The sequence below is a fragment of the Peromyscus maniculatus genome, chromosome 1, assembly GCF_049852395.1.
Source record: "Peromyscus maniculatus bairdii isolate BWxNUB_F1_BW_parent chromosome 1, HU_Pman_BW_mat_3.1, whole genome shotgun sequence".
Classification (NCBI taxonomy): domain Eukaryota; kingdom Metazoa; phylum Chordata; class Mammalia; order Rodentia; family Cricetidae; genus Peromyscus; species Peromyscus maniculatus.
The window spans coordinates 5,755,903-5,814,687 of record NC_134852.1 but is presented as its reverse complement, the minus strand read 5'-3'; the positions used below and the strand labels follow the sequence as shown (position 1 = coordinate 5,814,687).

The window sequence follows — 58,785 nt, the reverse complement described above, 5'->3', positions numbered from 1 at the left end:
ATGTAAATAGGCAAATAAACCCTAAAGGATGCATAAAACATGATGAAATGAAGAAGTTGCTGATAGAAGCATGAGCACAACTATTGCCCCTGCCTTGGGAGACAAATGGTTGTCCTAACTTCAACCATTATCAATACTTAGTTACACTTCAGACACTTCTGCATGAAGCTGTGGGAGGAGGAATTGGCAACACCAAAGTGAATGAAAAGAGAAAGAGTTGGATGGATCCTGCAAAGATGCCCAGTATCTATGAAATTACAGACCCTCCTCCTATACGTAAGTCAGAAAACTACATGCTGGCATCAGGGAATGAAAGTGCCATGTCAGGAGTCCCAAACTTTGCCCCATGTATCCTATGAGAGGTGTAGCATTAGATTCTGATGTATCTTAGAATCATTAATCAAGAAAATGCTCTACAGCCATGACAAAAGTCTTATCACGTCAAAGAACTTCCTCATTGAGGTTCCCTATTTCCCAAGTGACTTTAGTCTACTTCAAGATGACAAAAATTAACCAATGAACTCTCTCACCCCAATTCATATTCTCAGAAATAAGAATTCATAAATGATCCCCTCCATGTTACAGAATTAGTTGATTCTCACACTAACCTGAAAGAGAAGTCATTGCCCTCATTGTGGCCCAAAGAAGGGCAGAGGCATATTATTACCAGCTTCAGTTTTAAAGTCTGCAAATGATATTCCTGCACATTACACAGCAGCCAGAAAATATGCTCCCCTGAGCATTATTGCTCATGGAATTGAGAACTGCCATTTCAGGAACTATGGTCCAGAGACAAATGAACAGAAGGAAAAATCCCAGTGAGGAGGTTTGGAAGAAAAGAAGGAAGTAGGAAGGACTTCCTGTGACAGAAATGAAGAAGTCAGAAGAATAAAAAAATTATCAGTTACAAACCACAAGCCCAGGCAAAGAGGGAAGTCAGCTTCCCTAGTGAGTCACCCAGCACTCTCAACTCTTTCTAAAATTTCTATGTCAATATCTGTGATGGTCATGTTATATACTCCAGTCAACCTCAGGAGTGAAGAGCCTCCCTAAGTTTCTCTATCTTTTCCTTCCCTTTCTGATACCAACCTCAAACCAACATGAACTGTTTCTACCACTGTGCCCTGGATATCAGCACAGCTCAAGTGCAGTGAAGACTCAAGTCATCTGTATGTCCTCTTGATCCTTCCACATGCAGCAGCACTCCAGGCCCCTTTTCCCCTTCATCTACTCCTTTAACCCTGCAATCCATCTTCAGTCATTCTACTCCAGGCCTTACCTCATCTATGCAGACTCCTTACTAAGGGATCTCCTTCCTGCAGGATCACAGAAGCCCTTGTGATGTTCAGAATGAACACAGGTAATCTCTCCCACAGACACGCATTTTTCCCTCAAGGCAAATTAAATAGAGGACACAAGATGCATCTGATACACACACACACACACACACACACACACACACACACACACACACACACAGAGAGAGAGAGAGAGAGAGAGAGAGAGAGAGAGAGAGAGAGAGAGAGAGATGACCTATCACCAAAATGCCTATAACACTCACACTAGCTTTCCTCCAACCATCAAAAACTAGGACGTATATACTACTGCAACACTGATGTTGGCAAAGAAATGTGCTAATGTTGACCCACTGAATGGCAATATATTAATGAGCTCAGGTCCTTCTTAGGGGTACACTGGACTCTGACGTACAACTTACTAAAATGATTGACACATTTTCTGGGTTCAGATTATTACTGTAGGTAGGAGGAGGGAAGAGGGGGATCTACGATTGATGACTAAAGTGAATGGAAATACTTTTCTTAATAGAAATTTTTTTAAAAAGAAAACAAAAATAAAAAACACGGTAATTGAATGAGGGGGCCATGTTCTAGAACCTGTAAGTGGCAGAACTTGGAAGCTTTGGCCATGTGGTTCTGACTTCAGAGTTGAAGACAAAAGAAAGGGGTTGTGGAATTTGTCTCTGAGCCTAAAAAGCCACTAAGACCAGTCATGTGTCGGGGCTTCACTGGATGGAGGTCTAGTAGACAGGCCATTGTGTGATGCTGTGAAGTTGAAGCCTGGATTGCCCTGAAGAACCCAGGATGGTAGAGATGTCAGAGTCATGGCATACCCGCTGAGGGGAGCAGATAATAGGGAGAGAAATCAGCCCAAGAGAAAGATGTGTATTGCAGTCAACAAAACTGAAAGAAGTGGAGATCTGAAGAATGTTTTGACTTCAGACATGGAGATGCAGAGTTTGTAATTTGCCCACATGGTTTTTTCCCCTGCATTTCCTTGCTATCCTCTCTTCTCTGCACTTTAGAGTACTAATATATATCCTGTGCCATTATATATTGAAGGTATGTTATGTGCTTCTTGATCTTCATTTTTATAGGTGATTATAGTTAAGAGATTGCATGCATCTCAGAAGAGACTTGGAACTTGGACTTCTAAACCTAAATATCTATCATAGACTGTGATAGACTATGGGAACTTTAGAAGTTGGACTCAATACACTTTGTATTATGATATTGTTTTTGGGAGTCAAGGAGTGGAATGTGGTACTGAACATAATTGGTAACCATTATTTCATTAGGAGAGACACTATTAGGATGTGTGGCTTTGCTGGAGTGTGTAGGTCCTTGTTGGAGAAAGTGTGTCACTGTGGGGGCAGTTTTAGAAGTTTCTTATGTTGGGTTTCCTGCTCAGTGTCTCAGTCACTTCCTGTTAGCTACAAGATGTATGACTCTCACCTAGTCATTGAGTACCTCACCTGCCTTCATACCGCCATGCTCCCCACAGTGATAAAACTTGACTGAACCTCTAAACTTGTAAGTGAGCCCCCTCAATTAAATATTCTCTTAGGAGAGTTGTGGTCATGGTGTCTCCTCACAGCAATAGAAACCTTAAGACAGCAGCCCTCACATTGGCTGTCACGTCCTGAATATCCACACTGCATCCTATTTGGCTGTGGTTTCTGACTGGAATGGCTGGACTCATCAATTGTGATAAGGGTATATAGGAGGTCACTTGGGTGATCACCCAGAAAGAAGGCTGTGTGTATCATGTCATCTCTACTTGCTCTCATGGGAGGCACTCATGGGGCTTAGGAGGAAAGTCCTCCAGAATGACCAGCTAGCAGCAAGAGGACAGTATGCCAGTAGAGGAAAGTATTGCCTTTCCTTTCTTGCACAGAGCAAATCCATTGAAGCTAGTGTCAGATACACTGATGGTTATGGAATACCCTTGAACAAGGATGGGATCGTGCTGAATCAGTAAAGAGGACTTCCTGGATGACCTTTCAAGGAAGATAGCATGTTCCTGACATGTACCTCTCATTCCCATCATGACCTATAGGTATTTAACATTCTAAAACATTAGCTTAAGTGCCAGGGGTTTCCTTCAGCTACCTCCTGCTTCGGACACCCCAGGGAGCTTAGCCCATGGGTCTCAAAATATGATCAAATCGCCGGGCAGTGGTGGCGCACGCCTTTAATCCCAGCACTCGGGAGGCAGAGGCAGGCGGATCTTTGTGAGTTCGAGGCCAGCCTGGGCTACCAAGTGAGTTCCAGGAAAGGCGCAAATCTACACAGAGAAACCCTGTCTCGAAAAACCAAATATATATATATATATATATATGATCAAATCAATGCTCAGGCTTGCATACCTGAGATGATATGGGAAACACACTCTGCTCCTGACCAATTCAGCACATAAACTAGCCAGACCCTGAGCAGGAAAACCAACCAAATCCTAAGCAGAAAATCCAACCACTCTCTGAGCTTGTTCACACTCAGGGATTGAAATCCAGCAAATTCCCACCCTGAAAATCTTCACCCTGGAAAAATGCCACCCTGATAAAAACTATATAAGTCCTGTACCTGTTCAGGTTGAAGCTGCCTTTTTCTACCTTTGCAGAGGCAGTTGTTCTTGGATTCCTCCCTCACAATAAACTTCTTCAATGAGGTTTGAGTGACAGCCTTCTTTCCTGGGAGATGAGGGTCCAGGGAAGTAACAACTTTCACCAGAGCAGGAGCAGAACTGCAACATTTCTGTGCAGAAATTCCCTTAGCAGAGTGGAGCAGAGAAGTGTTGGTTCTCTTAAAGAGGAGCAGAACTACTACATTCCTGTGGGAAAACATCACTCACCAGAACAGAGCTGTAGGATTTGCCTGGCTTCTGACAACCAGGATCCCTTTCCCTTCAGAGCTATAGGTATTGTCTGGCTTCTGAGAGCCAGGATAACTTTCTCTTCAGAGCTGTAGCACTTCCAATGGCCAGGATACCTTTCCCTTCAGAGCTATAACACTTACAGGTTTTAGCCTGGCTTCCAATGGCCAGGATACCTTTCCCTTCAGAGCTATAACACTTATAGGTATAGCCTGGCTTGCAATGGACAGGATACCTTTCCCTTCAGAGCTGTAACACAAACATACCTGAGATGTGTATTTCCAGGGCCTCACTGGGCTTAGACCACATATAGGGACTATTGTGGTAGCCATAACATCTAAACTTTCCACTGCAACTGGTTGTAATAGAATCCATATTGAAAAGAGCCTATACCTGCCCAGTAGATTTAAGTGCTGTGAGTCCAGTGGCCTGCAGAATGCCTCGTCTTCCTAGGTCAGAATGATTCTGTCATATCTCTCCTGTAAGCACACTGGAGTGTCATGTTCCTCCCTGAGTTCACCAGAGAACTGTACAGGGCTGACAGGGCTGAAGAAGAATCCTACAAAGAAGAAAGCAATGTGTTACATGTACTCCTACAGCCCACCTTGTCCCCATGTCTCTTGCTCAAAGAGAGAGAAACACCCATAATAATAGACACCTTTAAAGAAATTAGGAACTTGATCTAGGAACCTAATATGCTGTGAACCTTGCAGCTGGAGCACGAAATCTAGCGAGAGACGCCAAGGTTAAACACCACTCTAGACACCCAGTTTCAGTTCGTCATGGAAGCAGCTCTCTTTATTTGTACCAACATGGGCTTATGTACCCCTCCAACAGCAGGGGTCAAGAAAAGGCTACTCTGTATCCAGAGGCAAGCCAGACACTTCTTTCCAAACAGGAAAAACCACAGGAGAACTGATCCCCTTCTCAAAGCAATCCATGCATCCCTCTTTATGGTGCTCCTTGTATCCTAGCTTCTCTGGTTGTATTCTGATTATCTTTTGCTTTACATCTAGTATCTATTTATGAGTGAGTGCATACCATGTTTGCCTTTCTAGGTCTGGATTATCTAACTCAGGATGATATTTTCTAGTTCAAACTTTTGCCTGCAAATTTCAAGATGTCCTTGTTTTTCTCTGCTGAGTAGTACTGCATTGTGTATATTTACCACATTTTCTACATCCAATCTTTGGTCAAGGTGCATCTCGGTTGTTTCCAGATTCTGGCTATTATGAAAAATGCCACTATGAACATAGCTGAGCATGTGTCCTTGTGGTATGATTGAGAATTCCTTCGGTATATGCCCAGGAGTGATATTGCAGGGTCTTGAGGTAGATTGATTCCCAATATTCTGAGAAGTCTCTATACTGATTTCCAAAGTGGCTGTACAAGTTTGCACTTTCAACAACAGTGAAGGAGTGTTCCCCTTACTTCACATTCTCTCCAACATAAGGTGTCATCAGTGTTTTTTATCTTTACCATTCTGACATGTGTAAGATAGTATCTCAGAGTCATTTTGGCATTTCTCTGATGACTAACGACGTTGACCAATTCCTTAAATGTCTTTCAGCCATTTGAGAGTCTTCTGTTGAGAATTCTCTGTTTAGCTCTGTAGTCCATTTTTAAATTGGTTTTGTACTTTGATATCTAGTTTCTTGAGTTCTTTATATATTTTGGAGACCAGCCTTCTGTCAGATGTGGGGTTGATGAAGGTCTTTTCCCATTCTGTAGGATGTCCTTTTGTCTTATTGACCATGTCCTTTGCCTTACAAAAGCTTCTCAGTTTCAGGAGGTTTTATTTATTGATTGTTGCTCTCAGTGTCTATGCTACTGGTGTTATATTTAGGAAGTGGCCTCCTGTGCCAATGCACTCTAAGCTACTTTCTACATTCTCTTCTATCATGTTCAATGTAACTGAATTTATGTTGAAATCTTTGGTCTACTTGGACTTTAGTTTTGTGCATGGTGATAGAAATGGATCTATTTGCAATTGACTAGATGTTGACATCCAGTTATCCCAGCAATATTTGTTGAAGAGGCTTTCTTTTTTCTGTAATACAGTTTTGGTTTCTTTGTCAAAAATCAGGTGTTCATTGTTGTATGGATGAATGTCAGGAAAGAGAACACAAGGGAACGGGATGGTTGAGCTGAAACAGGGATGAAGTTGGAGAAAAATGAAAGAGATATTTTTATAGAGAGAGACATCATGGGGATAGTGAGAAACCTGATGCTAGGGAAGTTCCAAGGAATGTACAAGGATGGCCTCAGCTTAGACTACTAGCAATAGTGGAGAGGGTGCCTGAACTGGCCTGCCATGGTAATGAGATTGGTGACTACCCTGTCATCATAGAGCCTTCTTCCAATAACTGATGGAAGCCAGGTGTAGAGATCCACAGTGCACCAGCCTGAAATGGAGGAGTCTAGCGAAAGAGAGGGAAGGGGGGATCTATGAGCAAGGGGCTCATCAAGATCATGATGGCAAAATCTACAGAGATACCTGAACCAAGCTAGTGAGAACTAATGAACATTAGACCAACAGCAGTGGAGCCTGCATAGGACTGGTCTAGGCTGTCTGCATAAACAAGTCAGTTGTATAGCTTGGTCTGTATAAGGGTTCCTTGTCAATGGGATCAGGATCTATCCCTGGTGCATGAGTTGGGTTTTGGGAACCCATTACCTATGGTGGGACACCTTGCACAGCCTTGATGCAGTAGGGAAAGGCTTGGTCTGGCCTCAGCTAAATGTACCCGGCTTTGCTGACTCCCCATGGGAGGCTTTGCCTTGGAGGAGGTGGGAATTGGAGGTGGGTTGGTGCTTGAAGGATGGGGTGCAGGAGAAAGGAGGAGAGGGGGATCTGTGTTTGGGATGTAAAATGAAAAACAATTCTTAATACTAATAAAAAATAAATAAATAAAAATTCTATCTTACAAGAATTGGTACATTTATTACCAGTTATTAAAAAGCATATAGTGGCTGCCAGGCAGTGGTGGTGTTTGTCTTTAATCCCACTACTCGGGAGGGTGAGGCAGGCGGATCTTTGTGAGTTCAAGGACAGCCTGGTCTACAGAGCAAGTTCCAGGAGAGACACAAAGCTACACAGAGAAACAGTGTCTCAAAAAATATAAAAAAGCATATAGTGGAAAGTAATTAGAAAGGAGTATAAAATGTATATATGAAATAAAACTAATGTTTCCAAAGAAAAATCTTTCTTTCATATATTTATGTAGAAAAGTAAAAGGACTCAAAAATAATAAAAAACAAATTATTAAAATATTTCCGTGTTTCATACATAGTTGCTTGTATGTGAATAATTATTGTGAAAAAATTCAAACTACTTTTGGATATTTGTAATTGTCATTGAAAATATCTGGGATGGGGTTAAAGAGATCACTCAGCAGTTAAGAAAGTTCTTTATAGAGGAACTAGGTTGGTTCCCAGTACCCACAGTATGGCTTCTATGCATTATACAAACATCCAAGCAGATAAAACCTTCATTATCATAAAAAGAATGCTTCTTTAAAAACTTAAAAATAAAATTTTAGCATTAAAGGACTTAATAGTAAGTCAAAATTATTCTTCAAGGTTGTTATACAAATGTCATCACACAAATATTCTGATGATAATAATAGATTTATACCCTTTTAGGATTAAATAATTCCATGTGACTTAAAGAAGTTCTACAAGAAAGCATTGTTTACAAAATTTCAAAAAAGAGCAACAATAAACAGCATAAACAGAAAATTCAGAGTGGCAACTGTAGGGTGAAAGGGCCAGCCAATGAAATCCCCTTGACCCTGAAACCAAAACCAGTCAAGGAAACCCACGCTGACCATGAAACCAGAGCCAGTGAAAGAAACACACCCTGAACCTGAAACCAGAGCCAGTGAAAGAAACAAATTTTGGTCCTGAATCTAGAACCACAGAATCTCACCCTGACCCTGACCGGGGTCAGAGAAACACACTTTGACCCTGGAAACAGAGCCAATAAAAGACACACATCCTGCCCCTGAAAATAGAGCCAAATGGCTGAAAAGAGCTAATGATGGAAACACACTTTGGCTCTGAAACCAGAGCAAAACCTGCCCCTGACCAGCTTTCACTCACTGAGCCCAAAACTACTAATCCCTAGGAGAGAATTTAGCCAGTCTGAGCTTGTTCAAACTCAAGGATGTCATAATCTGACCAATTCCGTCCCTGAAAATCTTCTCCTTGGAAAACTCTGCCCCTAAAAACCCCATATAAGCCTGTTCAGTTGGCAGCTGTCCTCTCCACCCGGGCAGAGGCAGCCACACTCCTAGATTCCTCCTTCCTAAATAAATCTCTGGAAAGAGTTTTGGGTGAAGAACACCTTTCACCAGTGTGGAGCCGAGGCTCTGCTGAGAAGCTCCCTTAGGGGAGAGGAGCAGAAGTGAAAACTTTTCACCAGAGCAGATTGCGACATTTATGCAGGGGTTTTCCCCTAAGCAGATTGAAACAGAAGAATTAACAACTTGGGTTGGAGCTGAGAAGAAATGAATACCTCTGTTGGGAAACTTCATTAGGGAAGCAGAGCAGAACTCAGCTATATCAGCACTCTCTCAGAGAGAAGCAGGATTGCCACATCCTGCAGGGAGACCATCCCCCACCACAACCCAGCTTCAAGGATGGCCTGATTTCCCAACAAGTCAGGATACCTCACAACTGTAGGTATCCAGGATACCTTCCTTCACAGCTGTAGGTATAGCTGTACTTCCTGATAAGTCAGAACACCTTTCTCTCCAGAGCTGTAACACTTGTGGCTGGAGCCCAACTTCCCATCAAGTCAGGATACCTTTCCCACTGGAGCTGTAACAATTGCATGTACAACCTGACTTCCAACACTCAGAATATCTTTCTCTCTGGAAGTGTAACACTTGCAGCAGCCGATTATTTGCTGGCAACTTTCTACCTAGTCATGCTCAGAATCTCTACAGTGAACAGGTACCCACTGCTACCCCTCTCGAAATTGAATGAGTATGGAAGCCCAAGTGAGCTAAGGAGAGCCATGTGGATGGGTGCCCAGAGATAGGGACACTTCTTTCCAAATGACTGTGACTGCAGAGGACACCTGCTTCCTAAACAATCGGACTCCACAGGGATCTCAGCAGTCTGACCACCTGCTTGGAGAGAATTCAAGGACAACCCAAATGTGAGTGCTCTGCTTCATCCTCATAGTCTCTCAAAAAGGAAAACATTTGCTGTTCAGGGAGAGTCCCTGTTTCTTATCCCTAATAGACCAGGTCACATCTCTTCATAATCAGCCACAGAATTGTCTTAGGTCCAAAACATGATAGGAACTCCACTTAGCTGACAAAGACCAACAAACTGCCCAAGCCACTCAACTGTGACCCACACTGAAGGTCTTTTAAATAGCTGTGGACTGAGGAGAGCCACAGATGGAGTTTTGCTGATTGGAACTGAGTTCTTTGTCAGAGTGTGAGATAAGGGAAGACATGTGTCAGAGGATGGAAGGGGGCAGCTTTACAGTAAAAATGAACCTATTGCCCATCCTTCAAAGAAGGGGACCCAGGCATTCATCAATAGTGCACAGAAGTGATCTGTTCTAGCCCATTTGAGAGACTTACTGTCCAGTGTCTCTTTGATGTCAAAAGATGGAGAAACTGACATCCCAGCATTCTCTGGACAATAGCTTAGACTGGGTTATCTCAGTGTGACTTCCCCTTGGGTTCGGGGACCAGCTAGGGAGGGGGACACAGTTCTCTCTCTGTCCCCAGTGGAGCTGCTGAACATTCTATCCTAGAAGATGAGTCCAGCGGGCATTGTCATAAGTCTGCACTTGACATACAAGGAGCCACTGCGGGATTCCAGATGGTGATAAACCTAATAAATGTTCAGAGTTCCTGGAGGGAGAAAGTTGGAGAGCAGAGTGATGGGAGTAGACAAATATTAAGAGACACGGAAACACAAGTCCTCAGAGGCTGGCATGGTGAGATTTCAGCTGAGGAAAATGAAAGAAGCTATTTGAACACCCTTCTTCTCTCCCACACAGCTCTCTATACAGCCTTCTCTGTCGGTGCAGCCAGGCCTGATGGTGTCCTTAGGAGAAGACAGGAGCCTGCTCTTTCCATCATGAAGCTGGGTGAAAATTTTCTTCCTGTCTAGGGAGGGACTAAAAATGCTGAAAAAATTATTAGCAGAAAACACACTTAGGAATGTGAATGGAATGATAGACCTGATCCAAATGAGCTAACTCCAGAATTCAAGGTTGGGTTTAAAATGTAAAATATCCGGTTTATCGAGATTCAGGCCCAGCGGCGGCCCACAGAGGTAGACAGGCCTGGCGGCAGAGACAAGCAGACGCAGGTAGGCCTGTGGCGGGGGCCCGTGGAGGTAGACGGGCCCAGCGGCGGCAGCCGACAGGGATATTCAGACCCGGCGGCAGCCGGCAGAGACATCCAGGCCCAGCGGCAGTCCACAGAGGTAGACAGGCCCGGCGGCGGAGACAAACAGACGCAGGTAGGCCTGTGGCGGGGGCCCGTGGAGGTAGACGGGCCCAGCGGTGGCAGCCGACAGGGATATTCAGACCCGGCGGCAGCTGGCAGAGACACTCAGGCCCAGCGGCGGCCCACAGAGGTAGACGGGCCCAGCAGTGGCCCGCTGAGGTAAATGGGCCCGGCGGCAGCGGCCAACAGGGACATTCAGACCCGGCGGCAGCCGGCAGAGACATTCAGGCCCAGCGGCGGTCCACAGAGGTAGACAGGCCCGGCGGCGGAGACAAGCAGACGCAGGTAGGCCTGTGGCGGCGGCCTGTGGAGGTAGACGGACCCAGCGGCAGCCCGCTGAGGTAGACGTGCCCGGCGGCAGCGGCCGACAGAGACATTCAGGCCCGGTGGCGGCCCCCAGAGGCAGACAGAACCAGCGGCAGCTGACAGGGACCACAGGCCCGGCGGAGGACCGCAGAGGTAAACAGGCCCAGGGACTGAGACAAGCAGACGCAGCTTGGAACAGGGACGCCCCTAACCCCAACAACTGGGGAAGAAGCTATCTCCGTGGGTCAGAACCAGAACGAATCTGAACACTCCATCTGAGGACAACCCAGGGCCCAGCTGCTGATCCTGTGAAACCCAACAACTTGGAGGTGTTGGTGAGACTACCCTGCTCAGCTGAAACCCATCTGGGAGAGGATTCAGATGCCTACAGTTTAAAGTCTGAAGAAACAAGATCAGCTGAGGAGTTGACAAATAAACAAAAAGTGACCTGAGAACACAGAAGAAGGCGCTACCCAGACACCAAACCAGATCACCAGAATCATAAATATATAATTCACCGATCGAAATCAGCTGCCCCTGAAGAAATAGCCCAATAGCACCAATTTAACCAAGAACCACTACTAAACCAAGACTAAAAATTAGAACAAGAGAGGCACTCTCAGACACAGACACCACCTGCACCTCACAGAGGAAGAGATGAGCAGACGCCAGTGCAAAAATACAGGCAACAACATAAAGACCTATATGGCAACATCAGAACCTAGTGATTCTACACCTGCAAGACCTAAAAATACCATGACAGAAGAAGCAGAAGAAATCAACCCTAAAAATGACATTAAGAAGATGATAGAGGCCCTTAAAGAAGAAATAAAACATTCCCTCAATGAGGAAATAAAAACTTTCCTTAAAGAGAAATTGAAAAACTACCTTAAAGAGGAAATAAAAACTTTCCTTAAAGAGGAAATAAAAAACTCCCTTAAAGAGGAAATAAAAACGTCCCTTAAAGAGGAAATGAAAAACTCCATTAAAGAGGAAATAAAAAACTCCCTTAAAGAAATGGAAGAAAAAACGAACAAAAAATGGGAAGAAATCAAAGAAAGCCAAGAAAAAGCAATTGAACAGATGAAAGAAACATTCCAAGATCTGAAACATGAATTTGAGACAATAAAGAAAACACATGCTGAGGGAATGCTGGAAATAGAAATCCTGACAAAACGAACAGGAACTACAGAAACAAGCATAACCAACCGATTGCAAGAGATGGAACAGAGAATCTCTGACACTGAAGACACGATAGAGAAAATAGATTCGTCAGTCAAAGAAAACAATAAAGACAAAAAAGTCCTAACACAAAACGTCCAGGAAATTTGGGACACCATGAAAAGACCAAACCTAAGAATAATAGGGATAGAAGAAGGAGAAGAATACCAACTCAAAGGCACAGAAAATATATTCAACAAAATCATAGAAGAAAACTTTCCTAACCTAAAGAAAGAAATACCTATGAAGATACAAGAAGCTTACAGAACACCGAATAGGCTGGATCCAAAAAAACAGTCCCCTCGCCACATAATAATCAAAACACTAAACACACAGAATAAAGAAAAAATATTAAGAGCTGCAAAGGAAAAGGACCAAGTAACATATAAAGGCAAACCCATCAGAATAACACCAGACTACTCAATAGAGACTATGAAAGATAGAAGATCATGGACAAACCTCATGCAGACACTAAGAGACCATGGATGCCAACCCAGACTATTATACCCAGCAAAACTCTTAATCACCATAGGCGGAGTAAACAAAATATTCCAGGATAAAACCAGATTTAATCAATACCTGTCCACAAACCAAGCCCTACAGAAAGCACTAGAAGGGAAAATTCAACCCAAAGAAGCTAAACACATCCATGAAAAATCAAGCAATAGATAATCCTACACCAACATACACCACAGAAGGACAACACAACACAACCAAAAAAATAACAGGAATTAACAATCACTGGTCATTAATATCCATCAATATCAATGGTCTCAACTCACCTATAAAAAGACACAGGCTAACAGAATGGATTAGAAAACAGGACCCATCCATATGCTGCATACAAGAAACACACCTTAACTCCAAAGACAGACACTACCTCCGAGTAAAGGGCTGGGAAAAGGTTTTCCAAGCAAATGGACCTAAGAAACAAGCTGGTGTAGCTATCCTAATATCTAATAAAATAGACTTCAAACTAAAATCAATCAAAAGAGACCAGGATGGACATTACATATTCATCACAGGAAAAATCCACCAAGATGAAGTCTCGATTCTAAACATTTATGCTCCAAATACAAAAGCACCCACATTCATAAAAGAAACACTACTAAAGTTTAAAATGCACATCAAACCCCACACATTAGTAGTGGGAGACTTTAACACACCACTCTCACCAAAAGATAGATCTACCAGACTGAAACTTAACAAAGAAATAAAGGACCTAACAGATGTTATGACTCAAATGGACCTAACAGATATCTACAGAATATTCCATCCTAACACAAAAGAATATACCTTCTTCTCAGCACCCCATGGAACCTTCTCAAAAATTGACCACATGCTTGGACACAAAACAAATCTCAACAGATACAAAAAAATTGGAATAACCTCCTGTATCTTATCAGACCACCATGCCTTAAAGTTAGAACTCAATAACAACAAAAATTATAGAAAACCCACAAACTCATGGAAACTGAATAATACCCACCTGAAACATCAATGGGTCAAGGAAGAAATAAAGACAGAAATTAAAGAGTTCCTAGAATTCAATGAAAATGAAAGTACAACATACCCAAACTTATGGGACACTATGAAAGCAGTGCTAAGAGGAAAATTCATAGCTCTAAATGCACACATAAAGAAGATGGAGCAATCCCATACCAATGAATTAACAGCACAACTGAAAGCTCTAGAACAAAAAGAAACAAACTCACCCAGGAGAAATAGACGCCAGGAAATAATCAAATTGAGGGCTGAAATCAACGAAATAGAAAACAAGAGAACAATACAAAAAATCAATGAAACAAAGAGTTGGTTCTTTGAAAAAATCAACAAGATAGACAAACCACTAGCCAAATTAATCAAAAAGCAAAGAGAGAACACCCAAATTCACAAAATCAGAAATGAAAAGGGAGACACAACAACAGACAATGAGGAAATCCAGAGAATCATCAGATCATACTTCAAAAACCTGTACTCCACAAAAATGGAAAACCAGGAAGAAATGGACAATTTTCTGGATAAATACCAAATACCAAAATTAAATCAAGACCAGATAAACCATTTAAATAGACCAATAACCCCTAAAGAAATAGAAACAGTCATCAAAAGTCTCCCAACTAAAAAAAGCCCAGGACCAGATGGTTTTAGTGCAGAATTCTACCAGACTTTCAAAGAAGAACTAATACCAATCCTCTTCAAAGTGTTCCACACAATAGAAACAGAAGGAACACTACCAAACTCTTTTTATGAGGCTACAATTACCCTGATACCCAAACCACACAAAGATGCAACAAAGAAAGAGAACTACAGACCAATCTCCCTCATGAACATTGATGCAAAAATACTCAACAAAATATTGGCAAACCGAATCCAAGAATAGATCAAAACAATCATCCATCACGACCAAGTAGGATTCATCCCAGGGATGCAAGGATGGTTCAACATACGGAAATCAGTCAATGTAATACACCATATAAACAAACTGAAAGAAAAAAACCACATGATCATCTCCCTAGATGCTGAAAAAGCCTTTGACAAAATCCAACACCCCTTCATGATAAAGGTCTTAGAAAGAATAGGAATACAAGGAACATTTCTAAACATAATAAAAGCAATTTATAGCAAGCCAACAGCAAACATCAAATTAAATGGAGAGAAACTCAAAGCGATACCACTAAATTCAGGAACAAGACAAGGCTGTCCACTCTCCCCATATTTATTCAATATAGTACTAGAAGTTCTAGCTAGAGCAATAAGACAGCAAAAGGAGATCAAAGGGATACAAATTGGCAAGGAAGAAGTCAAACTTTCACTATTTGCAGATGATATGATAGTATACATAAGTGACCCCAAAAACTCTACCAGGGAACTTCTACAGCTGATAAACTCCTTCAGTAAAGTGGCAGGATACAAGATCAACTCAAAAAAATCAGTAGCCCTCCTATACACAAATGATAAAAGGGCTGAGAAAGAAGTCAGAGAAACATCACCCTTTACAATAGCCACAAATAATATAAAATACCTTGGGATAACACTAACTAAACAAGTGAAAGACCTTTTTGATAAGAACTTTAAATCTCTAAAGAAAGAAATTGAAGAAGATATCAGAAAATGGAAGGATCTCCCATGCTCATGGATAGGTAGGATTAACATAGTAAAAATGGCAATCTTACCAAAAGCAATCTACAGTTTCAATGCAATCCCCATCAAAATCCCAACACAATTCTTCACAGACTTGGAAAGAAAAATACTCAACTTTATATGGAAAAACAAAAGACCCAGGATAGCTAAAAGAATCCTATACGATAAAGCAACCCTTGGAGGCATCACCATCCCGGACCTCAAACTCTACTATAGAGCTATAGTAATAAAAACAGCTTGGTACTGGTATAAAAACCGACAAACGGACCAATGGAATCGAATTGAAGACCCTGACATTAATCCATGCACATATGAACACCTGGTTTTTGACAAAGGAGCCAAAACTATACAATGGAACAAAGAAAGTATCTTCAACAAATGGTGCTGGCATAACTGGATGTCAATATGTAAAAGATTACAAATAGATCCATATCTGTCACCATGCACAAAACTCAAGTCCAAGTGGATCAAAGACCTAAACATAAATCCAGTTACACTAAACTTAATAGAAAAGAAGATAGGAAGCACTCTTGAACGCATTGGCACTGGAGACCATTTCCTAAATAAAACACCGACAGCACAGACCCTGAGCACAACCATTAATAAATGGGACCTCTCAAAACTGAGAAGCTTTTGCAGGGCAAAAGACACAGTCAATAAGACAAAAAGACACCCAACAGATTGGGAAAAGATCTTCACCAACCCCACATCTGACAGAGGATTGATCTCCACAATATATAAAGAACTCAAGAAACTAGACATCAAAGCACTGAACAGTCCAATTAAAAAATGGGCTAAAGAGCTAAACAGAGAATTCACAAAACAAGAACTACAAATGGCTGAAAGACATTTAAAGAAATGCTCAACATCCTTAATCATCAGAGAAATGCAAATCAAAACGACTCTGAGATACCACCTTACACCTGTTAGAATGGCTAAGATCAAAAACACCAATGACAACCAATGTTGGAGAGGATGTGGAGCAAAGGGAACACTCCTCCACTGTTGGTGGGAATGTAAACTTGTACAACCACTGTGGAAATCAGTATGGCGGTTTCTCAGAAAATTAGGAATCGAACTACCTCAAGACCCAGCCATCCCACTCTTGGGCATATACCCAAAGAATGCTGATACATACCATAAAGATACATGCTCAGCTATGTTCATAGCAGCACTATTTGTAATAGCCAGAACCTGGAAACAACCTAGATGCCCATCAACGGAAGAATGGATGAAAAAAATGTGGTACATATACACAATGGAGTACTACTCAGCAGAGAAAAACAATGAAAGCATGAAATTTGCAGGCAAATGGATGGAACTAGAAAAAATCATCCTGAGTGAGGTAACCCAAACCCAGAAAGACAGTTATGGTATGTACTCACTCATTGGTGGATTCTAGATATAAAATGAACAATCAGACCACAACCCATAGAACCATAGAGGCTATATATATAGCATGGAGGTCCCTAGGATGACTGTGGCATATAATCAATTTCAGTTTTACTCAATTATTGAAAAAAAATAGCCAAATGAATGGAAACACATGAACTATGAACCAAAGGCTGAGGGGCTCCCAGCTGGATCAGGCCCTCTGAATAGGTGAGACAGTTGATTGGCTTGATCAGTTTGGGAGGCATCTAGGCAGTGGGACCATGTCCTGTGCTCATTGCATGAGTTGGCTGTTTGAAACCTGGAACTTATGCAGGACACTTGGCTTAGTCTGGGAGGAAGGGACTGGACCTCCCTGGACTGAGTCTACCAAGTTGATCACAGTCCTCGGGGGAGGACTTGTCCTGGAGGAGGTGGGAATGGAGGGTGGGCTGGGGGTAAGGGGAGGGCGTGGGAGGGGGGAGAATAGGGGAACCCATGGCTGATATGTAGAACTGAATGGTATTGTAAAATAAAAAATATATATCACAAAAAAAAAAGAAAGTACACATATCAAAAAAGAACAAACAACCAGAAATAGTGGTACACATTTATACCAAGCACTTGAGACTATAAGGATGAGGATTATATTTTACTCCATAAAGAAGTATACAATGAGAGCCTTCACACAAACCTTCAAACATTCTGAATATGTGTAGATATTTCAAATAAAAAGTGAAAATGAATAAAGCAAACTCATATGCAAATTTATATGTATATTTTTAATCAGGATAGGATTTCTTGTGTAGTTTTGGTGCCTGTCCTAGATCTTGCTCTGTAGACCAGGCTGGGCTCGAACTCAGAGAGATCCACTTGGCTCTGCCTCCCGAGTTCTGGGATTAAAGCGTGTGCCACCACCACCTGGCTAAATTTATATTTCTTATGTGTAATAGTCATACATGTCTGATACCATCTGGCCCTGACAAAGATTAGGACAGAAGGAGACAGAAAATTATGGGGTTATGGAAATGTCATCCATCAAAGAATTGATGGCAGTGTCTACTGCCTGACCTAACCACATCCTTGGAGAAGTCAGAGCCTGGGGCCTGAGGAGGGCACTTCCCCTTCCTGTGGGGCTGATCCAGTACAACCATGTCATAGGGAGTGTCCAGCCTCCAGAGACCACACCCTGTTTCTCCTGTCCATCCAGACAATCTCATGTGCCCATGAGCACAGTTGCAGCCTCCTGGAGGAGATGCCATGACCTTCACCTTCACAGCCCTGCTCTGTCTGGGTGAGATGTGCAGAGGGGGAGGGGATACTGTGGTCTAGGGTTGATGCTGCCACACAGCCCAGCACTGGCCCATCAGGAAACCCCAGGGTCTCAGGAGGTTCTGCAGAGGAGAGGACCTGCTCAAGCTTCAGGGTCAAACCTCTCACAGGGAACTCTCTTCCAGGACTGACTCTGGGCCTCAGGACACCAGTGCTGGCCGGTGAGTGAGTGTCTGCTGATGTTCTGACCTTCACTTCTGATCAGTCCTGCAGCCATGCCTGGGCAGTGAGGATGGAGAACAACACCTGTGTGCTGCCCCTGGGGATGGCTGGAAGGCTGGGGTTGGGGACTACAATTGGATGATGGCTGTCCTGAGTTCTGCCTGCTCTTTTTCTTGTAGGGGCCCTAGCTAAGCCTATCCTCACAGTTCAGCCAGACTCTGTGGTATACAAACAAACTACAGTGACCTTCTTTTGTGAGGGGACCACAGGAGCTAAACAGTACATACTCTATAAAGAGAGATCCCAGTATCTACGGAGCACAGAGATTCCACAGAGGCCTAAGAACAAGGCAGAATTCTCAATCCCAAAAATAGACCACAATCAAGCAGGTCGATATCAATGTTGCTATCAGACTCAAGATGGATGGTCAGAGTTCAGTGACTCCCTGGAGCTGGTGGTGACAGGTGAGAGGACACACAGGCTCCCCAGCCTCAGCCTTGACTGTCAAGAATTGGTTCTGTTCACAGGGCTAATCCCACCTAGAGCCAAGCAGGATAAGGAGGTCTGATAGATTTAACTGATTTCTTCTTCTCTCCTAGGAGTACACAGCAAACCCAGCCTGTCAGCCAAGCCCAGCCCTGTGGTGACTGAGGGAGGACATGTAACCCTCCAGTGTGTCTCAAAACAACGATACCACAGGTTCATTCTGACTGGGAAAGGAACACGGAATATCTCACAAATGCTGCATTCAAAGTATAACTTCTCTAATCAGCACTACAAGGCCCTGTACTCTGTGGGCCCTGTGACCTCCAGACAAAGGTGGACATTCCAATGCTACAGCAATTACGAGAGAAGCCCATTGGTGTGGTCAGAGCCTAGTGACCCTCTGGAGCTCCTGTTCTCAGGTGAGGAACCTCAGTCTTTCTCTGGAATGATGCTGAAATGATACAGATGCTCAGAGAGGCCTTGGTGAGTGCTGTGTAGTGTGTGATATGTGTGAGCAGTCAGGGCTCCTTAGGCCATTGACACAGAGCATGGTAGAGAGTGTGGGACACAAGATACAGAATCCAAGGCAGACAATAAGAGCAAAGCACAGGTGGAACAAGACAGATGAATCTTTATGGGGTCTTCTCTTACTCCAAATCAGCTCATGTACCATCCACTAGAGCTTGGGGAAATCCACAGAAGAGAGGGGGAAGGGTTATAGGTGCCAGAATGGTTGAGGACAACAGGAGAATCTACTAAGCAGGGATCATGAAGGCTCATAGAGTTGAAGCAGCAGCCATGGAGTCTACATGGGTCTGCTCTAGACCCTCTGCACTCATGCTGTGGTGGTTTACCCTGTGTTATATTTTGTTTTGTTTTTTAGAGTTTTACTGTGTAGGTCTGTCTGTCCTGAAATTCACTCTGTAGACCAGGCTGGCCTTGAACGCCCAGAGATCTCCCTGCATCTGTCTTCTGAGTGCTGGGATTCAAGGTGTGCATCACCACCACCTGGCTTGCTTGGGGTTATTATTAGATTCAAAGCAATATGACAGGGAAATCTCTGTCTCTTTCCCTGCATGTGGGATACTTTTCTTCCTATTGGATTGACATGTGCAGCCTTAATATGAGGGTGTGTACCTAGTTTTATTGCATGCTGTTATGCCATGTTTGGTTAATATCACTGGGAAGCCTCTTCTCTTCTAAAGAAACAGAAAAGGAGTGGATCTGGTTAGAGATGAGGTGAGAAGGCTGCGGTCGGGATGTATTGTATGACAGAAGAATAAATTAAAAGAAAATAAAAGTGCCAACCAAAAGTGAGATTCTCTCCATGCCACTGTCAGACACACTCACCTCCTCTGTCCTACTTCCTTGCAGGGACCCTCCACAAACCCACCATCAAGGCTGAGCCAGCCTCTGTGGTCACATCAGGAAGTCACATGACAATCTGGTGTCAAGGGACTCTGGATGCAGAAATATGTGTTCTGCATAAAGAGGGAAGCCAAAAACCCTGGGGCACACAGACCCGAGAGAAGCCTGAAAATAAGGCCAAGTTCTCCATCCCTTCTGTGACCCAGCAACATGGGGGACAATATCGCTGTTACTGTTACAGCTCAGCAGGCTGGTCAGAGCGCAGTGACAACATGGAACTGGTGGTGACAGGTGAGGGGACAATCAGGGTCTCAGTCCTGGGCTCTGCTCTCAGGAGTATTCCCCTCCCGCAGCCTAGCCCTGGAGAACACTATGGCTGTGTGAGTCCATGAAACAGGCTGCCTCCTTCTCTCCTAGGAATCTACCACAACAAACCCAGCCTGTCAGTCCTGCCCAGCCCTGTGGTGGCTTTAGGAGAGAACATGACCCTCCAGTGTGTCTCCAAGGAGGGATATGATAAACTTGTTCTCACCAAGGATGACCAGAAGTTCCTCAGCTCTATGAACTCACAGTTCATACACAGTATTATACAGTACCAAGCCTTGTTCTCTATAGATCATGTAACATCAGACCACAGAGGGACATTCAGATGTTATGGTTACTACAACCAAACTCCACATTTGTGGTCAGTACCCAGTGAAACCCTGGAAACACACATCTCAGGTGAGCCAGCTCCACCAATGACCAATCCTGTCCTACTGGGTAGTTGCAGGTAGAGAGTGGGTGAGGAACAGCCTGGTGGCTGATACAGAACCCCACTCCTGGGGAGAACAAGTGACGTGTGAAGCACAGGATGAGAGTGGATAAGTATTTGGTAAAAATCAGCTCCTCAATCACTAGCCTGTCACCTTCCCTCTAGGCCTGTCCAAGAAGCCCTCCTTGCTGAGTCACCAAGGCCAGATCCTGGACCCTGGGAAGAGCCTCACCCTGCAGTGTTGCTCTGATATCAACTATGACAGATTTGCTCTATACAAGTTAGAAGGAGGTAACTTTACCCAGCATCGTGTCCAGTGGACCCAGAGTGGCCTCTCCTTGGCCAACTTCACACTGGGCCCTGTGAGAAGCTCTACTGGAGGCCAATACAGATGCTATGGTGCACACAACCTCTCCTCTGAGTGGTCAGCCTCCAGTGACCCCATGGACATCCTTATCATAGGTGAGGGGATAATATATTCCCTCAGATACCTATCCTCTTCATGGGTTCTCATGGGGGGGGTTAAGGAGGTGATGGCTGGGATGAGGGACAGGAATCTTATTTGGGAAGAGATGTAGAGGCAGGAGAACAGGAGAGCGGCTAAGTCTGAGAAAAGAGACAGAGTCCCAGGTGCTCAGGGCAGACAAAGTTGAGGTGTCAGCTCAGAACATTGAAGGCAGCCTCTCATCCCCCCTCTTCTCTTTAGGACAGCTTCCCTTCAGTCCTTCCCTCTCAGTGAAACCTAACTCCACAGTACACTCTGGAGACAACGTGACCTTGCTTTGTCAGTCAACATACAAGGTGGACACTTTCATTCTGTCCAAGGAGGGAGCAGCCCACCAACCCCAGAGGCTAAAATCAAAGTCTGAAGCTTGGGACTTTAAGGCAGAATTCTCCATGAGTGCTGTGACCTCTGCCCTCTCGGGCACCTACAGGTGCTATGGATCTCAAGATCCATCTCCCTACCTCTTGTCACATGGCAGTGCCCCTGTGGAGCTCATTGTCTCAGGTGGGGTGACCCTGAACTTTCAGCGTGACTTAAAATTCAAACCCTAGGAGAGCCCTTGACTTGGGTGGGGTTAGGGGGACAATAGGAAGGTTAGTCAGAAGGCACTTTCCCTGACGGAGAAGTGGATGCAACAGCAGGGTTTCTAGTAATGTCCACTCCATCCTCTATTGCAATCTAGGTTTGGAGTAGACATCATGAGCATCTTGGAAAGGTTACAGGACAGATGTATGACAGTGAGCAGAGAGAGGTTCCTGGGTTAGTATCAAACCCTCACCTGCCTCTTGTTCTGTTTCCAAGGACCCAATAGAGCCTGCAGCCCACCACCCTCAAGACCTATGCCAACAGCTGGTATCAGGCACATCAAAGCATAGAATATGCTCCATCCCCAGGCTGCCTCTCAGCTCTTAGGCCACCAAAGTCCTCATTTTTCTGTCACTTTAGCTTGTGAGTGTGGGAGGAAAACAGAGATTCCCAACAGAGACCACAGAGACCCAGAACTTGAGGTTGGGATACAGAAGGTGGCATCCAGAGAGAGACAGATATTCTGGCTCTGTCTGGAGGATTGGGCAGGTAGGTGATATGGAGAGCAGGAATCCCAGACATTTGCCCCCCGCTCCTGCCTCTAAAGCCCTGAGAACAAACCTCTCTCAACTGCATGGAGTCAGGCCCCATAAGGATAATAAGGACTCTGTTGAAAAGTGGGGCCCAGGTGGGCAATAACTAGTTATAGGCTTGATGCAGCTGCTTCTGGAGATGCTGACTTGGACCAGCCTTTCCTTTTCTGGATTGACTGCTGTTTTTCTGAGGAAAAAGAGAAGAATCCTGGCCCACATGTCCAAATTTCTTTCAGGACTGGCCTTGGCTGTGACCTCTCCTGACAGAGGAGTCCCCCAGAACCTGATTCCTCAGTGGGCTTGTCCCACAGTGGTGGTGATGTGTGGAAAGTGGAGCAAAGGGCCATGGCAGGCCATTCAGGCTCCTCCCCTCCAGTCAGGAGGCTTGGCTCTGGTGGAGAGAAAAGAGATGGAAGTAAGAGGCCCTGGGTTCAGCTCCCAGCTCTGCCACTTCCAGTCAGGTGATCTGAGGCAGGTGAACTGTGGGGTAGAAAAAAAGACAATTCCTTGTTGTATAATTGTGAAGAGCAAAGATGAGTGCAAAGACCCAGCATGCGTCTGTCACACAGTAGGTACTCAGTTAAGCAGCAACATTCCCCTCTCATGAAGTCACTCGTGTCTCAGGACTGGAAGGGTACCTGAAGGCTCTGGTCGGAGTCTCTATGGCCTTCCTCCTGCTCCTCTTCATCCTCATCTTCCTCCTTCTCCGACGAAGGCATCAGGAAAAATTCAGGAAGGATGGTGAGTAAGGTGTGGGTGACCTGGGTCTCAGCTGGTGGTAGGTTCCCCTGTGAATAGCCAAGCAGGGGATCAGGACACCAATACCAGGGAAGCCTCAAATGGAATGGGGAGTTTAGAAACACTGCTGATCTAAGATCAGAAAGATCATGATCTCAGAACCTGTGTGATGTCAGGGGTTCTGTGAGCTTCACCATGTCCTGGGACATTTGCTCACTCACCCATGTTGTAAAGGATCCTTCGTTCCTTCCCTGTACATGCCTGGAGGGAGGAGGAACCTGAGCCTCTTATCTCTCTTGCAGCCCAGAAAGATATGGAATTGCAACTTCCTACAGGAGCTTCAGAGCCAATAACCAGAGACAGAGGCTCCCAGAATAGGTAACTCATGGCCAGAGACATAGACACCACCTTCCTGACACACCTCACTGACAACTGACATCTTCTTGTCTCTCCAGATCCAATCCAGCTGCTGCCACCCATGAAGAAAGCCTTTGTGAGTTAAAGAGGGTCTTGGGGAGGGAGATGTCTGAGGACTCAGCGTTGCAGGGGTGGTGGAGAGGCTCTGGGGTCTTTGCTATTTGGGTCTGAACTTCTCACTATAGACACTGGAAATCACAACACTCCCCAATTCTCTGTCTGCACCGGGGGCAATGCAGAAAACTAACGGTCAGAGTCATCCCTAGACCCTGGTCAGGAGACATTCTGTTTGTTCTTCTGACAGACACTTCAGCAGAGGACACACAGCCTGAGGATGGTGCCAAGCTGGATAGTTGGGTGAGGTTTCTGTCCCTATCTGCAGTGCTAAGACTTAGGGCCCAGTTTAGTCCAGAGGATGCCTTTTTTGTTCTCCCTCAGAAGCAAGAACAGCTAATGCCTTACCTCTCTTCTGCAAGTACAACCTGCATCACTCTCTCCTGTTTTTCCAGGGATTATGTGTCCCATTGCTCCTATCCCCTTTCTGGCTCCTTGGCATCTGTCTGGTTGTCTTCTGAGGGGCAGCCTGGAAGGGAAAGCCCACAGAAACATCTAAGGGACTTGCAGTCGCAGGCAGGAACCAAAGGGACTTGGGCAGAAACGTGGGGTTTTGTATTGTGTGTGTGGATGTTTTACAAGCATGTATGTCTCTGCACCACATGCATGCATGGTGTTCCAGGGGACAGAATAGAATGCCATATACCCTGGAATAAGATTTACATATGAATGTGGGTTGCCTTGTGGGTTCTGGGAACCAAACTTGGATCTTCTGCAGTAGAATCCATTGCTCTTAACCACAGAGCCAGTTCTCCAGCCCCCAGAAATATGTTTCCAGGAAGATGAACTCTGTGAGTACAGCAAGGACAGTGAGGTCAGAACTGTAGGAAGGAAGCCCCAGAAGATCCTGTCAGGGATGCTGTCATCTAAATGGGTCACTCTAGCCTCGCTGTGGAAAACTGGCCAGAGATACCCAAGGGAACAGGGAGACACTGTCTGTCCCTCACTACTTCCCTGCTACAGAGACCAGCTGAGGAAGACCCCCAGGGAGAGACATATGCCCAGGTGAAAGGCTCCAGGGTCAGCAGGACAGGAGCTGTCCTACCTTCTGTCATGTCAGGAGAAGTCCTGGACACAAAAGATGGACAAGCAGAAGATGACAGAGAGATGGACAGTCAGGTGAGTCCTGTCCTCCCCAGGATTTCAGCATCCCCCAAGCCAAGCATAACCTTCCTCTCACTCTCTCCCACTCCAGGCTGCTGAATCCGAGGAAGCCCCGGATGTGACCTATGCCCAGCTGTGCACCAGGTCACTCAGACAGGGGACAGCTGCACCTCCTCCCTCCCAGGCAGAGGAAGCCCCAGAGGAGTCCACTGTATATGCTGCTCTGGCAGTCACTCAACATGGCTCTGTTCCCAGTAACAAGGAGCAATGACCCTCTGCCTGCTGGGAGACTGAACAGAGATCTCCAAGGGATTCTGTGAACTTTTGAGAACCTTATTGCATTTTAACTAACATCATACATTTTGGAAATAAAGCAGATTTCTCAATAAACACATGAAATGAGAAACTAAATAGAAGGAAATGGTTTTACACTGAGTACTAATTTTAATGACATCACTCTTCAAAGCCATGAAATAAGAAAATTTACAGGCTTGTTTGCACAGATCCATAATCCCAAGCACTGGGAGGCTGAGGCAGGAAAATTGCCTTTGTTATCTGATTATCTTGGCATACCTAGTGAATTTCATGCCAGCCTGGGCGACAGAGTGAGACATGATTCACAAATTAACCACCAAAGGCCAGGGTGGAGGTACACACTTGAAATCCCAGCACTATGAAGGTGTGGACAGGAGAATCAAGAAGTCAATGTCATCTTCACCTATATAGCACAGGAGTAAGAGGCCAGCCTGGAACCCATGTGACACTGTTTTAGAATAAACAGGCCAGTCATGGTGGTGATGCCTTCAGTCTCAGCACTTAGGAGGTGGAGGCAGGCAGGTCTCTCTCCGTCTGAGGCCAGCTGGTCTAATAGTGAGTTCTAAGTATCCAGAGCTACATAGAGGAACCTTGTCTCAAAGAATAAGTAAATAAAATAGGGCCAGTGAGATGGCTTGGCCAGTAAAGGTACTTGCCACCAAGCCTGATATCCTATTTTCAATCAGCAGGAATAGGGCAAGGAGAAAACTGACTCCTACAACTTGTTCACTGACCTCCACCTAAGTCCTTGGTGTCCTCCCCACACCCAAGAAATAAATAAAACAATTTAAAATATAAACTAACAATTATAAATGAAAGCTGGATATAGTGATGTAGGTTTGTAAACCCAACAAGACTGGCCTCAAACCTGCTGTCCTTCTGCCTCGGTTCCCGGTATGTAAAACCATATATTCACTTTATCTTCTTAAAGGTTTATTGTGTTGTATTTATGTATATATATATATGTATTTGTGTGTTTTTATTTCATGTGTGTATGTTGCCTATGGAGGCCAGAGTGGACATTGGAGCTGGAGTTTTAGGTGTTTGTGAGCTACATGCTGTAGGTGCTGGGAACTGAACTCAGGTCCTCAGCAAGAGCAGTGCATGCTCCTAACCACAGAGGAATGTTTCCAGCCTCCCGACAGTCACTAAAAATATATTAACAGCAGAGCACTATGAACAATTTTATACCTCACATTAGGAGCTGTACATAAAATGGACAGATCCCTTGATTGTCCAATAAATACAAAATCTGAGTGACTTCCTCCATATTGAACACACTGTCACTAGAAACGTTCCCCTTTGGAAATTCTGTTTCTGGAAGCTGGTGACTTTTTCCAAATGTTTGTGTATTTGAAATAAAGACATTACGAACCTAGAGAAAGAGGAAATATAGTCCAACATAGTTTATCAGACCAGAAAATTATTATTAGCAAAACCTGACAAAGAAAACCTAGGAAGAAAGTTCTTTCACAACAGCCTAGATGTGACCTCTAAAAAAATTAATGAACCAACAACCAGGGAGCCTGCATGAGACTAACCTAGACCCTCTGCATATCTATTACAGCTGTGTATCTTGATCTTATGGGACTCCTTACAGTGAGAGCAGGGGCTATCCCTGACTCTTTTGCCTACTTTTGAGACCCGTTCTTCCTACTGGATTGCCTCATCTAGCATTAATAGAAGAAGAGGTGCCTAGTCTCACTGCAACATTATATACAATGGCTGGCTGATATCCAAGGGAGGCCTTCCATTTTCTGAAGAGAAACAGGAGAGGAGGTTATCAATTTCAGAGTCTCAAGTTGATAGTCTCAAGTTTTCTGCAAGAAAATCTAGTTTTTACATTGAACAACCAGTGTGAGAGAATGTCCAGGGAGCAAATGTGTTTTGGGTGCAGAGGAAGGTGTGAGTGTTGTGATGAGATGCTTCCTCGGCAAATGAATTGACATCCTTCCACCTACTGTGGGCATCTGCTGGCTGAACCAACACTTTTCTTGATCTATAAAGCGAGGAAATATCCTGTCCCTTCTGTCTGGCATTGATCCTTGTTCCTATACATCTTTTCTTTCCCTCCCTTTCATGTGTCATTTTCCATTTTAATAAATTGCTGCATTCACTATGGCAGAAACTTCTCTCTGTTGGACTAGAAACAGAGGTGTTGCCCACATAACAAAAAAATGAGTAAAGTCAGGGAAATGCAAATCAAAACAACTCTGAGATACCACCTTACGCCTGTCAGAATGGCTAAGATCAAATACACTGAAGACACCTTATGCTGGAGAGCATGTGGAGCTATGGGGACTCTCCTCCACTACTGGTGGGAATGTAAGCTTGTACAACCACTTTGGAAATCAATATGGCGCTTTCTTAGAAAATTGGGAATCAATCTCCCCCAACATCCAGCTATACCATGCTTGGGCATATACCCAAGGAATTCTCAATCGTACCACAAGAGCACTTGCTCAGCTATGTTCATTTCAGCATTGTTTGTAATAGCCAGAACTTGGAAACAACCTAGATGCCCTTCAACTGAAGAATGGATAAATAAAATGTGGTACAGATACACAATGGAGATACTCAGCAGAGAAAAACAATGACATCATGAGGTTTGTAGGCAAATGGATGGATCTAGAAAAAATCATCCTGAGTGAGGTAACCCAGATTCAGAGAGACAAACATGGTATGCACTCACTCATAGGAGGATACTAGATGTGGAACAAGGATGACTGGACTGCTACTCACAACACCAGGGAGGCTACCTGGAAAAGAGCACCCCAAGAAAGACAAAGGGATTGCCAAATTAAGGAGAAATGGATGAGATCTACATGAACAACATAGATGTGAGTGGGGGTAACGAAGGGCGAGGGTCAAGGGAAAGAAAGATTAGGGGAGCGGGAGATCCCAGCTGGATCAAGAACAAAGAGGGAGAACAAGGAATAAAAGACCATGGTAAATGAAGACCACTTGAGAAGAGGAAGAAGCAAAGTGCTACAGAGGTCCACAGAAATCCACAAAGATAACCCCACAATAGACTGCTGGCAATGGTCGAGAGACAGCCGGAACTGACCTACTCTGGTGATGGGATGGCCAAACACCCTAATTGTCATGCTAGAAACCCCATCCAATGACTGAGGGAACTGGATGCAGAGATCCACGGCCAGGACCCAGGTGGAGCACCAGGAGTCCAATTGGCGAGAAAGAGGGGGGTTTGTATGAGCGAGAATTGTTGAGACCAAGCTTGGATAAAGCACAGGGACAAATAGCCAAATGAATGGAAACACATGAACTATGAACCAATAGCTGAGGAGCCCCCAACTAGATCAGGCCCTCTGAATGGGTGAGACAGTTGATTAGCATGATCTGTTTGGGAGGCGTCCAGGCAGTGGGACCAGGTCCTGTGCTCATTGCATGAATTGGCTGTTTGAAACCTGGGGCTTATGCAGGGTCACTTGGCTCGGCCTGGGAGGAGGGGATTGGACCTGCCTGGACTGAGTCTGTCAGGTTGAACTCAATTCTCAGGGGAGTCTTTGCCCTGGAAGACTGGGGTTGGGCTGGGGGGAAGGTGGAGGAGGAGAGGGGAGAACAAGGGAATCCATGGCTGATATGTAACATTAAATTAAATTATAAAATAAAATTTTATAAAATGAGTAAAGTCAGAGCCCAGAATTCAGTCACTCTGCCTATGATGTCCCAAAACACTCTTCATGACCACCAACCTTTCAATGTTCAACACATGTTCTTCATGGAGTTTCTCTTGAAATATAAAGCCAATGTCACCACACTGATGGAATAAGGACTATATCACAAGACAGTTTGGGCAGCACTTTGACTGTGCCTTCTTAACACAAATTTCTGATTTGTAGCATTTGCTGACCACTATAAATATCCCCATCAAAGACACATTCACAAAAGCAATATAGTATCACAGGTGTGAAGGTGAGGAATGTTGTATTAAATTGATGTGATTTTCATTTTATTTTCCAATGTCTATTTCTCATATATACAAAAGCATTTGGCATGCAGATCAATCATCCCAGATTCACCTTGCTAGGAAGACTTATCTTATAATGATTCATAATTTCTGCATAGAAAATCATGTTATATTCAAACAATAATAGTGGTATTTGATTTTCTCTTTCTTTTATAATCTCTTCTTCTGTTTCTGCATTAGCTAAGTCTTCAAGTACAAAGCTTAAAATATGTGAAGAGAGATGACTCTTAACTTCTTCAGGACGTATTGCAAAATTTCTGCTTTTTCAACATTCAGTATGATGCTAACTTGGGTGTTTTGGTACATGAACTATGCATTGGCATAATGACTGTGGAGGAAATCTGTATCTAATTACCTGTGATTGTCCATGATGAATTATAGATGTAACCAACCATTTTATTAAATAAGAAACACAGAAATAATGCAAAAGAGAAAGCCGAGAGGTCAGAGCTCAGAGCCAAAATCTCACCCTTCCGCCTGCGGTGTCCCAGCTTCCCGAATGAGGGCTCTATTTCCTGTCTGTTAGTCTATTTAAAGAGACAGAACAAGCCACAGCTATCTCACCTCACCAGTTCCTCAGCTGGTCCTGTTTCCTCAGACTGGAAGCTTCTGTGTCCTCATCCCAATAGCTCTCAGCTGAACTGTGTTGCTCCAAAGCCTGAAAGCTTAACCAGCCAAATGCTTCTAGTTTCTGGTCCTCACGCCTTATATATCTTTTTGCTTTCTACCACCACTCCCTGGGATTAAAGGCTGGCTTTCTGGGATTAAAGGCGTGTGCCACCACCGCCACACTTTTGCTATGGCTCTAATAGCTCTGACCCCCGGGCAACTTTATTTATTAACATACAATCAAAATCACATTTCAGTATAATTAGATTACCACCACAATGAATGGCTGTGGGACACTGACAAATGCTGACTATTCATCAGAAACTGTCTCCATTTCATACATTTTTAATTTTAACCTTGATACTATCATTAATAACATATGATTTTGAATGTTGAATGGGATTTACATGACTGAGTAAATTCTATTATTCATGAGGTGTTCTTTTCATTTTATAACACATTCTCTTGGCTAGCATCAGGATATCATCTAAAGAATTCACATTTAATAAATGCTTTTCATGCCAGTAACATAGAATGCTTAGCAAAGTCTTATGAATATGATGCCACAGGTTACTTGCTCTTCAAGACGGTCTCTACAGGGTGCAGGAATGATATTTTTGTAGATATTGCAGCTGTGTTCATGGGAGATTTTATCCTATAATTTGTTTCTTCTAATTTCTTTTTCTTGGTTCACAGTTAGGTGATGCTGGGCTTACAGCATGATTAAGGTTACACATTCCATTCTCTAGACCTGAGAGTCCAGTGATTTAGGTAGCCTCTAGTCAATTCCTCCCTCTATCTGAGCAGATTGTTTTGTTGTGTTGTGGTTTTTGTTTTTTTCAAGAAGGTCTTTCTGCAGAGCCCTGGCTGTCCTGGAACTCACTATGTAGGAATGGTTGGTCTTAATCTCACAGATATCCACCTTCCCCTGCCTCAGAAGTGCTGAATTTGGAAGAATGTACCACCACAACTAGCAGCTGAGCAGATCTTAGGAGACTACACCTGTCCATGTTATCAACATACCACCTCCCTCTGTCCTCATGGAAAATGTTACGTGGTCCGGTCCTGTCATACTTTCATATGAATCTGGTGGGCCCATGGAGGGAAGAGATACATTCTGGTTCTGAAAATGCCTAGGATGAATCTAGAAATTGATACTTACTTCATTGGAGGTCAATGGAAGACATACAAGGATCTAGGGTGCCACATGACACCACCCAGCCCAGATGAACTAAGGTCCTTTCCACTCTGTGAGCACCACTAGTTTAGAGGAAGTCATGTAACATGCTGAGGAGAGCAGGTTCCTAATGGAAGCATGAGCAGAATCTATTGTCACTTCCTCAGGGGACAGATGGTTGCTCTAACTTCAAACATTACCAACATTTAGCAACACTTCAGACACTTCTGCATGAAGCTGTGGGGGGAAGAATGAGCAACACCAAAGTGAACCAGAAGAGAAAGGGCTGGATGGATCCAGCAAAGATGTCCATTATCTGTGAAAATACAGACCCTCCTCCTATGCGAAAGTCAACAAACTATATGCTGGGATTAGGGAAAGGAATTGACCATGTAAGGAGTGCCAGACTTTGCTTCCATGTGTTTTCCTCTAAGAGCATAGCATCAGGTTGTGATTTCTCTTAGCATCATTAATCTAGAAAGGGACCCACAGACATGACTAAAGTATAATCAAAGCACATCATCAGTGAGGTTCTCGATTTCCCAAGTGACTTTAGTCTACTTCAAGATAACAAAAACTAATCATTGCACTCTCCCATCTCAATTCATATCCTCAGAAATAAGAATCCTTCCATGTCACAGGACTACTTGATTCTCACACTAAACCTGAAAGAGAGGTCATTGCCCTCATTGTGCACCAAAGGATGTCAGAGGAATATTATTACCAGCTCCAGTTTGAAAGTCTGCAAATGATGTTCCTGCACATTATAGAGCAGCCAGAGAATATGTTCCCCCCTATGCTGTGGGAATTGAGAAAGGATCTGCAGTGTTATAACAGGAACTGTGGCCCAGAATGAAAAGGAATAGAGGAAAAAAACACAGTGAGGAGGTTTGGAAAAAAAAGGAGTAGGAGGGGCTTCCTGTGACAGAAATGAAGAAGTTAGAGGAGTAAGAAACTTATCAGTTACAAACCACAAGTCCAGGAAGAGAAGGAAGTCAGCTTCCCCATTCAGTCTTGTAGGGCATGCACAATACTTTCTGTATCTTCTCTGTCACTATCTGTGATGGCCACGTTTGATACTCCAATCAACCTCTGCAGTAAAGGTCCTTCCTCAGTTTCTCCATCCTTCCATTCTCATTCTGATACTAACCTCAAACAGTCCCAACCTTAATTGTTTCTGCCACTGATCCGTGGATATCAGGACAGCTCCAGTTCTGTGAAGACTCTTGATCCATCCACCTTCAGCAGCGCTGCATGCTTCTCTCCCCACTTTATCTAATCCTTTAAACAGTTCTGCCCATCTTCAATCATTCTGCTCTGGTCCTTACCCTCATCCATGCTGAATCCTTTCTACGAGATCGTCTTCTTGTAATATCTCAGGAGACCTTGCTGATGTTCACAACCAGCAGAGCTAATCTCTTCCCAGCAAACACATTCTTCGCACAAGGCAAATTCAGTTGAGGACACAAGAAGCATTTTATATGCACACACACACACACACACACAGAGAGAGAGAGAGAGAGAGAGAGAGAGAGAGAGAGAGAGAGAGAGAGAGAGAGAGACACGGAGGGGGCAGAGAGAAAAGAGAGCAATATGACCCTTCTATCACTAAAATACCTATAACTCTCACACTTGCTTTCATTGGACAATAAGAAACTAGGAAATACCACTGCAGCCTGTGAACACTGATATTGACAAAGAAATGTGTTCTATTGAATGGATATATATTAATGAGCTCAGGTCCTTTTTAGGAGCAAACTGGAAACTCACATACAACTTACTACACTGATGGATACATTGTCTGGGCTTAGATTATTACTGGAGATTTAACACAATTTAGTGTACATTGGTTCTCTCTACCATCAGCTTTCTATAACAATTGACTCCCTGGAGAAGCCACAGGGTCAAATATTCCTTTGCCTAATCATTTGACTATTAAAGGTGAAAAAACAGATTATACCCACTGCAGAGCACCCTGCGAGATTTTCACATTACCAAACAACAGATAGTCCTCCTTGATGAGTAAGAACTCCTAATTGTGTCCTATTATCTGGTGAGGCCTGGACCCCACCTTCTTCAATGCAGCCTCAACCCTTGACTCACTTGACTTCCACTGTTAGAGACACTGAATTTCCCCTTCTACATAGTTCACTCATGTGGAGAATGCAGCCACTGTTTTGTCCATCATTTGCACCTTTGCACATAGTTCTTCTTCAGTCCAAGGAAGGAACCAGGTGGTGACACCAGTCACTCTCTGGCCTGGGATTAATTAGACGTGACATGTTCTTTGTGGTAATAATCACTACATAGGTATTAGAATGAAGGAACAATTCTTGCACTAAAAAGAGGCCTTGAAGAAAAGGCTTGGCTCCAAATGAACTGTAGTGATGTGATCAGTGTTTCTTTGCTGCTTTATAAGCCCTGGGAAAGCATCAGCCTCTGTCTTCACAAAAGCATCTTCAAGACCAGGAAGATAACTAGTTGTCCCAAGAAGCCAAGTTCTATCTAAATGGACAGGTTGAAGAAATGAAGGACACACATGCAGAGATTCTAAGACAGAAGGAGCAACCACCTCTCCAACACTGGAGAGATTTGATCCCCTCACACCAGGGAAGGAGACACTTGGGTCAAAGTAGGTTCTGATTGTGGGGGCATCTGGACTTACCTTTGCCTTCACCTGTTTCAGTCAAGGCTTGGAAAGAAGATAGCTTGTTCCTGACATATGTCTCTCCCTCCCATCATGTCCTATAGGTCTTTAACAATCCAAAAAATCTTTTTTAAGAGCCAGGAGTTTCCTTCAGCACCCTCCTGCTTGGGACTCCCCAGAGAGCAAAGCTCATGGTTCTCAAAACATGATCATGTCAATGCTGGGACTAACATACGTTATATGTTATATATAATATGACCAACACACTCAGTGGAATACATTCTTCCCCTGACCAAGTCAGCACATAAACTGACCAATCCCTGGGCAGTAAAACAAACCAATCTGTCTCTCTCTTTTTCTCTCTCTCTCCCTCTCTATCTATCTATCTATCTATCTATCTATCTATCTATTTATCTATCTATCTATCTATCTCTCTGTCCCAGTGAGCTGCTGAACATTCTATCATAGAAGAAGGGATAGTCAGAAATATAGACTTGACTCAGGTACCACAGGGGATTCCAGAAGAGGATGATCAAAATAAGAGTTGGATTCATGGAGGGAGAAAGATGAACAGCAGAGTGATGGGAATGGGAAAGAGATAAGAATCATGAAAACACAAGTTCTCAGAGGCAAGCCATGGAGAGAAAGCTGAGGAAAATGTAGGAAGCTATTTAAACACCCTTCTTTTCTCTCACACAGCTCTCTATGAAGCTTTCCCTGCTAGGCCTGATGGTGTCCTTGGGAGTGGGCAAGCAATGAAAGAGATATTTTGATAGAGGTAGACATCATGGGGATAGGGAGAAACTGGGTGCTGGGAAGTTCCCAGGAATCCACAAGAATGACCCCAGCATAGACTGCAAGCAATAATGGAGAGGGTACCTGAACTGGCGTACCCTGGTAATCAGATTGGTGAATACCATAACTGTCATCATAGAACCTTCATCAAGTAACCAATGGAAGCAGATGCCAAGATCCACAGCCAAGCAACAGGCCATGCTCCAGGAGTTCAGTTGAAGAGAGTGAAGAGAGATTCTGTGAACTAGGGCATCAAGATCATGATGGGGTATTGGCAGCAGTAAGTTTGCTGCCTTAATTTTAAATGTCCTTTTCTGTCCTGTCCCAGTTAGGTTGTTTGTGTGAAAAATGTGCATTTGGGTTCCAGAGGGTGCAGGGGATCAGTTCCCCTGTGGTTTTTCCTGTTTGGAAAACAGTGTCCCACTTGCCTACAGATACAGAGTAACCATTCCTTGACTCCTGCTGTTAGAGGGGTATATTAGCCCATGTTGGTATGAATAAAGAAAAGCTGCTTCCCTGACGAACTGAAACTGGGTGACTAGAGTGGTGTTTAACCTCTGCGTTCCTCGCCAGATTTCGTGCTCCAGCTGTGCAGTTTGAAGCAAGTGGAGGTCACTACTGGGACCTGGAAAGAGGCGTAAGCGAACGAGGCTCACCCTAAAAGAAGGGGTGGGGAATTGAAACATTGGTACATACCATGAGTAATTCTGCAAAAGCTCAGTTGGCCACTGAGGAACAGGAATTAAGTTAAGCAAGGAACAGGAATTAAGCTAAGTAAGCAAGGAACAGGAATTAAGTCTAGCACCACACTCACATTCGTGGACACCATAGCCGAAGCAAGTCCTTGGTTTCTGACAGGAGGAGGTCTGAATATTCCAGATTGGGAAAGATGCTCTTCTGACAGATAAAGTGAAAGGGAAAGAGCAACTTTCTGAGTGCAAGCAAGCATTTGCTAACGCTCAGGAGGCAGAGATGATTGAATCTTTGAAAGGGGAAAAGGAAGAGGTCGAGGTCCCCTGTAAAGAGCAGATAAGGATATTTGTGAAGGATTTAATGGATGAGGAAGAAGACAATGATCTTGCCTCTGTCTCAGATTTAGTAGAGGAGGAAGAGCAGCTAGAAAAAGAGATAGAGGAATTACAACAGAAATTGCGCCCTGCAAAAGTGAAAGCACAGTCAGCACCTTCTGTGCCTCTATTGTCTCGACCCCCCGCCAAGAAATCCTCAATGGATAGGGGAGGAAAAAGAATCAGAGGACAGATATAGGCAAAAAAAAGGGGGGGTGGAGAAGCTGAGTCATTATAGAGTTTAGTAAGAAATCCACCTGTGTTACTGCCTGTGAGTGTTGATAGCCCTGTGTTTCCTGCTGTATTTTCTTCTAATTGGACAATTGGTACTGCTGCCAGCAATGTAAAACTCCAAGAAGGTTTTGTAAATATTACTTTGCAGTTTAAAAATGCTCTTTGTTTTGAGAAAAATAGTACAGCTGACAAGAATAATACCAATGATATCTCCTTGAATCTGAAAGACAGCGTTCATGATTGCCTAGTCCTGAGTAATACTTCTTTGGCAGACTTTGTAGGTAGTTGCAGCATGTCCCATGCTGTGGCTCTCCAAGTGCTCCCTTCCCTTTTAGTTGTTTGGAATGGTGATGTGGGAGGGGAGGGACTACTAAACTGTTCAGTTCTAAGTTGTAGCTTGAATAATTGCTGGAGTGCAAATTGGTCCCATGCAATGATTGTGAGAATACCTGCATTTGCAGTGATGCCTCTGGAGAGTCCTTCTGATCAGTTTCCACTGCATCTGAAGAGGAGAAGAAGAGACTTTGGCATTACTGCCGGAATTGTTGCAGCTGTGGCTGCATCTGCTGTTGCTGCTACAGCTGATGGGCTTGCATTATCTCAGACTGTTCAACAGGCTGCCATTATCAACACATTATCTGAGAGGGTGGCTGGTGCCTTGGACATTCAGCAAACATTGAATGGACAATTTCACTTTGGAATTCTAATGCTTAATCAGCAAGTAGCACTGTCACAAGAACAAATAGATATGCAGCTTTTAATGTATCACCCAAGGTTGCAGAATTGAATGCTTGTTTGTGAGGGCCTTGGAATTGAACATTTTGAACTATACAATTCAGTTAGCACATGCTATTGTAAGGATTAATGAAACTAGAGTTGTTCCTGTAAATGAGCAGACCTGATGGTAATTAATGTCTAAAGCTACTGGGTGGATTACTAGATGGGCAGGGTCTGTTTCCCTCTTATTAATCTGTGTAGGCGGTATGGGAATTGGGTTATTTCCGCTATGCCGATGGCAAGGCCATTTCACTTGACACTGACAGGTAACCAAGCAAGCCCTTCTGGCCATGCTACCCTCTGAATCTGCACAAGTGTGGTTACAAATGTTGGACAGATAGTACCCAGAGACGGGCAACACAGGAAAGCTTTAAGATACATAACCAGGTAGTGGTGGTGGTGGTGGTGGTGGCAGCGGCGGCGGCGGCGGCGGCGGCCCATGCCTTTAATCCCAGCACTCAGGAGGCAGAGGCAGACAGATCTCTGAGTGTGCATAGCCAGCCTGGTCTACAAATTGAGTTCCAGGACAGGCTCGAAAGCTACACAGAGAAACCTTGTCTTAAAAAAATTAATAAATAAACAAACAAAATAAAAAAGAAGACAACATGACCCTGCTCATTCCATCATGAAGCTGGGTAGAAAATTTCTTCATGTCTAAGGAGACTAAAAATGCTGAACACTAGCAGGAAACACACCATGGAATGAGCATAAATGTACTCCAGGAAACAAGGTTGAATAAAATATGTAAAACTACAAACTCCTGTGTGTGCTTGCACATACATGTGTGCTGGAGTGTGGGTGTGTGCTTTGTTCACAGGAAATAAATAGTGTGAAATGTGTTCCCTCAAATTGAAGAAGAAAAAGAATTTAATCAAAAGTTAATAATCGAATTTGAACCTACGTAGACAAGGGTAGACAATCACTGCCTCAAAAGGCAAAAACATAGATACAGTGTGGTTGCACCAGGAGTCACACAAACACAGCCTACACTCAAGATCCAGTCATTTAGACTCTGCCCAGTATTGAAATGGATTCAAGACAGAGACTTCCCTACATTCCACCATAAGCTGTTTGTGAAAAGCAACAGGAACCATCCTCAGCTGGGCACACTCTGATGAACACACAGGTTTAAAGGACCCACGCAGCAGAGTCTATGTGACCACGTGGTCAGTAGTTGTGGTCCATGTGGAGTGCTGTGGAGGGAGGCCATGAGGAAAGGTTGGAGAAGAATCTTGATCCTACATCCCGGGGAATTCATATCCACCAGCAAACAAGATGCCTCTGCTGGAACTTGACATCTAACCATCTGTGTCAGGACAGGTCATATGCCAGGTGTGGCTGTCAGTCATCTGGGGCAAGTGCATTACGTGGAATTCATTACACCATGTCAAGTGCTGGTGTTTCTTTTCACACAGGTTCATGGAGGACACAGGAAGAACTTTGGCTTATGCGGAGGCAGGGAAGCTGATTTCTGGTAAACTGACTGACTTTTGCTTCACAAAAGGCTTTTTTTATTGTTATAAAATTTACACCTTAGTCCTTGTATATTGTTAAACGGGCCTGCCTTAATAATATATTTTCCAGGGGCTCAGAAGAGAAACTATGAAGAGAGAGATTTATTTTCAGGAAATGAATCTAAGTACACCAAGCTCTTTGTCCATCTACTTCATTTCTCTTGGATAAAATCTACACAGCTACAGTTCTGTACTCAAGCTTAGTTCCTTTCTGTTTAATTCTCTCTGTATTTATCTACTGTTCCCTCTAAGTTCTATCTTAATTGTCTTATCTTAGTTCTATCTCATCTAGGTACTTCTCATCTTGTTCTTATCCATGTAGTACTTTCCCGTCTGGCTCTTCCTCATCTTCCATCTTGTCCTCAGTTCTCTAGTCAAAAATCCTCTCCAGTCCAAATCTCCAGTATCCTCTCTTCATTCTCCTTACACTTCAGTTCCTCTCAGTCTCTGAAGTGCTCAGTTATAAACCCAAGCCATAGCGATCCTCTGGCACAGCAAGGTCACCAGGCTTGAATTTATACGGGGTCATAAAGGCAGGTAAGAAATTTCCTCAGGCAGTGGCCCTCAGGCTTTCTTTTACAACCCAAATGGGTGCTAATGATAGGTTAGTCAAGATGGGAATTTATGTGCATGATCTACATTCCTAGAAGTGGCTAGGTAAGAAATTAGGAATCTGTTTAGTTAAACCGTAAGGAAGGAGGGTCTCACCCTAAATTGCACAAGAAATAAAGCTATCTGCCTGACCTAGGAGACAGGTGTTGTTTCATTTGGCCTTGGATGCTTGGTAGGTATTTTAGTTAAATACACTGTTGGGAGTTCTTGGTAGCACGCACAGCATTTACAAGAAAATCACTGTAGGACCCAGCATATATGTATATATGCTAAAATATGACCAAGTCTTCTTAAGCCAAGGCTTGACCTTTGGAGAAGTCCTTGACTTTTTCAAGTAGTAGTTTTGGTGATAGTAGTTGAATTCTATTACATTTTCCTATTACTTGCAGCACTTAGTAAGTCAATTTCCCCATACCAGACCTCTCAATTTTCTGAGTCCTCCAACAACCTAGTTGTACATAGGTGTGAATCTTTCAGGAAGAACTCAAATAAGATTTACATACTTCAAGTAGAGGATATCCAGCACTAACGATAACAATCACAAAAGGCAGAACAAAGCCTAGGTGCTAAGACTCCTAAATACAACCCAGCTGCAATGCTCTAAAGGAACTCCTGCTACATGACCAGGAGAGGGCAGCAGCTATTCTCAGTGACAATAATGCCTGTGGGGAGGTAGGTGTGAAAGAGTTCACAGCACTTGCTACAACTCTGGTTCAAATGGAATGCCCGGTCACTTATGCAGGACAGGAAAAACAGCTGCCCATGAAATCGAGACCATGATAGAGAAACCTACAGAGACAACTGAACCAAGCTAGTGGGACCTCCTGAACGTAAGACCAACAGCTGTGGAGCCTGCATAAGACTGGACTCGGCCCTCTGCATAGTGAGACAGTTGTGTAGTTTGGTCTGTTTAAGAGGCCCCTGGCAGTGGGAACAGGATCTATCCCTGGTGCGTGAGCTGGGGTTCTGGAGCCCATTACCTATGGTGGGACCCCTTGCACAGCCTTGATTCAGTGGGGAGGGACTTCATCCTGCCTCAATTAAATGTACCAGGGTTGCCTACTCACTATGGGAGGTGGGGGGGGACTAGGGCAAAGAAGGAGGAGGGATGAGAGGGGCATCTGTGGTTGGTATGTAAAATGAATAAAAAAAATCTTAATTAAAAAAGGATTTGAAAATGAAAATAAAAGATGGTCATAATTGAAAATATAGGGAATATTTGTATATGAACCCATATATGCCCAAGGTTATAAGAATTCTGAAAATAAATGAATAAAAATAAATCAATAGGAAAGAGATGCTATATCCATGTAAAATGCTGGACATGACAACTCACAAAGGTGCAAAAGACACAGGGACTGGGATGCTGTGGGGTGGTCTATATGTCAAATTGCTCTTATTGGTCATTAAATAAAACACTGATTGGCCAGTGGCCAGGCAGGAAGTAGGTGGGACAAGGAGAGAGGAGAATTCTGGGAAGCGGGAAGCTGAGAGACACTGCCAGGTGCCGCTATGACAAGCAGCATGTGAAGACTCCGGTAAGCCACCAGCCATGTGGCAAGGTATAGATTTATGGAAATGGATTAATTTAAGCTATAAGAACAGTTAGCAAGAAGCCCACCACAGCCATACAGTTTGTATGCAATATAAGTCTCTGTGTTTACTTGGTTGGGTCTGAGCGGCTGTGGGACTGGTGGGTGACAAAGATTTGTCCTGACTGTGGGCAAGGCAGGAAAACTCTAGCAACATTGGGATAGAGATATCTCCTTAGAAATTGATGTAACAAACTATACGGGACATATCCACAATGTGGGAGCATTATAGTAAACATATTTTCATTATTTCTTTGAAGACGATTACATGAGTAAAATGTATTTGATCATATTCACCACATACTCTAGGGGACTTTTTCTTTCCTTTTATGAGACAGGGCCTGATATAGCCCAGGCTGACCCCAAACCCATTGCATAGTAAGAGTTTCCTTAAACTCCCAATACTCTTAGCTCTGCCTCCTGAATGATGAAGTCAAAGACTTGAGCCACAACATCAGATTTATGCAGTACTGTGAATCAAAGCCAGACATCTAAAAATGTCACACAAGGACTCTACCCACTGAGCATTTTTCTGATTTATTAAAGGACATACACAGACAGACTTACAAGATGGTAATTATTCACAATGACATTGATACGAAGGGGAAATTATGCATGTCTTTCGGGCTCTGCAACAAAAAAGGAAAATACTCAGTGACTTTTATACCATTCTCCATGTGACAAACAATTGTGTGTGTCCTGGACCATCCTTTGAAGTGATGCTAAGTCAGAGAAGTTTCTCCATGTGACACAGTCCTAGCATGGGGTCATCACTGAAGAGGAGGCTGAAAATGTTTTTTAATTTTTTTTTATTAAGAGATCTTCTATTCATATTACATATCAACCTCAGATTCCCCTGTCCTCCCTCCTCCTGTCCCTCAGCCTTCCCCCCCTGAATCCATCCCCCATCCCCTCCTCCAAGGCAAGATCTCCCCTGTGGAGTCAGCAGAGCCTGGTACATTCAGTTGAGGCAGGTCCAAGCCCCTCTTCGCTGCACCAAGGCTGAGCAAAGTGTCTCACCATTGGCACTAGATTCCAAAAAGCCAGTTCATGGAGTCCCATTGCCTGGGGGCTCCCTAAACAGTTCAAGCTAAACAACTGTCTCACTTATCCAGAGGACCTAGTCCAGTACCATGGGGGCTCCTCAGCTATTGGTCCACAGTTCATGTGTTTCCACTAGTTTGGCTAGTTGTCTCGGTGCTTTTTCCAATCATGGTCTCGAAATCTCTTGCTCATACAATCCCTCTTCTCTCTCGTCCATTGGACTCCTGGAGCTCTGCCTGGGAGCTGCCTGTGGATCTCGGCATCTGCTTCTGTCTCTGGATGAGGGTTCTATCATGACAGTCAGGATATTCAGCCATCCAGTCACCATAGTAGGTCAGCTCAGGTACCCTCTCGACCATTGCCAGTAGTCTATAGTGGAGGTATCTTTGTGGATTCCTGGGAACCTCCCTAGCACTCTGCTTCTCCCTATTCCCATGGTGTCTTCATTTATCATGGTATCTCTTTCCTTGTTCTCCCACTCTGTTCCTGATTCAGCTTGAACCTCCCACTCCCCTAAGCTCTCTTTCCCCCTGACCCTTGCCCTCCATTACCCCCCCCCCCCACACACACACACAGTTTGCTCCTGTAGATCTCATCCATTTCTCCATTGCTGGGTCATCCCTGTGTCTTTCCTAGGGTCCTCCTTACTAGCTAGCCTCCCTGGAGCTGTGAGTTGCAGTCTGGTTATCCTTTGCTTTAAATCTTGTAGCCACATATGAGTGAGTACATACCATGTTTGTCTCTCTGAGTCTGGGTTACCTCACTCAGGATGATATTTTCTAGTTCCATCCATTTGCCTACAAACCTCATGTGTTATTGTTTTTCTCTGCTGGGTAGTACTCCATTGTGTATATGTACCACATTTTCTTTATCTATTCTTCAGTTGAAGGGCATCTAGGTTGTTTTGAAAATCTTACAAGCTGAGTACCAGAGTGAGTTAGCTGTATGCTATCATGTGGGGGGAAACTAGCCATCATTACTTTATTAATCATGCAGGTTTTTGAGAAAGAGCTTTTTTTTTGTAAAACCGAAATTTATTATAAGCCACAGTTGTCCTAGGGACCTCCATGCTATCGATATATATAGCCTCCATGGTTCTATGGGGTGTGGTCTGATTATTCTTTATTTTATATCTAGAATCTACTTATAAGTGAGTACATACCATGACTGTCTTTCTTGGTTTGGGTTACCTCACTCAGGATGATTTTTTTCTAGTTCCATCCATTTGCCTGCAAATTTCATGCTTTCATTGTTTTTCTCTGCTGAGTAGTACTCCATTGTGTATATGTATCACATTTTTTTCATCCATTCTTCCGTTGACGGGCATCTAGGTTGTTTCCAGGTTCTGGCTATTACAAATAGTGCTGCTATGAACATAGCTGAGCATGTATCTTTATGGTATGAATCAGCATTCCTTGGGTATATGCCCAAGAGTGGGATGGCTGGGTCTTGTGGTAGTTCGATTCCTAACTTTCTGAGAAACCACCATACTGATTTCCATTGTGGTTGTACAAGTTTACATTCCTACCAACAGTGGAGGAGTGTTCCCTTTGCTCCACATCCTCTCCAACATTGACTGTCATTGGTATTTTTGATCATAGAGGCTGAAAATCTTTAAGACCCAGATGATGGATGATGACAATAATCTCTTTCATGGACAATGCACAACAGTCGAACATCTGAGCTACAGTGGTTGTGATGACATCTACAAGCCCCATCTAAGCTCAATGCAGAATAAATCCAGTACAGGGATGGGAGATGGGCACAAAGTCTCACCCAGAGAGGAAGAGCTATTGGTATTTCATGCCTATTGAAAGAGGGAGAGTCAGTTTTCATTACTGGTGTATGCCCAAGACTATGAGAAGCAGAAATTGAGCTGCATTGGAGGAAGAGAACAGAATGTTAGGTATGTAAGAAAAGGCAATGTATTTTCAACAACTAGCAGGTCACAGAAAGAATCAAGAAGAAAATCAGGTCAGTGAGTAAGGAACCAGCAAGAGAGGGTGAGGGAGAAGAGGATAGGGTGGGAGGGTGGATTCCATCAAAATACATTACATGCTGATATGACATTTTCAAACAATTAAAATATTAAGCCCATGGCCAGATTTGGTGGTCCACACCTTTAATCCAAACACTTGGGAAACAGAGGCAAGAGGATTTCTATGAGTTCCAGCCCATTTCTGCTTTATATAACCAGCTCCATGACATCCAGAGATCCAAAACCTGTCTGAAATTAACAACAAAAATAATTAAACTCATAAGCATAAGAGAAAGATAGCAGATGAAAAAAATTAAGTAAATCAGAAATTGAAAATTACAGAATAAAGTGGAGGCCCTGCCATCAATCCCTCGCACCAAAAATAAAAGGAAATAAAATATTTTTACTGAGCTCACTTTCTCTTCAACTAGGTGTCCATGCAGACACCAACATACAGATCTTTGGTAAGGTCCTGAAGAGCAAGACCATCACCCTCCAGGGCCAGCCCAGTGAGTGACTCCATTGAAAATGAAAAGGCTGAGATCCACGACAAGGAAGACATGCCACCCCACCAGAAGTGGCAGGTATTTGCTGCCGGCAGATAGAGGGTGGCTGCACCCTGGCCAACAGCAAGGTCCACAAAGAGTCCAACACACCAACTGGTGCTGTGCCTGTGTGGTAGCATCAAGAAGCCATCCCTTTGCTAGTCTCTCCAGAAACACAACTGTGACATGTCCATGCACTGCTTCCCAGAAGTGCTGCATACATCGGCACCCCTGTGTGGTCAATTGCCTGAAAAAGAAGTGTGGCCACACCAACAACCTGCCCTCCAAGAAAGTCAAATAATGCTGAAACCTTGTTTGGCCCAGGACGCCCAGGACTTGATGAATATTTTTTGCCTGAAACAGAAGGACTAAGGAAAGTGATGACGCTAACATTGGGCTAGTGACACGGACCAGTGTATGAGTGCTGCTGCCACGCTTCAGCCCTGACTCTGACCCACATCATGCAAGGACAAATCTGCCTTCTGTAGGTGCCCTCTGACCTCTATGAGTGTGCTTAGCACCTGTGAATGTACACACATAATGAAGACAACAGGTGTACTTGTTTATTATTAAATAAATGTAATTTAAAGATACAAGTGTAAATAAATAAGTGTAATTTAAAGTTGTAATAGTAAGTGTACACATCAAAAAATAACAAATGTCCAGAAATAGTGGTGCACATTTGTAACCCAGCAGTTGAGACTATGAGGAAGAGGGTTATACATTTCATTGCATGCAGATGTACACAGCGAGACCCTTCACAGAAACCTGCAAACATTTTGAATATGAAGAAGTATTTCACATAAAAAATGTGAAAAGGAATCAAGCAAACCCGCATGTGAGTTTATATTTCTTATGTGTAATATTCATACATGTCTGATATCACCTGGTCCTGCAATGATGAGGATAGATGAGACAGACACTGATGGGATTATGGAAATGTCATCCATCAAAGAATTGATTGCAGTGTCTACTACCAGACCAAGACACAGCCTTGGGGAAGTCAGCGCCTGGTGCCTGAGGAGGGCACTTCCCCTTCCTGTGGGACTGCTCCAGTACAACCATGTCAAGTGAAGTGCCCTGCCTCCAGAGACCACACCCTGTGTCTCCTGACCCTCCAGACAGTCTCTGTAGCTCTGCCCATAAGCACAGTTGCAGCCTCCAGGAGGAGATGCCATGACCTTCACCTTCACAGCTCTGATCTATATGGGTGAGATGTGGAGATGGGGAACAGATACTGTAGTCTAGGAATAACAATGCCACACAGCCCAGCACAGGTCCATCAGGAAACCCCAGGGTCTCAGGAGATTCTGCAGATGGCGGGGTGGGGGGGACTGTTTAGGCTTCAGGAATTAACTGCTTAGAAGGAACTCTCTTATAGGACTAATTCTGGACCTCAGAATCCCAGTGCTGGAAGGTGAGTGAGTGTCTGCAGATGTCTTGACCTTTACTTCTCATCAAATCTTGGAGCCATGCCTGGGCAGTGAGGATGGAAAATAATGCATGTTTGCTGCCCCTGGGAATGGTTGGAGGGTCAGGTTTGTGGGCTGCAATCTGAGGATGACTGTCCTGGTTACCAGCTGCTCATTTCCTTGCAGGTGCTCTCCCTAAGCCTATCCTCATGGTACAACCAGACTTTGTGGTCTCTGCACAGACTACAGTGACCTTCTTGTGTGAGGGGACCACAGGAGTCAAAGAGTACAGTCTCTACAAAGATGGACACAAATATTTAAGGCACATAGAGATTCCACAGGATTCCAAGACCAAGACTGAATTCTCAATCGCAGAAATAGATCATCGCCATGCAGGGCGATATCGCTGTCAATATCAGACCCATGATGGATGGTCAGAGTACAGTGACTCCCTGGAGCTAGTGGTGACAGGTGAGAGGACACACAGGGTCCCCAGCCTCAAGACTGTCAAAAAGTGTGTCTATTCACATGGCTATCTCCACCTCACTTCCATGGAGGATAATGACTGATTCATTCTTCAATTCTAGGAGTCTACAGTAAACCCAGCTTGTCAGCCCAGTCGAGCCCTGTGGTGACTGGAGGAGGGAATGTAACCGTCCAGTGTGTCTCAGGGCAGTCATATCACAGGTTTGTTCTGATGAAGGAAGGACCACAGAAGCTCTCCTGGACACTGGACTCACAATATAACTCCCATACTAGAAAGTACCAGGCCCTGTTCTTTGTGGGCCCTGTGACCTCCAGACAAAGGTGGACATTCAGATGCTACAGTTTCAACAAGAACAGTCCACAGGTGTGGTCAGAACCTAGTGACCCCCTTGAGCTCCTGGTCTCAGGTGAGGAACCCCAGCCTTTCCACAGAATGATGTTGAAATGATACAGATGCTCAGAGAGATCTTGGTGTGTGGTGTGTGTGAGAAGCAAGGGCTCCTGAGCCCTTTGACAACAGAGCATGGTAGAGAGTGGGACACAAGATACAGAGTCCAAGGCAGAGAGTGACACCAAAGCACAGGAGGTCCAGGACAGAGATGAATCCTATGGGGCCTTCTGTTACTCTGGATCAGCTCATGTACCATCCACAACAGCTCAGGGAACCCCAGACAAGAGAGGGGGAAGGGTTGCAGAAGTCAGAGCACTCAGGACATCAGGAGAACATGGACCACACAATCAACTAAGCAGGGATCATGAGGGCTCACAGAGACTGGAACAGCAACCATGGAGCCTGCACTGGTCTGCCCTAGGCTCTCTCAACACACGCTGTGGTCGTTACCTTGGGTGTTTTGTTTGCTTTGGTTTGGTTTGGTTTTTTAGAGTCTCACTATGTAGCCCTGTCTGTTCTGGAACTTATTCTGTAGACCAGGCTGGCCTTCCACTCACAGAGATCCACCTGCTTCTGCCTTCTAAGTGCTGGGACTGAAGGCATGCGCCACCACTGCCTCACTAGCTTGGGGTTTTGTGTTCATAACAATAGGACTAGGGAAGTCTCTGACACTATCACCTGCACGTGAGATCTTTTTCCTCCTACTGGGTTGCCTTGTGCAGCCTTAACACAATGGTGTGTGCCTAGTGTTAATGCATGTTATTATGTCATGTTCAGGTAACATCTCTGGGAGGCCTGCTCTTTTCTGAAGGGACACAAACAAGCAGTGAATCTGGGGGAGAGGGGATGTTGGGAATTTTCTGTCAGGATATATTGTATGAGAGAAGAAGAAATTAAAAAGGAAAATGTGCCATCTGCTAGTGTGAATTTCTCTGGCCACTTTAAGACAAACTCACCTACTTCTCTCCTACTTCCTTGCAGGGACCCTCCACAAACCCACCATCAAGGCTGAGCCAAGCTCTATGGTCTCTTCCGGGAGTGCCGTGACCATCTGGTGTGAGGGGAGCCTGGATGCTGAAATATATTTTCTGCATAAAGAGGGAAGCCAAAAACCCTGGGGCACACAGACCCCAGAGAAGCCTGAGAACAAGGCCAAGTTCTCCATCCCTTCTGTGACACAGCAACATGGGGGACAATATCACTGTTACTGTTACAGCTCAACTGGCTGGTCAGAGCGCAGTGACACCCTGGAACTGGTGTTGACAGGTGAGGGGACAGTCAGGGTCTCAGCCCCAGGCTCTGCTCTCAAGAATATTGCCCTCCCACAGCCTAGTCCTGGAGAACACTAAGGCTGTGTGAGTCCATGTAACAGGCTGCCTCCTTCTCTCCTAGGAATCTACTACTACAATAAACCCAGCCTGACAGCCCTGCCCAGCCCTGTGGTGACCTCAGGAGGAAACATGACTCTCAAGTGTGTCTCACAGGATGAATATAGTGAACTCATTCTCACCAAGGATGACCAGAAGTTCCTCAGCTCTCAGAACTCACAGTATATACACAGTATTATGCAGTACCAAGCCTTGTTCTCTATAGATCATGTAACACCAGACCACAGAGGGACATTCAGATGTTATGGTTACTACAACCAAACTCCACACTGGTGGTCAGTGCCCAGTGAGCCCCTGGAAATACACACCTCAGGTGGGTCAGCGCCATCATTGACCAATCATTTTTTCACACTCTAAACTCTTTGCCATTGATCAGTCCCATTGGGTAGTTGTGGGTAGAGAGTTGTTGAAGAAGAGCCTGGTGGCTGAGCAAGAGCCCCAATCTGGGGAGAAGCAGTGATGTGTGTAGGACAGGATGGGAGGGGATCAGTGTTTGGAAAAAACAGCTCCTCAATCACTAGCCTGTCATCTTCCCTCTAGGTCTGTCCAAGAAGCCCTCCTTGCTGACTCACCAAGGCCAGATCCTGGACCCTGGGAAGAGCCTCACCCTGCAGTGTTTTTCTGATATCAACTATGACAGATTTGCTCTGTATAAGTTGGGAGGAGCTGACTTCATCCACCATGGTGTACAGTGGACCCAGAGTGGCCTCTCCTTGGCCAGCTTCACACTGGGCCCTGTGAGCAGCTCTACTGGAGGCCAATACAGATGCTATGGTGCACACAACCTCTCCTCTGCGTGGTCAGCCTCCAGTGACCCCTTGGACATCCTGATCACAGGTGAGGGCCAAAGAGATTCTCTCAGGTACCTAACCTGTGCATGGGTCCTCATGGGGGATTTAAGGAGCTGATGGCTGGGATGAGGGACAGGGAACTTTTGCAGGAACAGAAGCAGAGACAGGGGAGCAGGAAACGGGCTCAGGCAGAGAAGACAGAGTGCCAGGTGCTCAGGGCAGTCACAGGTGAAGTATCAGCTCAGAACAATGAAGGCAGCCTCTCATACTTCCTCTTCTCCTTAGGACAGCTTCGCTTCAGTCCTTCCCTCTCAGTGAAGCCTAACTCCACAGTACACTCTGGAGACAATGTGACCCTGCTGTGTCAGTCACCATATAAAGTGGACACTTTCATTCTGTCCAAGGAGGGAGCAGACCAACAACCCCAGCCACTAAAATCAAAGTTCCAAGTTGAGGAGTTCCAGGCAGAATTCTCCATGAGTGCTGTGACCTCTGCCCTCTCAGGCACCTACAGGTGCTATGGATCTCAAGACTCATCTCCCTACCTGCTGACACAAGCCAGTGTCCCTGTGGAGCTCACTGTCTCAGGTGAGATGACCCTGAACTCTCAGGATGAATTACAATTCAAACCCTAGGAGACCCCTTGACTTCAATGGGATTAAGGGGACAATAGGAAGGTTAGTCAGAAGGCACTTTCCCTGCCAGAGAAGTGGATGCCAGCAGCAGTCCTTCCAGTAATGTCCACTCCATCCTCTATTGCAATCTAGGTTTGGGGTAGACAGCATGAGCATTTTGGAAAAGTTACAGGGCAGATGTATGACAGTGAGCAGAGACAGGCTCCTGGGTTAGCATTGAACCCTCACCCCCTTCTTGTTCTGTTTCCAAGGACCCAATTCATCCTCCAGCCCACCACCCTCAAGGCTCTTGCCAACAGCTGGTGAGTATCAGGCACATCAATGCAGTGAGTATGCTCCATCCCCAGGCTGCCTCTCAGCTCTTAGGCCACCAAAGTCTTCATTTCTCTGTCACTTTAGATTGTGAGTGTGGAAGGAAAACAGAGAATCCTAATAGAGACCACAGAGACACAGAAATTGAGGTTGGGATACAGAAGGTGGCATCCAGAATGTTCTGGCTCAGTCCGGAGGATGGGGCTTGTGGGTGAGGTAGAAAGCAGAGATCCTAGACATTTGCCTCCCCATCCTGCCTCTAAGGCCCTAAGAACAAACCACTCACCTGCATGGAGTCTGGTCCCAGAAGGATAATAAGGACTCTGTTGAAAAGTGGGGACCAGATGGGAAATAGCTAGTTATGGGCTTCATACAGCTGCTTCTGGAGATGCTGACTTGGACCAGCCTTTCCCTTTCTGGGTTGGTTGCTGTTTCTCTGAGTAAAAAGGGGAGAAGCCTGGCCCACATATCTAAATTTCTTTCAATGCTGGCCTTGGCTGTGACTTCTCCTGACAGAGGATACCCCAGAACCTGATTCCTCAGTGGGTCTGTCCCACAGTGGTGGTGATGTGTGGAAAGTGGAGCAGAGGGCCATGGCAGGCCATTCAGGCTCCTCTCCTCCAGTCAGGAGGCTTGGCTGTGGTAGAGAGAAAAGAGATGGAAGTAAGAGGCCCTGGGTTCAACTGCCAGATCTGCCACTTCCAGTCAGGTGATCTGAGGCAGGTGAACTGTGGGGTAGAAAATGAGACAATTCCTTATTGCATGGTTGTAAGGAGAGGAGAAGATGAGTGCAAAGACCCAGCACGCATCTGTCACACAGTAGGTACTCAGTTCAGCAGCAACATCCCCACTCATGATGTCACTTGTGTCTCAGGACTAGAACGGTACCTGAAGGCTCTGGTTGGAGTCTCTGTGGGCTTCCTCCTGCTCCTCTTCATCCTCATCTTCCTCCTTCTCCAACAAAGGCATCAGAGAAAATTCAGGAAGGATGGTGAGTAGGGTGTGGGTGACATGGGTCTCAGATTCCCCTGTGAACAGCCAAGCAGGGGATCAGGACACCAGTCCCAGGGAAGCCTCAAACAGGCTGAGTAGTTTAGAAACACTGCTGATCTCAGATCAGAAAGAACATGATCTCAGAACCTGTGTAATGTCAGGTGTTCTGTGAGCTTCACCATGTCCTGGGACTTGCTCACTCACCCATGTTTTAAAGGTCCCTTCCTTCCTTCCTTCCCTGTACATGCCTGGGGTGAAGGCGGAGACTGAGACTCTTCTCTCTCTTGCAGCCCAGAAAGATACGGAATTGCAACTTCCTGCAGGAGCTGCAGAGCCTGTAACCAGAGACAGAGGCTCCCAGAAGAGGTAACTCATGGCAAGAGACATAGACCCCCATCTTCCTGACACACCTCACTGACAACTGACATCTTCTTGTCTCTCCAGATCCAATCCAGCTGCTGCCACCCAGGAAGAAATCCTTTGTGAGATAAAGAGGGTCCTGGGGAGGGAGATGTCTGCGGACTCAGCATTGCAGGGGTGGTGGAGAGGCTCTGGGGTCTTTGCTATTTGGGTCTGAACTTCTCACTATAGACCCTGGATATCACAACACTCCCTGATTCTCTGTCCACACTGGGGGCAATACAGAAAACTAAGGGTCAGAGTTATCCCTAGACTCTGCTCAGGAGACATTCTGTTTGTTCTTCTGACAGACACTCCAGCTGAGGACACACAAGCTGAGGATGGTGCCAATCTGGACAGTTTGGTGAGGTTTCTGTCCCTATCTGCAGTGCTTAGAATTTAGGGCCCAGTTTAGTCCAGAGAGCCTTTTGTTCTCCCTCCCTTGGCCCTCAGAAGCAACCACAGCTGACCCTTCCCTCTCTTCTGCAAGTACAACCTGCCTCACTCTCTCCTGGTTTCCCGGGATCATGTGTCTCACCGATCCTGTCCCCTTTCTGGCTCCTTGTCATCTGTCTGATTGTCTTCTGAGGGGGCAGCCTGGATGGGAAAGCCCACAGAAACTTTTATGTAGCTATCAGCTCCAGGCAGGATCCAAAGGGATTTGGGCAGAAACGTGGGGTTCTGCATTGTGTGTGTGGATGTTTTACAAGCATGTATGTCTCTGCACCACATGCCTGCATGGTGTTCCAGGGGCCAGAAGAGAATGCAATATATCCTGGAATGAGAGCTACATATGAATGTGGGTTGCCTTGTGGGTTCTGGGAACCAAACATGGATCCTCTGCAGTAGTAGTCAGTGCTCTTAATCACAGAGCCATCTCTCCAGCCCCCAGAAATGTGTTTCCAGGAAGAGGGGCTTGTAAGTATGGTCAAGACAGCAAGCTTTAGAATGTCAGGATAAGAGGCCAGAACTGTAGGGAGGAAGCCTCAGAAGATCCCATCAGGGATGCTGTCATCTAAATGGGTCACTCTGACCATGCTGTGCAAAACTGGCTAGAGATACCCAGGGGAACAGGGAGACATTGTCTGTCCCTCACTACTGCCCTGCTACAGAGATCAGCTGAAGAAGACCCCCAGGGTGAGACATATGCCCAGGTAAAAGGCTCCAGGCTCAGGAGGGCAGGAGCTGTCCTACCTTCTGTCATGTGAGGAGAAGTCCTGGATACCAAAGATGGACAAGCAGAAGATGACAGAGAGATGGACAGTCAGGTGAGTGCTGTCCTTCCCAGGACTTCAGTGTGTCCCCAAGCCAAGCATAACCTTCCTCTCACTCTCTCCCACTCCAGGCTGCTGAATCTGAGGAGACCCAGGATGTGACCTATGCCCAGCTGTGCATCAGGTCACTCAGACAGGGGACAGCTGCACCTCCTCCCTCCCTGGCAGCGGAGGCCCCAGAGGAGCCCACTGTATATGCTGCTCTGGCAGTCACTCAACCAGGTTCTGTTCCCAGTAACAAGGAGCAATGACTCTCTGCCTGCTAGGTGACCTAACAGAGACCTCCAAGAGGTTCTCTGAACTTTTTGGAACCCAACTGCATTTTAACTAACATCACACATTTTGGAAATAAAGCAGATTTCTCAATAAACATATGAAATGAGAAACTAAATAGAAGGGAATGGTTTCACACTGAGTACTAATTTTAATGACATCAATCATCAAAGCTGTGAAATGAGAAAATTTACTGGCTTGGCTGTACAGATCCATAATCCCAACCCCTGGGAGGCTGAGGCAGGAGAATTGGCATTGTTTTGTGGTTATCTTGGCATACTTACTGAATTTCATGACAGCCTGTGTAGCTTGAGTTTTCCTGCCTGGCCCACAGTCAGGACAACTCTCTCACACACCAGTCCCACAACCGCTCAGACCCAACCAAGTAAACACAGAGACTTATTTTTCTTACAAACTGTATGGCCGTGGCAGGCTTCTTGCTAACTGTTCTTATATCTTAAATTAGTCCATTTCTATAAATCTATACCTTGCCACGTGGCTTGTGGCTTACCGGTACTTTACATCTTCCTTGTCCTGGTGGCTGCTACAGGTCGTCTCCTTCTTCCTTCCTGCTCTTTTATTTCTCCTCTTTGTTAGTCCTGCCCATTACCTCCAGCCTAGCCTCGGCCAATCAGGTTTTATTTATTGACCAATCAGAGCAATTTGACATACAGACCATCCCCCAGCACAGTCAAGTGCAGACCATCTCAGACACGTGCAATCAGGCCGGTGGTCCTAATCATCCTCTATGTGGACCTGCTGGGTAAAGCCATGAGGAATCCAAGAACGAGCTCCCACAGGACATACAGAACATCCCACAGCAAGCCTGGGCTACAGAGTGAGACATGTGTCAGACATTAACCACCAAAGGCGAGAGTGGAGGTACGCAACTGAAATCCCAGCACTTTGAAGGTGTGGACAGGAGGATTAAGAAGCCAAGGACATCTTCACTTACACAGCACAGGAGTAAGAGGCCAGCCTGGAACACATGTGACACTATTTTAGAATGAACAGGCCAGGCATGGTAGTGACGCCTTCAATCTCAGCACTTAGGAGGTAGAGGCAGGCAGGTCTCTCTAAGTCTGAGGCCAGCTTGTCTCATAGGAAATTCCAGGACAGCCAGGGCTACATACAGAAACCTTGTCTCAAAGAATAAATAAATAAAATAGGGCCAGTGAGATGGCTTGGCCAGTAAAGGTACTTGCCACAAAGTCTGATATCCTAAGTTCAATCAGCAGGAATGGGGGAAGGAGAAAACTGACTCCCACAAATTGTTCTCTGACCTCCACCTAAGCCCTTGGTGTCCTCCCCACATCCAAGAAATAAATAAAACAATTTAAAAAATAAACTAATAATCATAAATGAAAGCTGGCTATGGTGGTGTAGGCCTGTAAACCCAACAAGGCTGACGTCAAACTCGCTGTCCTTCTGCCTTTATTCCCATATGTACACCATATATTCATTTTATTTTCTTAAAGGTTTATTTTGTTTTATCTATGTGTATGTATATGTGTTTGTGTGTTTTTATGCTGTGTGTCACAGATGCCCATGGAGGTCAGAGTGGACATTGGAGCTGTAGTTATAGGTGTTTGTGTGCTACATGATGTGGGTGCTGGAAACTGAACTCAGGTCCTCAGCAAGAGCAGTGCATGCTGTTAATCACAGAGCTACATTTCCAGCCTCCCTACAAATGTAATAACATGCTTGGAACAGGGAATGGAAGTGACCATGTCAGGAGTCCCAAACTTTGCTTCCATGTGTTGTCCTCTGAGAGGGTAGCATCAGGTTCTGACTTCTCTTAGCATCATTAACCAAGAAAGTCATGATCAAAACAGACATGATCAAAACACATCATCAGTGAGGTTCTTGATTTCCCAAGTGACTTTAGTCTACTTCAAGATGATAAAACCTAATCATTCCACTCTCCCATCCATATCCTCAGAAATATGAATCCATATATGAACCCTTCCATGTCATAGGACTACCTGATTCCCACACTAACCCTGAAAGAGAAGTCATTGCCCTCATTATGCACCAAAGATTGGCAGAGGGAGATTATTACAGGCTCCACTTTGAAAGTCCTCAAATGATGTCCCTGCACATTACAGAGCAGCCAGAGAATATGCTCCCCTGAGCATTAGTGCTGTGGGAATTGAGAAAGGATTTGCAGTGTTATATCAGAACTGTGGCCCAGATTGAAAAGGAATAGAGGGGGAAAACACAGTGAGGAGGTTTGGAAAAAAAGAAGGAGTAGGAGGGGCTTCCTGTGACAGAAATGAAGAAGTTAGAGGAGTAAGAAACTTATCAGTTACAAACCACAAGTCCAGGCAGAGAAGGAAGTCAGCTTCCCCAATCAGTCTTCGAGGGCGGTCACAATTCTTTCTGTATCTTCTCTGTCACTATCTGTGATGGCCACGTTTGATACTCCAGTCACCCTCTGCAGTAAAGGTCCTTCCTCAGTTTCTCCATCCTTCCATTCTCATTCTGATACTAACCTCAAACAGTCCCAAACTTAGTTGTTTCTTCCACTGATATGGGGACATCTGCGCAGGTCCTTACCCTCATCCATGCTGAATCCTTCCTAAGAGATCATCTTCCTGTAATATCTCAGAAGGCCTTGCTGATGTTCACAACCAGCAGAGCTAATCTCTCCCCAACAAACACATTCTTCCCACAAATCAAATTCAGTTGAGGACACAAGATGCATTTTACACACACACACACACACACACACACACACACACACACACACACACACGGAGAGAGAGACGGACAGACAGACAGACACAGAAAGAGAAAAAGACAGAGAGACAGACAGACACAGAGAGAGACCAATATGACCCTTCTATCACTAAAACACCTGTACTTCTCAGACTTGTTTTCATTGGACAATAATAAACTAGGGAATACCACTGCAGACTGAACACTGATATTGAAAAAGAAATGTGCTCATGTTGACCAATTAAATGAACATATATTAATGAGCTCAAGTCCTTGTTAGGGGCACACTAGAAATTCACAAATAACTTAAAACAATAATGGACACATTGTCTGGGTTCGGATTACTAGTGGAGATTTATCACAATTGATTACAAATAGGTTCCTTCTACCATCAGCTTTCCATAACAATTGACTCCTTAGAGCAGCAACAGGGTCAAATATTCCTTTGCCTGCTGTGCAGTGGTAGTGCACGTCTTTAATCCCAGCACTCAGGAGACAAAGGCAGGCAGATCTCTGTGAGTTCCATACTGTGCTACAGAGTGAGTTCCAGGAAAGGCATAAAGCCACACAGAGAAACCCTGTCTCCAAAAACCAAAAAAAAAAATATTCCTTTGCCTAAACATTTGACTATTAAAGGTGAAAAAAAAAACAGACCATATCCATTGCACAAGGGTAATATGGAGTCACAGCACTCTGTGAGATTTTCACATTATAAAACAACTGATGGTCTTTCTTGATGGGTAAGAATCCTAAATGTGTCTTATCCTCTGATCAGGCCTGGACCCCACCAATTTTCAATGTAGCCTCAACTTCCACTGTTAGAGACACTGAATTTCCCCTTCTAACTAGCTCCCTTGTGTATAGAAATCAGCCATTATTTTACCCATAATTTGCAAATATGTCTTCTTCAGTCCAAGGAAGAAACCAGTTGGTAACACCAGTCACTCTCTGGCCTGGGACTGAGTGGATGTGGCATGTCTTCAGTGATTAATAATCACTACATGGGTATTAGAAGGCAGGAACAATTCTTGTACTAAACAGAAGTCTGGGAGGAAGGCTTTTCTCCACATTAACTGTAGTCATGTGATCAGTGTATCTCCATGGCTTTCAAGCCCTGGGAAAACAATAGCCTGTAGCTTCACAAAAGCATCTTCAAGACCAGGACCATAACTAGTTGTCCTGAGAAGCCAAGTGAACTCTAAATGGACAGGTTGAAGAAATGAAGGACAAATGTGTTCTAGGACAGAAGGAACAACCACCTCTCCAACACTGGAGAGATTTGATCCCCTCAGACCAGGGAAGGAGACACTTGGATGAGAGTAGGTTCTGATTGCGGGATAATATAGATTTACCTTTGCTTTCACCTGCTTCAAACAAACCTTGGAAAGAAGATCGCTTGTTCCGGACATGTATCTCTCCCTCCCATCATGTCTTAAGGTCTTTAAATTTCCAAAACTCTTTCTTAAGAGCCAGGAGTTTCCTTCAGCACCATCCTGCTTGGGACTCCCCACAGAGCAGAGTTCATGGGTTTCTAACATGATCAATTCAGTGGTGGGACTAAATACCTGAGATGATGTGACCAACACACTCAGAGAAACACATTCTGCCCCTGACCAACTCAGCACATAAACCAACCAATCCCTGAGCAGGAAAACCAACCAATCCCTGATCATGAAATCCAGCCAATCTTTGATCATGGTAATTCCCTTAACAAAGGGGAGCAGAGAAATAACATCTTTCACCAGATCAGAAGCAGAGCTGCTACATGTCCTCAGGTAAACTCCCTTAGCAAAATGGAGCAGAAAAGCAATGTCTTTCCTGGAAAGGAACACAGCTGCTACATTCCATAGGGAAAACATCCCCCACAAGAACAGAGTTCTAACAGCTCCAGAGAATCTAGGAAACAATGAGGACCCTAAGGGGGACATACGGATCACCTTGGGAAGGGGAAACACAGGTATTCTCCATGAATAAACTGGGGATGAGGAGGAACAACAGAGGGGAGGGGATGAGGGATGAGAACATGAAGGAACAGGATGGGTGAGCTGGGTAAGGGTGCAGTGGAAGAATAATGAAAGAGATATCTTGATAGAGGGAGACATTCTGGGGTAAAGGAGAAACCTGATGATAGGAAAATTCCCAGGAATCCATAAGGACAATCCCTGATTAGACTACTAACAATGGTGGTGAGGGTGCCTGAAGTAGTCTACCTGGTAAGCAGATTGGTGAATACCCTAACTGTAATCAGTTGTAATCTGATGGAAACAGATGCAGTGATCCACAGCCAAGCACAAGATCGAGCTCCGGGAATTCAAAGAATGAGAAAAGGGATTATATGAACAGCGGGGTCAAGATCATGATGGGGAAATCTGCAGAGACTACTGAACTAAGTTCATAGGAGCTCACGTACTTTAGACCGACAGCTGTAGAAACTGCATGGGACCAGACTAGACCCTCTGCATAAGGAGACATTTGCATAGCTGGGTCTGTTTGAGGGGCCCCTGGGAATGTGATCAGGTTCTATCCCTGGTGCATGAGCTGGCTTTCTGGATTCCATTACCTATAGTCAGACACCTTACTCACACTTGATGAAGCAGGGAGGAGCTTGATCCTGCCTCAACTGAATGTACCAGGCATAACTGTCCCACCATGGGAAAACTTACCCATTCAGAGGAGGGTATGAGAGGTGGATCAGGGGGTGGAATGTGGGGGTAGGGGGAATGAGAAGAGGGATGAGAGGGGGATCTGTGGTTGATATACAAGATGAATTAAAAATGAAAAAAGAACAGAAGTAACACCTTTTCCTTCTGAGCTGTAAGTATCACCTGGCTTCTGATATGCAGGATACTTTTCCCTTCACAGCTCAGGTATTGCCTGTCCTCCAATGGCCAGGATACCTTTCTCTTTAGAGCTATAGGTATTGCATGGCTTCTGACAGCCAGGTTATGTTTCTCTTCAGAGCTGTAACACTTAAAGATACAGCCTGGCTTATGATGGCCAGGATACCTTTCCCTTCAGAGTTGTAAAACTTACAAACATACCTGAGATGTGTATTTCCAGGGATTCACTGGGCTTAGGCTACATATAGAGATTATTTTGTAGCCATAACATATAAACTGCTCAATATACCCGGTTGTCATAGGACCCATATGGAAAAGAGCCTAGAACTGTCCAGGAGAGATACATGCTGTGAGTCCAATGGCATGGAGAATGCTGCATTTTCCTTGGTCAGTATGGACCTGTCCTATCTCTCCTGTGAGACACACTGAAGAGTCATGTTCCTTCCTGAGGCCGCCACAGAGCTGGACAGTGCTGACAGTTTGGCTGTCAGGGCTGAAGAAGAACCCTACAAAGAAGAAAGCAGCATTTTAGGAGTGCTCATATGGCCCACCTTGTCCCAAGCGTTCAGGGATGGGAGGGAAACACCCTTGAGAACAGACCACTTTCATGAAGTTAGGGACTTGATCTGAAAACCTAATGTGTCCTCTTATATGTCACCAAAAGCAGATGGGAAGACACACCTAGAGTAGCCTTTAGGTGTTGGGAATCTCCCCCCTATCACAGGCTGTCATTTCATCAGCCTAATAAGAACAGGAATTGCCTTCTTTGGCCTATTGTCTTTGTTTTCCCAAATGATTCAGCTCAAGAAGAATATAGATTACTATTTTTAGAAAGAGTTTCATGAAGCTCAAGCAGTGATCAAACTCATGATGGTCCTCCCTCGGCTTCCTGTGTGCTGGGATTATGGGCCAGTAATGAGCTAGTCTTTTCTTATAGAAGGAGCTTTTCTGTGGAATATTGTGTATCAGTCTGAATGATTTTCATGTCATCAATGGCCAGGACTTAGCAATTAATGTCCTAGTGTCATTCAGAGAAGTAACTTCCCAGCTGAGAGTGATCTAGGTGTGGCCATTTTCCCTCAGACCCTCCATACAACTCTTCTTTGCTCATTCATCCAGACCATCCTCACATTGGTGTGAGGTCCTAATCATGGCTAGTCTGCTCCCCAGCCTTTGAGTTG

General features: G+C 44.7%; 2 protein-coding genes across 3 annotated transcripts; both read left to right on the top strand.

The window, feature by feature from the left end:
- The first annotated feature begins 17,915 nt into the window (after positions 1–17,915).
- Positions 17,916–51,759, top strand: LOC102918878 (paired immunoglobulin-like receptor B). 2 transcript variants are annotated; one of them, XM_076568449.1, is made up of 14 exons: positions 17,916–17,988; positions 18,152–18,187; positions 18,368–18,652; positions 18,788–19,093; positions 20,049–20,333; positions 20,460–20,765; positions 20,962–21,258; positions 21,503–21,805; positions 23,044–23,160; positions 23,460–23,535; positions 23,613–23,650; positions 23,879–23,931; positions 24,652–24,807; positions 24,884–25,612. In XM_076568449.1, exons 1-14 carry the CDS (start codon positions 17,955–17,957, stop codon positions 25,061–25,063), a joined length of 2,472 nt encoding a protein of 823 aa, XP_076424564.1. In that variant the 5' UTR covers positions 17,916–17,954; the 3' UTR covers positions 25,064–25,612. The 2 variants fall into 2 exon arrangements, with proteins under 2 accessions (XP_076424564.1, XP_076424570.1); XM_076568455.1 differs by lacking the exons at positions 23,613–23,650; positions 23,879–23,931; positions 24,652–24,807; positions 24,884–25,612 and adding an exon at positions 50,542–51,759.
- Positions 44,762–47,723, top strand: LOC102921611 (leukocyte immunoglobulin-like receptor subfamily B member 3-like). Its single transcript, XM_076545551.1, has 7 exons — positions 44,762–44,899; positions 45,071–45,106; positions 45,288–45,572; positions 45,689–45,761; positions 45,861–45,994; positions 46,960–47,244; positions 47,371–47,723. Exons 1-7 carry the CDS (start codon positions 44,866–44,868, stop codon positions 47,721–47,723), a joined length of 1,200 nt encoding a protein of 399 aa, XP_076401666.1. The 5' UTR covers positions 44,762–44,865.
- Positions 51,760–58,785: the final 7,026 nt, after the last annotated feature.

Bases quoted from the DNA above. Each gene is read 5' to 3' on its own strand.
- LOC102918878 (XM_076568449.1), top strand. From the start codon at position 17,955: ATGACCTTCACCTTCACAGCCCTGCTCTGTCTGG. The intron at 17,989-18,151 runs GTGAGATGTGCA...ACTCTCTTCCAG, and splicing joins CACAGCCCTGCTCTGTCTGG to GACTGACTCTGGGCCTCAGG. The intron at 20,766-20,961 runs GTGAGCCAGCTC...CCTTCCCTCTAG, and splicing joins CCTGGAAACACACATCTCAG to GCCTGTCCAAGAAGCCCTCC.
- LOC102921611 (XM_076545551.1), top strand. From the start codon at position 44,866: ATGACCTTCACCTTCACAGCTCTGATCTATATGG. The intron at 45,573-45,688 runs GTGAGAGGACAC...CTTCAATTCTAG, and splicing joins CCTGGAGCTAGTGGTGACAG to GAGTCTACAGTAAACCCAGC. The intron at 45,995-46,959 runs GTGAGGAACCCC...ACTTCCTTGCAG, and splicing joins CCTTGAGCTCCTGGTCTCAG to GGACCCTCCACAAACCCACC.